The 72,089-nt window shown below is 48.2% G+C and overlaps 2 gene segments (V, D, J or C); both read left to right on the top strand.

Moving 5' to 3' along the window:
• The first annotated feature begins 42,614 nt into the window (after positions 1-42,614).
• On the top strand, positions 42,615-44,491 carry LOC135886441 (immunoglobulin lambda variable 1-47-like). The segment is given in 2 exon segments: positions 42,615-42,630; positions 44,169-44,491. Coding segments are annotated over 2 exon segments (339 nt in total).
• A 4,239-nt stretch (positions 44,492-48,730) lies between these two features.
• On the top strand, positions 48,731-49,293 carry LOC135886440 (T cell receptor alpha variable 27-like). The segment is given in 2 exon segments: positions 48,731-48,782; positions 48,998-49,293. Coding segments are annotated over 2 exon segments (348 nt in total).
• The last annotated feature ends 22,796 nt before the right edge of the window (positions 49,294-72,089 follow it).

Here is a 72,089-nt window from a genome sequence, read left to right as displayed (position 1 = left end):
CTGATACTATAAAAAGGGCTCACTCCAGTCAGGCAGAGGAGAGCCAGGGAGCCAGAGGAGAGGCAGTGCGGCTGAAGGGCTGGTTAATGAAGGCACCCTCAAATTATTGATGAGGGAGCCCTAACATGAGGGTGAAGAAGGGAGAAGCAGGAGAGCTGTGGGGTAGTGGCCCAGGGAAATGTAGCAACTCTGGCAGTGAAATGTTGGCTGCCAACAGCTGCTACCATTAGGGTCCCTGGGCCGGAACCCGGAGTAGAGGGTGGGCCCTGGTTCCCCCCAACCCACCACTACAGGAACACCTCCTGGGAGGGGAAGTCAGGCCCCTGTCAGGTCAGGAGGCTAAACTGTTCTAAAACAAGCCCTAGGGACAACAGAGACTGTGGGAGTTCTCTCACCAACCTCCTTGCTGGCTTATGATGAAAAGGGCTCAGTAGACTGTAACCCTGGCCCTAGAGAGAGAAGGGCTATGTGGAGGGTCACAGAGAGCCACTGAGGCTAGCATATACCGCCTAGAAGCGCAGGACCCACGGGGACAAGGTCAGAGCTCTGCCACAGGTATTAGCCCACTTTTTCATTTTAAGACCCTCTGTCACAATCCCCTCTTCCTCATATATATGGCCTGGTCTACACTACGAGTTTAGGTCGACTTTAGCTGCGTTAAGTCGACTTAAGCCTGGACACGTTTACACGACGAAGCCCTTTCTTTCGACTTAAAGGGCCCTTTAAACCGGTTTCTTTACACCACCTCGACGAGGGGATTAGCGATAAAATCGGCCTTATGGGGGTCGGAATTGGGTAGTGAGGACGGAATTCGACATTAGTGGCCTCCGGGAGCTATCCCACAGTGCTTCATTGTGACCGCTCTGGACAGCACTCTCATCTCAGATGCACTGGCCAGGTAGACAGGAAAAGCCCCGCGAACGTTTGAATTTCATTTCCTGTTTGCTCAGCGTGGAGAGCACAGGTGACCATGCAGAGCTCATCAGCACAGGTAACCGTGATGGAGTCCCAGTCCCAGTCTCAGGATCACAAAAGAGCTCCAGCCTGGACCGAACGGGAGGTACGGGATCTGATCGCCATCTGGGGAGATGAAGCAGTGCTGGCCGAACTCCGAAACAGTAAAAGAAATGGCAAAACATTAGAAAAGATCTCCAAGGCCATGAAGGACAGAGGCCATAACAGGGACGCACAGCAGTGCCGCGTGAAAATTAAGGAGCTAAGGCAAGCCTACCACAAAGCCAGAGACGCAAACGGAAGGTCCGGGGCTGAGCCGCAAACATGCCGCTACTACGAGGAGCTGCATGCCATTCTAGGGGGTGCAGCCACCAGTAGCCCAAGCGTGTGCTATCAGTCCCTCTCTGGAGACAGGGAAGCGGGTTCGGCGGACGAGGAAGATGAGGATGGAGAGAACATCATAGATAGCTCACAGCAGCAAGGAAGCGGAGAAACCAGTTTCCCCAACAGCCAGGATATGTTTGTCACCCTGGACCTGGAACCAGTAACCCCCGAACTCACCCAAGACCCTGTGGGCACACAGGGGACCTCTGGTGAGTGTACCTTTGTAAATATTACACATGGTTTAAAAACAAGCGTGTTTAATGATTAATGATTAATTTGCCCTGGCAATCGCGGCCAGTACAGCTACTGGAAAAGTCTGTTAACGTGTATGGGGATGGAGCGGAAATCCTCCAGGGACATCTCCAGAAAGCTCTCCTTCATGTACTCCCAAAGCCTTTGCAAAAGGTTTCTGGGGAGGGCTGCCTTATCCCGTCCGCCATGGTAGGACACTTTACCACGCCAGGCCAGTAGCACGTAGTCTGGAATCATTGCATAACAAAGCATGGCAGCGTATGGTCCCGGTGTTTGCTGGCATGCAGACAACATCCATTCCTTATCGCTCTTTGTTATCCTCAGGAGAGTGATATCATTCACGGTCACCTGGTTGAAATGGGGCGATTTTATTAAGGGGACATTCAGAGGTGCCCCTTCCTGCTCTGCTGAACAGAAATATTCCCCGCTGTTAACCACGCGGTGGGGGGGAGGGGTGAAGTGACCAACCCAGAGAATTGGGTGTGTGGGGGAGGGGAGTTAGTTGGGTTTGTGCTGCATGTTAAACCTTAAACCTCAGCCCCTCCTTTTACATTGCAAACCCATTTTAAATGGCCAACCCAACGGGTGCTTGGTATGGTTAATGAGAGCAGTACTGTTTTAAACCATCCCCACTTGTTAACAAGGTTAAAAAAGCCCAAAGACTGTGTCTTACCATGGCTGCCTGCAAGCTGAAATCTGTGGCCTGGCACTGCGTGAGTGATCTCTCACACCAAACCGGCAGTCCCTCAATATAAGAGGAAAAATGCGACCTTGTAACGAAAGCACATGTGCTGTGTGATGTGAACAGCAAAATCTAACGTGAAAGAGTGTACCCATTGTTCTCCAAAATGTATCTTTTTTAAACAACTCTCCCTTCTCCTCCACCAGCTGCAAATGTTTCACCTTCACAGAGGCTAGTGAATATTCGAAGAAGGAAGCGAAGGACACGTGACGAAATGTTCACTGAACTACAGACTGCCTCCCACGCTGACAGAGCACAGCAGAATGCGTGGAGGCAGTCAATGACTGATTTTAAAAAAGCCCAATATGAGCGAGAGGAGAGGTGGCGGGCTGAAACGCGGGCTGAAGAGGAGAAGTGGCGTGAGCTTGTACTCAGAAAGCAAGAGTCGATGCTCCGGCTGCTGGAGCATCAAAGTGATATGCTCCTGCGTATGGTTGAGCTGCAGGAAAGGCAGCAGGAGCAGAGACCGCCGCTACAGCCCCTCTGTAACCAACAGCAGGAGCAGAGACCGCCGCTACAGCCCCTCTGTCAGCAGGAGCAGAGACCGCCGCTACAGCCCCTCTGTAACCAACAGCAGGAGCAGAGACCGTCGCTACAGCCCCTCTGTAACCACCAGCCCTCCTCCCCAAGTCCCATTGCCTCCTCACCCAGACGCCCAAGAACACGGTGGGGGGGCCTCCGGCCACCCAATCACTCCACCCTAGATGATTTCTACAGCAATAAGTTTTAAAGTTTTAAAGTGCAGTGTGTCCTTTTCCTTCCCTCCTCCCCCACCCATCCCGGGCTACCTTTGCAATTATCCCCCTAGTTGTGTGCTCAATTAATAAAGAATGCATGAATGTGAAGTAACAATGACTTTATTGCCTCTGCAAGTGGTGCTTGAAGAGGGGAGGGTAGGGGAGGTTGGGGTGCTTGGTTTACAGGGTAGTAGAGTTAACCGGGTGCGTGGGGGGGGCTGCGATTTCATCAAGGAGAAACAAACAGAAGTTTCACACCAAATCCTGCCCAGTCACAAAACTAGTTTTCAAAGCCTCTCTGATGCGCACCGCGCCCTGCTGTGCTGCTCTAACCGACCTGGTGTCTGGCTGCGCGTAATCAGCGGCCAGGCGATTTGCCTCTACCTCCCACCCCGCCATAAATGTCTCCCCCTTACTCTCACAGATATTGTGGAGCGCACAGCAAGTAGCAATAACAATGGGGATATTCTTTTCGCTGAGGTCACAGCGAGTCAGTAAGCTGCGCCAGCGCGCTTTTAAACGCCCAAATGCACATTCCACCACCATTCGGCACTTGCTCAGCCTGTAGTTGAACAGGTCCTGACTCCTGTCCAGGCTGCCTGTGTATGGCTTCATGAGCCATGGCATTAAGGGGTAGGCTGGGTCCCCAAGGATCACGATAGGCATTTCAACATCCCCAATGGTTATTTTCTGGTCCGGGAAGAAAGTCCCTTCCTCCAGCTTTCGAAACAGAAGAGAGTGCCTGAAGACGCGAGCATCATGTACCCTTCCCGGCCAGCCCACGTTGATGTCGGTGAAACGTCCCTTGTGATCCACCAGGGCTTGCAGCAGCATTGAAAAGTACCCCTTGCGGTTTATGTACTCGGTGGCTTGGTGCGCCGGTGCCAAGATAGGGATATGGGTTCCGTCTATCGCCCCACCACAGTTTGGGAATCCCATTGCAGCAAAGCCATCCACTATGTCCTGCACGTTTCCCAGAGTCACTACCCTTGATATCACCAGGCCTCTCATTGCCCTGGCAACTTGGATCACAGCAGCCCCCACAGTAGATTTGCCCACTCCAAATTGATTCCCGACTGACCGGTAGCTGTCTGGCGTTGCAAGCTTCCACAGGGCTATTGCCACTCGCTTCTCAACTGTGAGGGCTGCTCTCATCTTGGTATTCTGGCGCTTCAGGGCAGGGGAAAGCAAGTCACAAAGTTCCATGAAAGTGCCCTTACGCATGCGAAAGTTTCGCAGCCACTGGGAATCGTCCCAGACCTGCAACACGATGCGGTCCCACCAGTCTGTGCTTGTTTCCCGGGCCCAGAATCGGCGTTCCATGGCATGAACCTGCCCCAGTAACACCATGATTTCCACATTGCTGGGGCCTGTGCCTTGTGAGAGGTCCATGTCAATTTCCTCATCACTATCGTCGCCGCGCTGCAATCGCCTCCTCCTCCTCAGCTGGTCCTCCTGGTTTTGCTTTGGCATGTCCAGGCTCTGCATATACTCCAGGACAATGCGCGTGGTGTTCATAGTGCTCATAATTGCCGCGGTGATCTGAGCGGGCTCCATGATCCCAGTGCTAGCTATGGCGTCTGGTCTGAAAAAAGGCGCGAAACTAGTATCTAAAGACCAGGGGAAGAAGGGAGGGAGGGAGGGAGGGAGGGGCGGGCGACTGACGACATGGCGTACAGGTACAGGGAATTAAAATCAAGAAAGGTGGCTGTGCATCAGGGAGAAATACAAACAACTGTCACACAGAATGCCCCCCCCCCCAGAGATTGAACTCCTAAGCCTGGGTTTAGCGGGCCGTTGATTTGACGGAGGGAGGGGGGAAGGAAATGAATAAAACACAAATCTATTTTTTACATCTTAAGACGACAGTGCAGCATGACTGATAGCCCTCGGCATTTTCTGGGTGCTTGGCAGCCAATACTTGGCAGCAAATAGTATACTACGACTGGTAACCATCATTGTCCAACGAGGACGGTTAAAGGCAAGGGGTTGCTGCTGTGTAGCAATGTAGCCCCACGTGTGCCAGCCACATGTCTGCCAGCACCCAGATCGCCCTCGGCCTTTTCTGGGTGCTTAGCAGACAATACTTGGCAGCAAATAGTATACTACGACTGGTAACCATCATTGTCCAACGAGGACGGTTAAAGGCAAGGGGTTGCTGCTGTACAGTAGCCAGAAGGATCGGTAAAGGCGCTCAGGCTACAATAATCTATGAGCATTTCAGGCAACCTCTAAATTTACTTGCTTTCAGACCTGAGGAAAGCTCTTCTTTCAGATCTGCTGAGCACCCAGATCGCCCTCGGCCTCTTCTGGATGCTCAGCAGACAATACTGACAGGACGGTTACCAGTCGTAATAAACCATCTACTGCCAAAAGGCAAGGGGCTGGTGCAATGCAGCCCTACGGCTGCCAGCCCCACAGCTACCAGCATCCCGAGCGCCGATGAAGGCTACTACTCATGCTGCACCGTCTACCGCCAAAAGGCAGTAATCTGCTGCTGCTGTTTAGCAATGCAGTCCCACGTTTGCCGGCACCCGGAAGACATATGGTGACGGTGAGCTGAGCTGAGCGGGCTCCATGCTTGGCGTGGTATGTTGTCTGCACAGGTAACCCAGGTAAAAAGGCGCGAATCTATTGTCTGCCGTTGCTGTGACGGCGGGGGAGGTGCGTGACGCAATGTACCCAGAACCCCCCACGGCACTGCTTTGCATCATTCGGGCATTGCGATCTCAACCCATAATTCCAATGGGCGCCGGAGACTCCGGGAACTGTGGGATAGGTACACATAGGCACCCATAGTGCTATGCGCCGGAAGTCGACGCTAGCCTCAGTACTGTGGACGCGGTCCGCCGACTTCATGCACTTAGAGCATTTTATGTGGGGACACACACAGTCGGCTGCATAAAACCGGTTTCTATAAAACCGGCTTCTATAAATCCGACCTAATTTTGTAGTGTAGACAAGCCGGAGCTGCCGTACTTTGGATTCAAAGTACAGCAACTCTCTTTAACATTAAATGCCCTGGATTCTCACAGTAGCCACTATAATGAGCAAATGGGGGAGGGGAAAATGTTCTGTTAACTGTCAGCCTAAGACAATATGCAATAGCTACCGGCCAACAATATTCTCTTCATCAAATGCTTCCTTGGTGACTGAGGCTCTGAACCCAGCATGCCAGCTAAATGGTCTTGCAACTTATGCGGCTTCATGCTCCATCTGAGTCTCTGATCAGGGTGTCACAGGCTGTGGAGTGATGGAGCAGTGGGTCAGAAACAGAAAACAGAAAAATCCAGATAACACTGATGGATAAAGAATGACAAGGGAAATAAACTCAGCCGAGAAAAGCAGACTAATGAAAGTTCAAACTAAAAACTGAGCCAGAAAATTCCATACAAGCATACAGACCGAGAAAGACTAAAATATAGGTCAAATGATATAGATCTCAGAAATGGATACAGGGGGGAATGAAGAAAAAAGGGGGTTACAATCATGTTACAGGGTATTCAGAGTGAAACCTAGTAAAAAAAACTCTGGATATCTAAAAGTGCTTATCAGTCAAGTGTGTCTTTTCCTTTCTGTTTTTCCCTTCACATTTTTCTACCTTGTCTTAGTATTTCTCTTTCTTCAAAAAGAGAAGTTTATGATACATTAAAGGAGCAGAAAGGTTTCTTTAAAATGCCAGTTTGCTTTCATATATCTCCAGCAAAAGGTCTTTGCTGTGCTTGACATCAAATTGCATAACAAAAACATAGACCAGAAAAAATAAAGTTCTTGCTTTTAGCTGTAGAATTCACTGACATAAAAAGAAAAAGAAAAAAAGAAACAAGCAAATTGTGTTGCACTTTTGTGAAAGCAACACACCCACACCCCTCTTATGTACACTATTGCTCGCCTCAATTATCTGGGATAATCCCAAGGAAGAATTCCAGGGAATAATTGTACCATTTTGTGCGTGTATTTGTGTAAGGGTTATAGAGGCTGGCCTAAAGAGACTCCAAGGAAGAAATGGTTAATGCCACTGATGAGGAATAGGAAAACCTGAACAAAATGTTAACTAATGTGCCCATGAAGGACATTGAAAAAGTTGCAGGGGGAGGGGGCCTAGGACTCGATGTTATTTATAATATAATATGCCCCTAGAGTATATGTCTGAGAAGTGTGTGGCTACTCAAACTAGCCACCATATTTTGTATAGTGCAAGACTGGAGCCTTTCCATTGTAGCTAGGGAGCACTTTGTTCATATGGCAGGTTGGTGCTGGATTCCCATACCTAAGTATCTCACTCCCCTGTGTGTGTGCGCGCGCGCGTGTGTGTCTGTGTGTGTGTTGGGAGCGGAAGATAGGGTACACTTCAGTGGGTGCGGGGGAGAGGGGCGACCAGGGAGAACAAAAATAGAGGAATAAAGCATTTAGGGCCAATTTTACAAAAACGTCTCTGTGCACCTAATTATTTACAGGCGCGACTAGTGAGAGGTGGTACTTTGGAAAACTTCTAAGAAACACAAACTATCTTTACAAGGCCACCCTCACCTCCTGCATCAGTGAAATACTCTCTCTGTGAGAAAGGCTCGTTTACTGGCAGAGGTTTGAGAAAACCTGCTGCAACCATTGCCCATTTGTGAACACATTTTGCCACTTGGGGGCTCTGTGGTGCTAGACAAATAATACAAGTAAGTAACAGCCCGTTCTTCTGTCCCCTGCTCTCTGCCCGCCCCTGGCGCCAGTCTAGCCCCCTTTGCCTTTTAGACTCTCCTCTTTCTGACGGTACCACTGATGAGGATTTACAGAGCAGAGAGAATCACTCCTGTGAAGTTGGGTTTACGTTATTCTAACAGCTCCTGCTGAGAGATACAACATTCATTTTAAGGCACATTTTTAAGGCCAGAATTTTTGCCTTCCCTAAACTGGAGCTACTAGGCACGAAGACAAATCAATTCTGGCGGGTTTATGAAATTAGCTGTGTTTAGTCACAGAATCATTAAGCCAAAGATGTCTGCAATTTGGCTCTCCGCTGTTACAGTCTTAGCTTTTCTAGGTGAGTAACGTTCTAGTTCTCATCTTCGTTACATTCTATCGAGCCATGTCTGTATCCTGTCTTCATACTTTATTTTGTTTGAGTGCCTACGATCACAAAGTGCTCAGCTCCTATTGTATCTAATATTCTTATACCGTCTATAGAATGTCAATGCTCTCTATTATATCTGAGCATAACTATAATGTATCTATTATATCTGATTGCATATGTTGTATTTCTCTTGTCTCTGAGTGTCAATATTCTCTATTATATCCGAGTCTAAATATGATGTTGCTGTTGTATCTGATTGAATCCATTTATGTTTGCATGGTTTCTCCGTGCAGACTTCGGATTTCTGTTTTTTCTTTGTTTGTTAGAAGGCATCTATGGAGCAGATTCAGTGACCCAAACTGAAGGCAGCGTTATCATCTCCCAAGGGGACCCGGTGCATCTGAATTGCACCTATCAATTTTCTTCCAGTGTTACTGTTTATCCCTTCTGGTACGTGCATTTCCCCAACCAGCCCCCCAGGCTCCTCCTGAGGGACCTGGGACGGGAGAACTCGGATGAAGGGATCAGAAAAGGGTTCGATGCCACCCACGATAAAAAGAACAAATCCTTCTACCTGTGGAAACCATCCAGCGAACTGAGCGACTGGGGGACCTATTACTGCGCCGCGAGCAGCACAGTGACACGGACCGGCAGAGGAGCTGCGCAAAAACCGCGCAGGGTCTGTGCGGAGCAGGAGAGAGGCGGACACTGGGGTCCGAGGCCGACTCGGGAACAGAAGGGGGAATTCTGCAAACACTGGATTTAAAACAGAAATCTCTCACACACTCCTTAGGTCTCTGTGTTTTCCATTTTTGCCCTAATCCGGAGATTAACCGTCTCATAAATGATGGCGAATGTCATGAATCAGCCATTAAAATAAAAGAAGACCAGAACACATCCACCCTCTCATTAGCAACTCTGGAGAAAGCTGCCCCCCGCCCCCTTCTGAAAGGAAAGTGCAACCAGACAGTTCAATATCACTAAAACTAAATCAGTAAACAAACGAACTCTGTCATGATCACAGCGGAAAAGTTCCTGTTCTAAAGGGAAAAACTGGTACTGAGCAGTTGAGGAATCTTCACCTGCCCAGTATATATGGATGAACAGATAGAGAGTGAGTCACTGTCTTATGCTCACTCTTTCTGTAAGAAAGGCTGATTTACAGGCAAAGTTGTAAGAATATCTTCTGCAATCATTTCCGATTTGTGATCACATTTTGCCGCTTGGGGCCGGTGTGGTGCTAGATATATAATACAAGTAACAGCCTTCTCCTGTCCCCTGCTCTCTGCCCGCCCCTGACATCAACCTGCCCCCCTTTGCCTTTCAGACTTTCCCATTTCTGACTGTACCATAGAGAAGGATTTACAAAGCAGAGAGAATCACTCCTGTGAAGTTAGGTTCATGCTGTTCAGGCAGCTCCTGCTCAGAAAACCAACATTAATTGTTCAGACACATTTTATAGGATAGAATTTTGCCTTCCCTAAACGGGAGCTAGTAGACACGGACGGAGACAAATTAATTCTTGCGGGATTAGGAAATTAGAGGTGTTTAGTCAAAGCATCGTTAACCCAAGGATGGCTCCAATTTAGCTCTCCGCTGTTATAGTCACAGCTATTCTAAGTGGGTAACGTTCTAGTTCTTAGCTTTGCTACATTCTATCGAACCATGTCTTCATCCTGCCTTCATCCTCTAGTTTCTTTCACTGTCTAATATCACGAAGTGCCATATCAGATTGTAACTGTTATGTTTATACTGTTTATAGTGTCAGTACTCCCTTTATTATATCTCAGCATAAATATTATATATCTATTATATCTGCTTGCATGCGTTGTGTTTCTGTTGTCTCAGAGTGTCAATATTCTCTATTATATCCGTGTCTAAATATGATGTTGCTGTTGTATCTCTTTGTATCCATTTATGTTCGCATGGTCTCTCAGTGCAGACTTTGGATTTCTGTTATGGCTTTTAGTGAATCTACCATATTTCTACTATATCTGTGTTTATCGGTCATGTTTTCGCTGTGTTGTTGGTATCTGTTACATGGATGTTGTCTCGGAGTGTCTCAGCTCCGCTTGGGTCTGTTCCATCTGAGTGTGTCTGTTCTGCTCTGTTCCTCCCACAGAAGGCATCTATGGAGCAGACTCAGTGACCCAAACTGAAGGCAGTGTTACCATCTCCCAAGGGGAACCTGTGCGTCTGAATTGTACCTATCAATTTTCTGTCACTCCTTATCCCCTCTGGTACGTGCAGTTCCCCAGCCAGGCCCTCACACTATTCCTGAGGGATGTGGGACGGGACGACTCGGATGAAGGGAACAGAAAAGGTTTCGATGCCACCCACGATAAAAAGCACAAAACCTTCCACCTGTGGAAACCATCCAGCGAACTGAGCGACTCCGGGACCTATTACTGCGCCGCCAGCAGCACAGTGACACGGGCCGGCCGGGGAGCTGCGCAAAAACCGCGCAGGGTCTGTGCGGAGCAACGGGGAAACGAGGACCGGGGTTTGGGAGGGGAAGGGAGGAATGGTGCAAACACAGAACTTGGATCAGATCTCTCTGGTCACCGGCTAGCTCTTGGCTTCACCGGCTTGATCCAATCCAGGGCCTCACCGTTTTGTAGACATTATACGGAATAGCATGAAACAAAATTAGCGTAACACCAATAAAGTCATAGAAACTCACACACAAACTCTACCGGGATCATCAGGGGAAAGTTCATAGTCTACAGGGAAACTGGCACTTCGGGGTGGAGGAATATTTAAGTGCCGAGGAGAGAAACATCGACCCATAGACAGACAGACAGCAACATCCTCCTTTGGCACTAGTGCTGCTGGGGGGAGCTGGTTTATTGGCCGAGTTACCCCAATCTCATTCCGTTTGAATAACTCACCGCTGTTTGGCGCGAGTTGAAAGTAAATTAGTGAGATTTGCACCGTCGAGGCGGGAGTTGACCTGTCACAGCTGGTGGTTACCAGCACAGAGAGACAGGAGCCACAGGCAAGGAACCATCGCATGTCTTTGGTCTCTACCGCCCTGCCAAAGTCTCTTTGGGTTGTAGCTGGAAGGAAACGGTCAGAGCTCCCGTCTCTCTGACTGTCTCGGGGGCTGGCGAGAGAAAAAGGGCAGCTCCCGCGCTGCAGACACCGTGTAAATGTTTCACAGTGGAGTGTGGCTTTTACATTTCGACACAGACACATCGGAGACACGGGAGGGCTGCAATAGCCCCCGTGTTAGCGACTGGGCTGATTGTTATCAGTGAGTAAATCAACAGTTTTCCCCAATCTCTGTCTTGCCCAAGCCCCCTTTCTCCTCCACCCTACATCCCCCCACCTCACCAAATGCACCCCACATTGCTCCTCATACACACTCCTCTTCTTCTTTCTCTCAATCCAGCCACACCTCTCTCTCCTTCCCCTTGCATTCCCCCCCTCCCTGGCCCTTCGAAACACCCAGAGCAGTTACTGGATGGGGGCTGGTGAAAGGGGATTTAACCCTTGGGTCTCCCGGAAGTTTCACACTCATTGAATCAATTCTCTTGCTGGTTTACGCTCCTAGTGGCCGCGATCCAGCAGCCGGGCTCTGCAGAAGCTTTGGAAGGAGCCGAACTGAACCTCACCTGCTCTCACCCCGCCACCAAGGCGAGTGACAGCACAGTCTGGTACCGGCAGCTCCCGAACCCGGGACCCCAGTTTGTAGTTAGCGGATACAAGGAAACCACTAAGAGCCCCGAGCCGGCGGGGGCCCTGCACATCTCCGCCGAGAGAGAGTCCAGCCCCCTGGCCCTGCGCCATGTGAGGCTCGGAGACGCTGCGGTGTATTTCGGTGCTCGGAGGGACACAGTGGGACAGCCAGCGGCTGCCCTCTTCAATAAACCTTCTGGTGTGAGCAGACGGGTGAGGAACGCTTCAGTGGGTGCCCGGGGGAGAGGGACGACCAGGAAGAACTAAAAGAGAGGAATAAAATATGTAGGGCCAAATTTAGGGGAGGAAACATCTCTGTGCGCCTAATTATTTACACGTGCGATTGGTGAGAGATGGTACTTTGGAAAACTTCTAAGAAAGTCTCTTTCAGAGTGAATTAAGAAGAACAGTAAAGGGAAGGGTAAAACCATAGAAGTAAATAAACCCTTCCAAGACATCCGCAAGGACTTCACACAGAGCCCCCCTCAACCTTTCCATAAGATGTTGTGAAGGCCAAGACTATAACAGGGTTCAAAAAAGAACTAGATAAGTTCATGGAGGATAGGCCCTCAGTGGCTATTAGCCAGGATGGACAGGGATGGTGTCCCTAGCCTCTGTTTGCTAGAAGCTGGGAATGGGCAACAGGGGATGGATCATTTGATGATTCCCTGTTCTATTCATTCCCTCTGGGGCACCTGGCACTGGCCACTGTGGGAAGACAGGATACTGGGTTAGATGGACCTTTGGTCTGACCCAGTGTGGCCGTTCTTATCTATCCATCCCCAGATCTATCGCTCCATCCACCTATCACCGCCAGGGGTCGCTGCCGTACAAGCAAATATGGTCCCTATATGTACATAATGACACCTGGGTCTACTGCTTCGCCTGGCTTTTCATACAGTCGACCGAGGTCCCCTGCCCCCATCCCAAGGCCGAGCCCGAGCCCGCCTCCTGACAGACGCAGTTTTGGAGGCTCAGATGAAAGGCAGCTCAAAGAGAGAGGGGGAGAAACTTGTTTATGTGCCGCTCCCCGAGACCCTCACACCTCCAGCTCCGGCAGCAGCATCTTGGCCTGTTATTTAGTCATCCCCGCTCTAGGAAACGGGCAACGCTTCCCTCTCGCCCGTTTGCGCAGGGCAAGGCAGCGAGACCAGGGGCTGATCCCGGGGAGGAGCAGAGACACCGAGATTCCCCTGTGACCATGGTACCAATGCTGGGCTCGGCGTTTGTGCTGGTTTTTATTTCAGGTCAGGAACATCACACATTTTCCAATCTGTCTCTCCCCTTCCGCGTTCTCCCTTCTGCGCTCTTCTAACCACCCCTGGCAGGCACAGGGAAAGGATGCGGTATGGCGACATAAAAACCACTAAATTAATTCGCTGCTGCGTTTTCTCTCCTAGGCGCCCCGGGCAGAGCCGAGATCTGGCAGCCACGCTCCGCAGAAGCTTTGGAGGGAGCCGAACTGAACCTCACCTGCTCTCACGGTTCCGTCGTCACTGAAACTATAGTTTGGTACCGGCAGTTCCCGAGCCGAGGGCCCCAGTATATAGTCTCGGGATACCAGGGAATCTTTAACAGCATCGACCCAGAGGGAGCTTTGCACATCCGTCAAGACAGAAAATCCAGCCCATTGTCCCTGCGCAGGGCGAGGCTGGCAGACGCAGCAGTGTATTACTGTGCTCTGAGAGACTCAGTGTGACAGCCAGGGGCGGCCCCCGTACAATAAGTATCTCACTCCGGTGTGTGTCTCTGTGTGTGTGTGTGTGGGGGGGGATGTGGGGTGTGTTTCCGGGCGGGGTGTGGAGGGTGGGAAGCAAGGGTGATCAGAGAAGAAAAAATAAATTAATAAAACACTTAGGGCCAAATCTACAAAGGTCTCTGTGCGCCTAATTTTCAACCGAGGCAACTAGTGAGATTTGATACTTTGGCAAAGGTCTGAGGCCTTGGCTACACGTGCAGATGTACAGCGCTGTGAGTTAAACCTGACTTCCTGCAGCTGAGTAGGGAAAGCGCTGCAGTCTGTCCACACTGACAGCTGCCCAGTGCACTGTCTTGGCCATATTTGCGGCAATCGCAGCGCCATTGGGAGCGGAGCATTATGGGCAGCTATCCCACAGAGCACCTTTTCTGTTGCAAAACTGATACCTTCAAGTCTGTCACTGAGTGATTAGAGAGGTTGAAGTGCAACAAAAAAACTTCAAAAACAGGCTCCAAAGAGAGACTGCTGAACTCGAATTAATATGCAAATTAGACACAATTAACTTAGGCCTAAACAGAGACTGGGAATGATTGGGTCATTACACTAATTGAATTTCCCCCCCCATGTTAAGTTCCCCTCACACCTTCTATGGGTCATCTCGATTATCAATTCAAAGTTTTTTCTTCTGCTGCTACTGATAGCTCATCTCAATTGATTGGCCTCTTACAATTGGTATGTGTACTTCCACCTTTTCATGTTCTCTATATGTATAAATATCTTCTGTCTGTGTGCATCCGAAGAAGTGGGCTGTAGCCCACAAAAGCTTATGCTGAAATAAATTTGTTAGTCTCTAAGGTGCCACAAGTACTCCTGTTCTTTTCACCATTTTGAGGCTCTTGTGGGTTATGTGTGCTCGCCTGGGGACAGGCAGTTTGTGCTATTGTGTGCACTGTGCTTGTCTTTATGTTTGGCCCAATCATTGTTCTGTCTAGTGTTAACAATGCTGCCTCTGTTAAATGTTGCATTTGGGCTTTACAGATGCAATCTTGAGATCCCAGCTGTCATTGTTATCAGCAGCCAAAAGGCTGCACAGACTCAGGAAGCGGCCGTGAGGAACAAGGAGGACCTTCTGCATGAAGTCATGTAGCAGTCCCTTACTGAGAATAAAAAAGTACAGGAGTGGCGGGAGACCCAAGGGAGGGTCCGCAAGGAGAACGCAGATCACCAGCAACAAACCATGGAGCGGCTCCTAAGTATTATGGAGCACCAAGCAGATTCAGTGCAGGCGCTCATATCACTGCATACAGAGCAGATCCGCACCCACCCACCCCTGCAGCCCTTGTCCCAAAACTCTTTCCCTTGTGCCCCCATGTCACCGCCAACCCATTTTCCCCAACATCTGGTTTCTTATCACCACCAGCTGCCTCCAACACTTTTACCTTCACCGCCCAGCCCTGTAAACTATGACCCGTACGCACTGCACTCAACCCCCATCTCCATGCATTTTAGCCAGCCTGAAGTGTAGCACTCATTGCACGGCACTCCAGACAGGAAGGCTGAATATGATAGCAGGACATTCACAAATCTGTGATTCTTCCATTTGCCACCCCACCCCCTTGCCTAAACCTAACCCTAACCAGTCCCCTTCCCTGCTCCCACACACCACAGATGTGTCATGCCATGCGTGTTTCTCCAGCAGTTGTGTTTCTTTTCACTAAATGATTTTTTTTGGTTTTGGAAACAATCTTCATTGCATTAAGTAAGGCCTGGTCCACACTAACCCCCCACTTCGGACTAAGGTACGCAAATTCAGCTACGTTAATAACGTAGCTGAATTCGAAGTACCTTAGTCCGAACTTACCGCGGGTCCAGACGCGGCAGGCAGGCTCCCCCGTCGATGGCGCGTACTCCTCTCGCTGCACTGGAGTACCGGCGTTGACGGCGAGCACTTCCAGGATCGATCCGGGATCGATTTATCGCATCTAGACAAGACGCGATAAATCGATCCCAGAAGATCGATTGCCTGCCGCCGAACCAGGAAGTAAGTGTAGACGTACCCTAAAAGATAGCATAGCCCAGGAAAGCAACAGGCACTGCTAGTCAGTGCATAATATGTAGCAAACACAGATTCCTACTAATATTGGAACCACTGCACTTCACTCCCGTGCAGGGCACCAGACATTATTGGTGGCATTCAGCATTGAATTGCTCCCTCAAGGCATCCCTAATCCTTACAGCCCCACACTGGGCCCCTCTAATAGCCCTGCTCTCTGGCTGTTCAAATTCAGCCTTCAGGTGTTGAACCTCCGAGTTCCATGCCTGAGTGAATCGTTCACCCTTCCTTTCACAAATGTTATGGAGGATAGAGCACACGGCTATAACCGTAGGGATCTTGTCATTGCCAGGTCCAGCTTCCTATACAGACAGTGCCAGTGGGCCTTTAAACAGCCAAAAGCACACTCCACAGTCATTCTGCACCAGCTCAGCCTGTTGTTGAACCACTCCTTGCTGCTGTCAAGGCTCCCTGTGTAAGGTTTCATGAGCGATGGCATTAAAGGGTAAGCAGGGTCTCCAAGGATCACAATGGGCATTTCAACTTCCCCTACGGTGATTTTCTGGTCCGGGAAGAATGTCCCGGCTTGCAGTTTCCTGAACAGGCCTGTGTTCTGAAAGATGCATGCGTCATGCACCTTTCCGGGCCAGCCTGCGTTAATGTCAATGAGATGCCCATGGTGATCCACAAATGGCTGGAGAACCATCAAGAACTACCCTTTCCAATTTATGTACTTGGAGGCTAGGTGATCTGGTGCCAGAATTTGAATGTGCGTGTCATCTATTGCCCCTCCACAGTTAGGGAAACCCATTTGTGCAAAGCCAGACACAATGTCACAAACGTTGCCCAGAATCATGGTTCTTCTTACCAGGATGCAATTAATGGCTCTGCATACTTGCATCAACGCGATTCCAACAGTAGACTTGCCCACTCCATATTGGTTAGCGACTGATCGGTAGCTGTCTGGAGTAGCCAGCTTACATATTGCAATTGCCATGCACTTCTCCACTGGCAGGGCAGCTCTCAATCTTGTATCCTTGCACCGTAGGGTGGGGGTGAGCTCTGCACACAGTCCCATGAAAGTGGTTTTCTTCATCCAAAAGTTCTGCAGCCACTGCTCATCGTCCCAGACTTGCATGACGATGTGATCCCACCACTCAGTGCTTGTCTCCTGAGACCAAAAGCAGCATTCCATTGTGGTGAGCATGTCCATGAATGCCTCAAGCAATCTCGTGTTGTATGCATTATGCATGTTGATATCATTGTCAGACTCCTCACTGTCACTTTTTTAGCTTAAGGAGTAGTTAGACTGCAATTCATGATGTGCTTGGGCATCATTAGGTAAGGGACAGATAATAAGACAGAAAATATCCTATAGCCTCTATATAAATCCATGGTACAGCCACATCTAGAACACTGCATGCAGATGTGGTCACCCCATCTCAAAAAAGATAGATTGGAATTGGAAAAGCTTCACAAAGGGGCAATAAAATGATTGAGGATATGTAACAGCTTCCATATGAAGAGAGATTAACAAGACTGGGACTTTTGCTTGGAAAAGAGATGACTTAGGGGGATATGATAGAGGTCTATAAATTCATGACTGGTGTGGAGAAAGTAAATAATGAAGTGTTATTCATACCTTCTGATAACAGAAAACCTAGGGGTCACCAAATGAAATTAATAGGTAGCAGGTTTAAAACAAATAAAGGGAAATATTTCTTCACACAATGCACAGTCAACCTGTGGAACTCTTTGCCAGAAGATGTTGTGAAGGCCAAGACTATAGCAGGATTAAAAAAAGAGCTAGATAAATTCATGGAGGATAGGTCCATCAATGGCTATTAGCCAGGATGGGCAGGAATGGTGTCCCTAGCCTCTGTTTTCCATAAGCTGGGAATGGGTGACAGGGGATGGATCACTTAGACTCATAGACTCATAGAATTTAAGGTCAGAAGGGACCATTATGATCATCTAGTCTGACCTCCCGCATGATGCAGGCCACAAAAGCTGACCCACCCACTCCTGGAATAATTCTCTCCCTTGACTCAGCTGTTGAAGTCACTTGATGATTCCCTGTTCTGTTCATTCCCTCTGGGCCACCTGGCACTGACCACTGTTGGAAGACAGGACACTGGATTAGATGGACCTTTGGTCTGACCCAGTAGGGCCATTCTTATATTATTTTCTTATTTTTAGGGTTAGATAAACTATAGTGGTAAATTAGGGTTTAGCTTTAGGGGTAAAGGATAATATTAAGGAGGATGTTAGGGGAAATTAGGGTTAGTATTTAGGATAGAGTTAGGAGTTTAATGTTCATTTTAGTGATTAGGGTTAGAGTTATAGTTGGTGGTATGTTGGGTGAAGGTTAGGGTTGGGGTGACATTTAGGTTCAGAGTTAGGTTTATGAGCAGGGTCGGGGTAAGGGATTAGGTTATGATGATGTGGAAGTTAGAATTCAGGTTAAGGATAAAAGTTCAGCGTTAATATCAGGGTTAGGGGATAGGTTTAGCATTAGCATTTTGAGTTAGGGTTTAAGATTAGGGTTTAGCACTAAAGGTTGCTCACAATTTTAAAAGGAAACCAGGAAATGCAGGACCACAGTGGATCAGGCTCCATCTAGTCCAATATTGTTTCTCCAACAGTAGACAGTAGGAGATGCTTCAAAGGAAAGTACAAGAAACCCTGCTCTGGGTGGATATAGGTCAGCTATTGCAAAAGCAAAGACACACATTTTAAAGGCACTACATCCAAAGAAAAAATCTGTTTTTGCTTTTCTGTGTGTTGGGAAAAGAAACGGATACAGCTGTGGATATAGAGAGGGACAGATCTGCAGGATTATTAACCACCCTAATTATTAAAAGGATCATGCATTTGCCTCTCTCCTTCGTGGTTGTGATAAGCCTTGGTTTAAGTAAGTGTAGCTTCATTTGGCCAATTGATATATTCTATCATTTGCCATTTTATAAACTGTATTTTTGTACAGTGATGAAGACATTCTGTTCTACATAGCTTTTGGTCTCGAGATGTGGAATCGTATATTAGAAAAGGTGTAAAGTTAGGGTCAAAAATATAGATACAGAAAATTGAAAAGTATGTTTCTTCCTCATGTTTAATAGCTCTCCATTTATCCTAAGTTTGAAGGCTTTTTACTTCTGATCTAAATAGATGTCAAAAAAAACAAAAACGAGGGGACAAAGTTTTCATTATCATAAGTAAATTTGGGAATCGAACGAGCAATGTCCTCAATAAAGTTCAGTTGAGAGGTATATGTTAACTATAATATATTAGAGATATGTTACGCTGTTCCTATTCTACAAAGGAGACTAAGGGAATTTTTGCCAAGCTGGCTTCCGAGTGCCTAACTCTGTTAAGATGCTAAGAAAGTCCCATCCACAAATCAACATTTTTTTCCCATTCACAGAACAGACCTATGGAAATTCGGTGACACGAACTGAAGGCAGAATTACTATCCCTGAAGGAAAACGGGTGCTTCTGAATTGCACCTATAAAACGTCTGGGTCTCCGGTGCAATTCTGGTACGTGCGGTATCCACACGAAGCCCCTCGCTTCTTGCTGGCAGCGTATGAAGCAACAGACGAGGAGGAGAGAAAGCGCAGGAGAGTTTTTTCTGCTAAACACGAGAGAAATCCAGTATCCTTCCATTTAAATAAAAACTCCAGCGAAGTGAGCGACGCTGCTGTCTATTTCTGTGCCTTTAGGATCCTTTTCAAATCCTAAACCTAACCCTCTTTTACATTTAAGCTGCAAATGGAAATTCTGTCACACAGAGCAAAGGTAGGAGGGCGGTATGGGAAGGGGAATCGATGCTTCCGAGTTGTACCTATCAGTCAACTGGCTACCCAACTCTATTCCGGTACGTGCGGTATGGGAACCGGGCACCCAGGCTATTTCTGAGAGATGGTTCCGCTGACCCGGAGGAAGGCAATAGGAAAGACTTTTTTGCAGATCACAAGGTCCGAACCTCTCATCTAAGCAAGTTTTCCGCCCAACTGAGCGATTCTGGTGTCTATTACTGCGCCATGAGCCCCACAGACAGAGGCGTAGCGAGTGCCCTCCGTACCCTCCGACCAGAGGGGCCCCTGCAAGGAAGGGGGCCCCTAAAAGTGGCAAAATAAATACCGCATTCCAGTTACTGCATTGTAAGGGGCCCCGCCCGGACATATGTTCAGAGGGGGCCACCGTGGAGGGGGCCACGTTCTTTGTTGCTACGGCCCTGCCCACAGAGAGTGAGATGCGCGCACTGGCAGCACAAAAGGCTCTTCACAAAGTTTGTCATCCCACTGCTCTTTAGAAAAACAGGCGATCCCTGGCTGGATCAGCCAGGTTCAGAACAGTCTCCTCTTACTGAATGTGGGCAAACAATGACACGGAGGAATGCACAAACACCTCTAAAGCAGGATAATCTGACTCCATGTAAAATTTCTCCCTTACTCATACTGGCTAAAAATTGATATATACCTGAAAGATTTTTAGTCAACCCAGATGTCTAGAAACCTTGTTAATGTAATTATGGAGATTCTCATTACCCTCAGACAATGGGAGGCAATACAGTAGAACCTCAGAGTAAGGAATACCAGAGCTAAGAACTGACCAGTCAACCACACACCTCATTTGGAACCGGGTGTATACAATCAGGCAACAGCAAAGACGGGGGGAAAGGCAAATACAGCACATTTTTGTATTAAACTTAAACTCCTAAAAAAATAAAATAAATGTAAAGCAGCATTTTTCTTCTGCATAACAAAGTTCCAAAGTTGTATTAAGTCAATGTTCAATTATAAACTTTCGAAAGAACAATCATAAAGTTTTGTTCAGAGTAACCAACATTTCGAGTTATGAACAACCTCCATTTCAGAGGTTGTTCATAACTCTGAGCTTCTACTCTGTAGCCTGGACAGGGCACTGATCTGGGACTCAGGAGACTGCAGGTTGAATTCCTGGCTGAACCATTTCCCTGTTGGGTAACATTGCACAAGTCACATCACTGCCTTCTGTCTCAGTTTCCCGCTCTGTAAAATAAGCATAAAAATCACAGGCTGCCTTTGTAAAGCACTTTGAAATCTAAACATGAAAACATTATATAAGAGCTAAGCATCACCATCAGCACCATCGAGATGGGAATATAAAAATTAGAACAGAACAGAGGAAATACAACTAGAACAAAGTAGAAAACAATAATCCTTTTTTAAATACTGCTAAAGACTTGACACCAATTACTTCTTGTAGCAATGAATTCCACAGGCTAACTGATGGCCATGTTCAGGCATTTCCATGAGCTAAAATAAGTACGTTTGGCAGAATTAGATTTTTATATAAAAAAATAAATTAAATTTGACAATGAAAAAATGCTTAAAATGAACAGTGATATCATGACTAAGTTTTGACTCAGTTTATTTTTGACTATTTTAACTCAGTTTATTTTTAAGCATGTATTTTCATTCTGTCAGATTTAATTTTGACAGTTGTGAAAAATTATGGATTTAAAACGTTTTTAATGATTTAAATTTTCACAGTTGCAGGAGATTCTGGCAGAGTCAGACAAATGGGTTATCAATCAATAAATAATGAGAACTGAGGAGGAGATTCAAAAAGTTAATTTTTATAACCATTAAAAACACAAAAATTGTGATCACATGCCAAAATATGCAATATAAATATCCTTAAATCAAACTCTAATAATTTCTCAAGAACATACTATCTATCTCTTTCTTAACGATTCCCAACATTCTGTTCGGTTTTTTGACTGCACATTGAGTGGATGGGTTTCAGAGAACTATCCACAATGACGCCAAGATCTCTTTCTTGAGTGAAAAGCAACAGAGGGTCCTGTGGCACCTTTAAGACTAACAGAAGTATTTGGAGCATTTGGAGTATTTGGAGAAACAGGAATGGCAATATACAAAAACCTGTAGGAGAACACTTCAACCTCCCTGGACACACAATAGCAGATGTAAAGGTAGCCATCTTACAGCAAAAAAAACTTCAGGACCAGACTCCAAAGAGAAACTGCTGAGCTCCAGTTCATTTGCAAATTTGACACCATCAGATCAGGATTAAACAAAGACTGTGAATGGCTATCCAACTACAGAAGCAGTTTCTCCTCCCTTGGTGTTCACACCTCAACTGCTAGCAGAGCACCTCACCCTCCCTGACTGAACTAACCTCGTTATCTCCATACTGATTTATACCTGCCTCTGGAGATTTCCATTACTTGCATCTGAAGAAGTGAGGTTCTTACCCACGAAAGCTTATGCTCCCAATACTTCTGTTAGTCTTAAAGGTGCCACAGGACCCTCTGTTGCTTTTTACAGATTCAGACTAACACGGCTACCCCTCTGATACTTTCTTGAGTGGTAACAGCTAATATATGTATAAAATACATGTATGTATGGGTTCAGATTAATATTAAAATCAGATTTTTATTATCTTTGCGCTGTCCTAAGCTATACAGAACACTTCTCCTTTCCTCTGGGATGTCTGTGCTGGGTCCGTACCCATGTAATCCCAGCACCGCACAAACATTACTGCATTTGTCCCACAGACTCCACTGTCTGTGGTGCTGGGAACTGTCTTACTACCCCCATTTTATTATAAATGGGGAAAGGGGAAACGGAGGTACTGAGTGAGGTTTCTAGAAGGTATGTCTGGCGAGTTCACAAAGGAACTTGGGTGTGGTAAAGAAGAACATGCTTTTAGGTGCCTACAAAATCATTAGTATTTACAGCACCGGACTTGGGTGCCCAGGCTCCCTATACAATGAGCTGGGAGAGACAGACACCTCCGAATGGGATCTGCTAAAGCCAGCAGGCTAGGCGGCTCCTCCAGCCAAGGGCAGATGCCAAGGTGAGTGGCCTGTGATAGGCACCTAGATCTGGGCTGTGGGGAAATGCCTGTCTCTGAGATTGTCACTGGCAAACCCTCTCTTGCCATTAAGCTGGGGGGTGGGGGATGGGAGGAAGGTGGAGATCCTTTGTAACTTTTAACCCCATACCTAGGGTACTCACTGGGCTATGGGATATTCTGATGGGGCGGGGGGCGGCGCAGGGGACCTCAGTGTTTTCTATTGAAGCTGTTCCACTGTGGATAAATAATTTGAAAAAGTCTATTGGAGCAGTTTTCTTTCAGTGTTTATTCACAGGGGAACAGCTCTTTCAGGCCAAGTTGAGGGACCCCCCCACTCTCACAATATCCCATAGCCCAGCAGTTGGGATACTCATCTACAAGGTGGCAGATCCCTGTCTACCACTCCGCCCACTCCCCATCGAGTGGACGGGGTGGTAGACTTGAACCACTGGTCTCCTGCATCCTTGGCGAGTACCCTAAAGACTGGGCTAAATGTAAAGAGGGAGGGGCTCCTCCTCTCTCCCAGCTTGTGTGTAAACTGCCTATGGGGGGCGATCCGATAGGCGAGGTCTGGGCACACTTACTGGGATGCTCTTAGCAGTTGAGTTAGGTGCAGGGTCACCCCATCTTCCTCCAGCTTGGGAATCACTCGGGTTTAGGCCTCCATTTTTCTGTCATGGCAGTATGCATCCTCAGAGGCAAACACAAAAAACACAAAAACAAAACTTTTACTGGAAAAAAATTAGGCACTAAGTGATTTTAGGCCACTACAGGGCTAGGGGGCAGCTGACGGGGGTTTGTGAATCCCAGAAAGGCCTGATTCTGGGATTTAGGCACCTAGCTGCCACTCCAGGTGCCTGAATCCCTTTGTGAATCTATCCCTTTGCTGTCTTAAGATGGAGATAGGCGCCTAGAGGGGTTCAATAAGAGTTAAGCATCTAGGAGAATTTAAAATAGCAGTAAGCCTCTATATTGCCTCATTAGGCACCTTAATACCTATAATAATCAGAGTCTAAATCACTTGCCCAAAAAGTCACCCAGGAAATTTTTCAGAGTAGCAGCCGTGTTAGTCTGTATCAGCAAAAAGAAGGAGCAGTACGTGTGGCACCTTAGAGACTACATTTGTTAGTCTCTAAGGTGCCACAAGTACTCCTCATTCTTTTTTCCAGGAAATGTGTGGCAGACCATGGAATTAAAGCCGGGTTACTTAGTATCTTTTAAGGGTAATTTTCAAAAACTCTTAAACCTTCCGTAATTCAGACATAAAACAATAGCCTCACTTTCAAAAATCCTCTGGAGAGAGACCCCCAGATAAAATATCCTATGAGAGACAGCAGATTTTCGCAAATGCCCAAATAAATCTGTTAGTCTTTTAAGTGCCACCGGACTCCTTGATGTTCTTGTTTTATTTGAGGGGTAGCCGTGTTAGTCTGGATCTGTGAAAAGCGACAAGGAGTCCTGTGGCACCTTATAGACTAACAGACGTTTTGGAGCATAAGCTTTCGTGGGTGAATACCCACTTCATCGGATGTACTGACGAAGAGACCCACGAAAGCTTATGCTCCAAAACGTCTGTTAGTCTATAAGGTGCCACAGGACTCTTTCTCGCTTGTTTTATTTGACATTCACTAGAGGGCGCTCCACACCTTCATATCCATATTTTAATTTACATTACGGTGTGTGTGTGTGTGAGAGAGAGAGAGAGAGAGAGAGAAAGTAACTTGGAATCAGAAGCTGAATGAGTTTTCCTCATTGTGTAGCGTCACAAGGTGAGAGGGAGGAGACAAAGGTCACGGAGGAAGCAGGTTTCACCTTTAGAACATGAATGATCATTTTTAAAAACATAGGGGAGGAGGAGGAGGAGATATTCTATAACTAGCTGAAGATCGTAGTAACAACACAAGGATAACCTGAAGCTGCAAAATGCTCTTGTACGTCGCTGTACAGCTCTGGCTTCTGGTTCCGCAGTCAGGTGAGACTAAAACCTTTCATTTGAAATAAAAGCATTTACAAAGACAAAAATAAAGGTCTCTGAACAAAGAAATCGTAGGAGGAATTTTGTTTTCCTTTGCACAAAGACAGCCAGGTTAGCATCACAAGCTAAGTCATCAGTGTGCTGGGAATAGAAAGATGTTTTTAAGGTGTGACTCAGACCTACACATATACAAGCTGAACTTTTCACAGGAGCACAAGGGAGTGAAGGATCCAAGTACCACGGAGTTTAAAAGTTCCAGCCACACACAGATCGATGTTTAAAGCTTTTCTTCCCCCCCACAGGTCTTGCAGAAAGTGACTCCGTGGACCAGTCTCCTCCAGAAGTGAGAGTCTCAGAGGGACAAAGTGTAACTTTACACTGTAACTTCACCACCGCTCACCCAAACCCGTATCTGTTTTGGTACCGGCAGTATCCGAACCAGCCTCCCCAGCATATACTGACTAAAACGAAGTTGGATGCTCCGGATCAGACGCTTGTCCAGGGAAAATTCTCAGCATCTTTGTACATGGGTAATTACACGGTTCCCTTCAAGACTGAGGCTGTTTCTCACCAGGAGAGCGCTGTGTATTACTGTGCTCTGAGACCCACAGTGGGGGAGAAGTGCATCTCCGCTCGTACAAAAAGTTGCTTAGGGAAACATGATAGAATCATAAACACGGGGCTGGAAGGGACATCGAAAGGCATCTACTCCAGCCCCCTGTGATGAGGCAGGACCAAATGTACATGGATTATCCTGGACAGATGTTTGTCTAATCTGTTCTTTAAAAGAAACTGTTTCCCCCCTGATATTCTATTAATCTTCTCTAAAAGAAAATTTAGTTCCTGCACTTGGCCCTACTGTATATTCCTCTGTTTTTTATTATTAATGAAGATTCTTTGGATTAAAATACATTTCTTATTGAAAAGACTGTAAGTCATAAATGGAAAATGTTAGAACAAGGGTTACTAATTTAGTTTAACTTTTCATAATATTTTGTCACTACTATAATTTCAGATGAATGAAAGCTATATTCAGGAGCCATCCCCCAGAGTTATGACATATATCAGGCAACACGTTTATCAAAACAAGTCTGGCACTTCTAGGGAAGAAGAGAACTCTATCTATAAACGTGTAACCGATAGGCTAAAACAGGGGTCGGCAACCTTTGACACGCAGCTCGTCTGCAGGTTCGGCGGATCGCAGCTCCCACTGGCCGCGGTTCGTTGCTCCAGGCCAATGGGAGCTGCGGGAAGCGGCGGCCAGCACATCCCTCGGCCTGCACCGCTTCCCGCAGCCCCCATTGGCTTGGAGCAGCGAACCGCGGCCAGTGGGAGCGGCGATCGACCGAACCTGCCCACGCGAAAGGTAAACAAACCGGGCCACCAGGGTGATTACCGTGACAAGCCCGGTGCCAAAGGTTGCCGATCCCTGTGCTAAAACGTGTTTACATCACCAACAAGATGCGTGGCCGTGCATTCACTCCCCCTCCCCCCATGAAATCCAATACAGCTGAGCCCAGTTTAATCCAAGCCAACTCTACTCAAATCAAGCCAACCTGGCTAAACCCTATATCCCGCTGAACCATCCCAACACAATCCAAGCAAGCCAAACCCAAAGCAGTGCAACCGAACTCAATTCAATGAAATTCAATCCCAAATCCAGCTCGGGTGATTACAGCCCAAACCAACCGAATCCAAACCCATGGAAACTCAGTTCAACTCAATCCATTCCAACGCCCCCCCTCCCCGAAAAAACAAACAAACTCAAAGAAACCCAACCCAGTCGAATTCAACGCAACGCAATCCAAACAAAAGCACAGACAAAAGCCCCAAACAAATGAAAATGGAACATTTTCTCAGCAAGACTGAAGCCTCTGTTTGCTAGAAGCTGGGAATGGGCAACAGGGGATGGATCATTTGATGATTCCCTGTTCTATTCATTCCCTCTGGGGCACCTGGCACTGGCCACTGTGGGAAGACAGGATACTGGGTTAGATGGACCTTTGGTCTGACCCAGTGTGGCCGTTCTTATCTATCCATCCCCAGATCTATCGCTCCATCCACCTATCACCGCCAGGGGTCGCTGCCGTACAAGCAAATATGGTCCCTATATGTACATAATGACACCTGGGTCTACTGCTTCGCCTGGCTTTTCATACAGTCGACCGAGGTCCCCTGCCCCCATCCCAAGGCCGAGCCCGAGCCCGCCTCCTGACAGACGCAGTTTTGGAGGCTCAGATGAAAGGCAGCTCAAAGAGAGAGGGGGAGAAACTTGTTTATGTGCCGCTCCCCGAGACCCTCACACCTCCAGCTCCGGCAGCAGCATCTTGGCCTGTTATTTAGTCATCCCCGCTCTAGGAAACGGGCAACGCTTCCCTCTCGCCCGTTTGCGCAGGGCAAGGCAGCGAGACCAGGGGCTGATCCCGGGGAGGAGCAGAGACACCGAGATTCCCCTGTGACCATGGTACCAATGCTGGGCTCGGCGTTTGTGCTGGTTTTTATTTCAGGTCAGGAACATCACACATTTTCCAATCTGTCTCTCCCCTTCCGCGTTCTCCCTTCTGCGCTCTTCTAACCACCCCTGGCAGGCACAGGGAAAGGATGCGGTATGGCGACATAAAAACCACTAAATTAATTCGCTGCTGCGTTTTCTCTCCTAGGCGCCCCGGGCAGAGCCGAGATCTGGCAGCCACGCTCCGCAGAAGCTTTGGAGGGAGCCGAACTGAACCTCACCTGCTCTCACGGTTCCGTCGTCACTGAAACTATAGTTTGGTACCGGCAGTTCCCGAGCCGAGGGCCCCAGTATATAGTCTCGGGATACCAGGGAATCTTTAACAGCATCGACCCAGAGGGAGCTTTGCACATCCGTCAAGACAGAAAATCCAGCCCATTGTCCCTGCGCAGGGCGAGGCTGGCAGACGCAGCAGTGTATTACTGTGCTCTGAGAGACTCAGTGTGACAGCCAGGGGCGGCCCCCGTACAATAAGTATCTCACTCCGGTGTGTGTCTCTGTGTGTGTGTGTGTGGGGGGGGATGTGGGGTGTGTTTCCGGGCGGGGTGTGGAGGGTGGGAAGCAAGGGTGATCAGAGAAGAAAAAATAAATTAATAAAACACTTAGGGCCAAATCTACAAAGGTCTCTGTGCGCCTAATTTTCAACCGAGGCAACTAGTGAGATTTGATACTTTGGCAAAGGTCTGAGGCCTTGGCTACACGTGCAGATGTACAGCGCTGTGAGTTAAACCTGACTTCCTGCAGCTGAGTAGGGAAAGCGCTGCAGTCTGTCCACACTGACAGCTGCCCAGTGCACTGTCTTGGCCATATTTGCGGCAATCGCAGCGCCATTGGGAGCGGAGCATTATGGGCAGCTATCCCACAGAGCACCTTTTCTGTTGCAAAACTGATACCTTCAAGTCTGTCACTGAGTGATTAGAGAGGTTGAAGTGCAACAAAAAAACTTCAAAAACAGGCTCCAAAGAGAGACTGCTGAACTCGAATTAATATGCAAATTAGACACAATTAACTTAGGCCTAAACAGAGACTGGGAATGATTGGGTCATTACACTAATTGAATTTCCCCCCCCATGTTAAGTTCCCCTCACACCTTCTATGGGTCATCTCGATTATCAATTCAAAGTTTTTTCTTCTGCTGCTACTGATAGCTCATCTCAATTGATTGGCCTCTTACAATTGGTATGTGTACTTCCACCTTTTCATGTTCTCTATATGTATAAATATCTTCTGTCTGTGTGCATCCGAAGAAGTGGGCTGTAGCCCACAAAAGCTTATGCTGAAATAAATTTGTTAGTCTCTAAGGTGCCACAAGTACTCCTGTTCTTTTCACCATTTTGAGGCTCTTGTGGGTTATGTGTGCTCGCCTGGGGACAGGCAGTTTGTGCTATTGTGTGCACTGTGCTTGTCTTTATGTTTGGCCCAATCATTGTTCTGTCTAGTGTTAACAATGCTGCCTCTGTTAAATGTTGCATTTGGGCTTTACAGATGCAATCTTGAGATCCCAGCTGTCATTGTTATCAGCAGCCAAAAGGCTGCACAGACTCAGGAAGCGGCCGTGAGGAACAAGGAGGACCTTCTGCATGAAGTCATGTAGCAGTCCCTTACTGAGAATAAAAAAGTACAGGAGTGGCGGGAGACCCAAGGGAGGGTCCGCAAGGAGAACGCAGATCACCAGCAACAAACCATGGAGCGGCTCCTAAGTATTATGGAGCACCAAGCAGATTCAGTGCAGGCGCTCATATCACTGCATACAGAGCAGATCCGCACCCACCCACCCCTGCAGCCCTTGTCCCAAAACTCTTTCCCTTGTGCCCCCATGTCACCGCCAACCCATTTTCCCCAACATCTGGTTTCTTATCACCACCAGCTGCCTCCAACACTTTTACCTTCACCGCCCAGCCCTGTAAACTATGACCCGTACGCACTGCACTCAACCCCCATCTCCATGCATTTTAGCCAGCCTGAAGTGTAGCACTCATTGCACGGCACTCCAGACAGGAAGGCTGAATATGATAGCAGGACATTCACAAATCTGTGATTCTTCCATTTGCCACCCCACCCCCTTGCCTAAACCTAACCCTAACCAGTCCCCTTCCCTGCTCCCACACACCACAGATGTGTCATGCCATGCGTGTTTCTCCAGCAGTTGTGTTTCTTTTCACTAAATGATTTTTTTTGGTTTTGGAAACAATCTTCATTGCATTAAGTAAGGCCTGGTCCACACTAACCCCCCACTTCGGACTAAGGTACGCAAATTCAGCTACGTTAATAACGTAGCTGAATTCGAAGTACCTTAGTCCGAACTTACCGCGGGTCCAGACGCGGCAGGCAGGCTCCCCCGTCGATGGCGCGTACTCCTCTCGCTGCACTGGAGTACCGGCGTTGACGGCGAGCACTTCCAGGATCGATCCGGGATCGATTTATCGCATCTAGACAAGACGCGATAAATCGATCCCAGAAGATCGATTGCCTGCCGCCGAACCAGGAAGTAAGTGTAGACGTACCCTAAAAGATAGCATAGCCCAGGAAAGCAACAGGCACTGCTAGTCAGTGCATAATATGTAGCAAACACAGATTCCTACTAATATTGGAACCACTGCACTTCACTCCCGTGCAGGGCACCAGACATTATTGGTGGCATTCAGCATTGAATTGCTCCCTCAAGGCATCCCTAATCCTTACAGCCCCACACTGGGCCCCTCTAATAGCCCTGCTCTCTGGCTGTTCAAATTCAGCCTTCAGGTGTTGAACCTCCGAGTTCCATGCCTGAGTGAATCGTTCACCCTTCCTTTCACAAATGTTATGGAGGATAGAGCACACGGCTATAACCGTAGGGATCTTGTCATTGCCAGGTCCAGCTTCCTATACAGACAGTGCCAGTGGGCCTTTAAACAGCCAAAAGCACACTCCACAGTCATTCTGCACCAGCTCAGCCTGTTGTTGAACCACTCCTTGCTGCTGTCAAGGCTCCCTGTGTAAGGTTTCATGAGCGATGGCATTAAAGGGTAAGCAGGGTCTCCAAGGATCACAATGGGCATTTCAACTTCCCCTACGGTGATTTTCTGGTCCGGGAAGAATGTCCCGGCTTGCAGTTTCCTGAACAGGCCTGTGTTCTGAAAGATGCATGCGTCATGCACCTTTCCGGGCCAGCCTGCGTTAATGTCAATGAGATGCCCATGGTGATCCACAAATGGCTGGAGAACCATCAAGAACTACCCTTTCCAATTTATGTACTTGGAGGCTAGGTGATCTGGTGCCAGAATTTGAATGTGCGTGTCATCTATTGCCCCTCCACAGTTAGGGAAACCCATTTGTGCAAAGCCAGACACAATGTCACAAACGTTGCCCAGAATCATGGTTCTTCTTACCAGGATGCAATTAATGGCTCTGCATACTTGCATCAACGCGATTCCAACAGTAGACTTGCCCACTCCATATTGGTTAGCGACTGATCGGTAGCTGTCTGGAGTAGCCAGCTTACATATTGCAATTGCCATGCACTTCTCCACTGGCAGGGCAGCTCTCAATCTTGTATCCTTGCACCGTAGGGTGGGGGTGAGCTCTGCACACAGTCCCATGAAAGTGGTTTTCTTCATCCAAAAGTTCTGCAGCCACTGCTCATCGTCCCAGACTTGCATGACGATGTGATCCCACCACTCAGTGCTTGTCTCCTGAGACCAAAAGCAGCATTCCATTGTGGTGAGCATGTCCATGAATGCCTCAAGCAATCTCGTGTTGTATGCATTATGCATGTTGATATCATTGTCAGACTCCTCACTGTCACTTTTTTAGCTTAAGGAGTAGTTAGACTGCAATTCATGATGTGCTTGGGCATCATTAGGTAAGGGACAGATAATAAGACAGAAAATATCCTATAGCCTCTATATAAATCCATGGTACAGCCACATCTAGAACACTGCATGCAGATGTGGTCACCCCATCTCAAAAAAGATAGATTGGAATTGGAAAAGCTTCACAAAGGGGCAATAAAATGATTGAGGATATGTAACAGCTTCCATATGAAGAGAGATTAACAAGACTGGGACTTTTGCTTGGAAAAGAGATGACTTAGGGGGATATGATAGAGGTCTATAAATTCATGACTGGTGTGGAGAAAGTAAATAATGAAGTGTTATTCATACCTTCTGATAACAGAAAACCTAGGGGTCACCAAATGAAATTAATAGGTAGCAGGTTTAAAACAAATAAAGGGAAATATTTCTTCACACAATGCACAGTCAACCTGTGGAACTCTTTGCCAGAAGATGTTGTGAAGGCCAAGACTATAGCAGGATTAAAAAAAGAGCTAGATAAATTCATGGAGGATAGGTCCATCAATGGCTATTAGCCAGGATGGGCAGGAATGGTGTCCCTAGCCTCTGTTTTCCATAAGCTGGGAATGGGTGACAGGGGATGGATCACTTAGACTCATAGACTCATAGAATTTAAGGTCAGAAGGGACCATTATGATCATCTAGTCTGACCTCCCGCATGATGCAGGCCACAAAAGCTGACCCACCCACTCCTGGAATAATTCTCTCCCTTGACTCAGCTGTTGAAGTCACTTGATGATTCCCTGTTCTGTTCATTCCCTCTGGGCCACCTGGCACTGACCACTGTTGGAAGACAGGACACTGGATTAGATGGACCTTTGGTCTGACCCAGTAGGGCCATTCTTATATTATTTTCTTATTTTTAGGGTTAGATAAACTATAGTGGTAAATTAGGGTTTAGCTTTAGGGGTAAAGGATAATATTAAGGAGGATGTTAGGGGAAATTAGGGTTAGTATTTAGGATAGAGTTAGGAGTTTAATGTTCATTTTAGTGATTAGGGTTAGAGTTATAGTTGGTGGTATGTTGGGTGAAGGTTAGGGTTGGGGTGACATTTAGGTTCAGAGTTAGGTTTATGAGCAGGGTCGGGGTAAGGGATTAGGTTATGATGATGTGGAAGTTAGAATTCAGGTTAAGGATAAAAGTTCAGCGTTAATATCAGGGTTAGGGGATAGGTTTAGCATTAGCATTTTGAGTTAGGGTTTAAGATTAGGGTTTAGCACTAAAGGTTGCTCACAATTTTAAAAGGAAACCAGGAAATGCAGGACCACAGTGGATCAGGCTCCATCTAGTCCAATATTGTTTCTCCAACAGTAGACAGTAGGAGATGCTTCAAAGGAAAGTACAAGAAACCCTGCTCTGGGTGGATATAGGTCAGCTATTGCAAAAGCAAAGACACACATTTTAAAGGCACTACATCCAAAGAAAAAATCTGTTTTTGCTTTTCTGTGTGTTGGGAAAAGAAACGGATACAGCTGTGGATATAGAGAGGGACAGATCTGCAGGATTATTAACCACCCTAATTATTAAAAGGATCATGCATTTGCCTCTCTCCTTCGTGGTTGTGATAAGCCTTGGTTTAAGTAAGTGTAGCTTCATTTGGCCAATTGATATATTCTATCATTTGCCATTTTATAAACTGTATTTTTGTACAGTGATGAAGACATTCTGTTCTACATAGCTTTTGGTCTCGAGATGTGGAATCGTATATTAGAAAAGGTGTAAAGTTAGGGTCAAAAATATAGATACAGAAAATTGAAAAGTATGTTTCTTCCTCATGTTTAATAGCTCTCCATTTATCCTAAGTTTGAAGGCTTTTTACTTCTGATCTAAATAGATGTCAAAAAAAACAAAAACGAGGGGACAAAGTTTTCATTATCATAAGTAAATTTGGGAATCGAACGAGCAATGTCCTCAATAAAGTTCAGTTGAGAGGTATATGTTAACTATAATATATTAGAGATATGTTACGCTGTTCCTATTCTACAAAGGAGACTAAGGGAATTTTTGCCAAGCTGGCTTCCGAGTGCCTAACTCTGTTAAGATGCTAAGAAAGTCCCATCCACAAATCAACATTTTTTTCCCATTCACAGAACAGACCTATGGAAATTCGGTGACACGAACTGAAGGCAGAATTACTATCCCTGAAGGAAAACGGGTGCTTCTGAATTGCACCTATAAAACGTCTGGGTCTCCGGTGCAATTCTGGTACGTGCGGTATCCACACGAAGCCCCTCGCTTCTTGCTGGCAGCGTATGAAGCAACAGACGAGGAGGAGAGAAAGCGCAGGAGAGTTTTTTCTGCTAAACACGAGAGAAATCCAGTATCCTTCCATTTAAATAAAAACTCCAGCGAAGTGAGCGACGCTGCTGTCTATTTCTGTGCCTTTAGGATCCTTTTCAAATCCTAAACCTAACCCTCTTTTACATTTAAGCTGCAAATGGAAATTCTGTCACACAGAGCAAAGGTAGGAGGGCGGTATGGGAAGGGGAATCGATGCTTCCGAGTTGTACCTATCAGTCAACTGGCTACCCAACTCTATTCCGGTACGTGCGGTATGGGAACCGGGCACCCAGGCTATTTCTGAGAGATGGTTCCGCTGACCCGGAGGAAGGCAATAGGAAAGACTTTTTTGCAGATCACAAGGTCCGAACCTCTCATCTAAGCAAGTTTTCCGCCCAACTGAGCGATTCTGGTGTCTATTACTGCGCCATGAGCCCCACAGACAGAGGCGTAGCGAGTGCCCTCCGTACCCTCCGACCAGAGGGGCCCCTGCAAGGAAGGGGGCCCCTAAAAGTGGCAAAATAAATACCGCATTCCAGTTACTGCATTGTAAGGGGCCCCGCCCGGACATATGTTCAGAGGGGGCCACCGTGGAGGGGGCCACGTTCTTTGTTGCTACGGCCCTGCCCACAGAGAGTGAGATGCGCGCACTGGCAGCACAAAAGGCTCTTCACAAAGTTTGTCATCCCACTGCTCTTTAGAAAAACAGGCGATCCCTGGCTGGATCAGCCAGGTTCAGAACAGTCTCCTCTTACTGAATGTGGGCAAACAATGACACGGAGGAATGCACAAACACCTCTAAAGCAGGATAATCTGACTCCATGTAAAATTTCTCCCTTACTCATACTGGCTAAAAATTGATATATACCTGAAAGATTTTTAGTCAACCCAGATGTCTAGAAACCTTGTTAATGTAATTATGGAGATTCTCATTACCCTCAGACAATGGGAGGCAATACAGTAGAACCTCAGAGTAAGGAATACCAGAGCTAAGAACTGACCAGTCAACCACACACCTCATTTGGAACCGGGTGTATACAATCAGGCAACAGCAAAGACGGGGGGAAAGGCAAATACAGCACATTTTTGTATTAAACTTAAACTCCTAAAAAAATAAAATAAATGTAAAGCAGCATTTTTCTTCTGCATAACAAAGTTCCAAAGTTGTATTAAGTCAATGTTCAATTATAAACTTTCGAAAGAACAATCATAAAGTTTTGTTCAGAGTAACCAACATTTCGAGTTATGAACAACCTCCATTTCAGAGGTTGTTCATAACTCTGAGCTTCTACTCTGTAGCCTGGACAGGGCACTGATCTGGGACTCAGGAGACTGCAGGTTGAATTCCTGGCTGAACCATTTCCCTGTTGGGTAACATTGCACAAGTCACATCACTGCCTTCTGTCTCAGTTTCCCGCTCTGTAAAATAAGCATAAAAATCACAGGCTGCCTTTGTAAAGCACTTTGAAATCTAAACATGAAAACATTATATAAGAGCTAAGCATCACCATCAGCACCATCGAGATGGGAATATAAAAATTAGAACAGAACAGAGGAAATACAACTAGAACAAAGTAGAAAACAATAATCCTTTTTTAAATACTGCTAAAGACTTGACACCAATTACTTCTTGTAGCAATGAATTCCACAGGCTAACTGATGGCCATGTTCAGGCATTTCCATGAGCTAAAATAAGTACGTTTGGCAGAATTAGATTTTTATATAAAAAAATAAATTAAATTTGACAATGAAAAAATGCTTAAAATGAACAGTGATATCATGACTAAGTTTTGACTCAGTTTATTTTTGACTATTTTAACTCAGTTTATTTTTAAGCATGTATTTTCATTCTGTCAGATTTAATTTTGACAGTTGTGAAAAATTATGGATTTAAAACGTTTTTAATGATTTAAATTTTCACAGTTGCAGGAGATTCTGGCAGAGTCAGACAAATGGGTTATCAATCAATAAATAATGAGAACTGAGGAGGAGATTCAAAAAGTTAATTTTTATAACCATTAAAAACACAAAAATTGTGATCACATGCCAAAATATGCAATATAAATATCCTTAAATCAAACTCTAATAATTTCTCAAGAACATACTATCTATCTCTTTCTTAACGATTCCCAACATTCTGTTCGGTTTTTTGACTGCACATTGAGTGGATGGGTTTCAGAGAACTATCCACAATGACGCCAAGATCTCTTTCTTGAGTGAAAAGCAACAGAGGGTCCTGTGGCACCTTTAAGACTAACAGAAGTATTTGGAGCATTTGGAGTATTTGGAGAAACAGGAATGGCAATATACAAAAACCTGTAGGAGAACACTTCAACCTCCCTGGACACACAATAGCAGATGTAAAGGTAGCCATCTTACAGCAAAAAAAACTTCAGGACCAGACTCCAAAGAGAAACTGCTGAGCTCCAGTTCATTTGCAAATTTGACACCATCAGATCAGGATTAAACAAAGACTGTGAATGGCTATCCAACTACAGAAGCAGTTTCTCCTCCCTTGGTGTTCACACCTCAACTGCTAGCAGAGCACCTCACCCTCCCTGACTGAACTAACCTCGTTATCTCCATACTGATTTATACCTGCCTCTGGAGATTTCCATTACTTGCATCTGAAGAAGTGAGGTTCTTACCCACGAAAGCTTATGCTCCCAATACTTCTGTTAGTCTTAAAGGTGCCACAGGACCCTCTGTTGCTTTTTACAGATTCAGACTAACACGGCTACCCCTCTGATACTTTCTTGAGTGGTAACAGCTAATATATGTATAAAATACATGTATGTATGGGTTCAGATTAATATTAAAATCAGATTTTTATTATCTTTGCGCTGTCCTAAGCTATACAGAACACTTCTCCTTTCCTCTGGGATGTCTGTGCTGGGTCCGTACCCATGTAATCCCAGCACCGCACAAACATTACTGCATTTGTCCCACAGACTCCACTGTCTGTGGTGCTGGGAACTGTCTTACTACCCCCATTTTATTATAAATGGGGAAAGGGGAAACGGAGGTACTGAGTGAGGTTTCTAGAAGGTATGTCTGGCGAGTTCACAAAGGAACTTGGGTGTGGTAAAGAAGAACATGCTTTTAGGTGCCTACAAAATCATTAGTATTTACAGCACCGGACTTGGGTGCCCAGGCTCCCTATACAATGAGCTGGGAGAGACAGACACCTCCGAATGGGATCTGCTAAAGCCAGCAGGCTAGGCGGCTCCTCCAGCCAAGGGCAGATGCCAAGGTGAGTGGCCTGTGATAGGCACCTAGATCTGGGCTGTGGGGAAATGCCTGTCTCTGAGATTGTCACTGGCAAACCCTCTCTTGCCATTAAGCTGGGGGGTGGGGGATGGGAGGAAGGTGGAGATCCTTTGTAACTTTTAACCCCATACCTAGGGTACTCACTGGGCTATGGGATATTCTGATGGGGCGGGGGGCGGCGCAGGGGACCTCAGTGTTTTCTATTGAAGCTGTTCCACTGTGGATAAATAATTTGAAAAAGTCTATTGGAGCAGTTTTCTTTCAGTGTTTATTCACAGGGGAACAGCTCTTTCAGGCCAAGTTGAGGGACCCCCCCACTCTCACAATATCCCATAGCCCAGCAGTTGGGATACTCATCTACAAGGTGGCAGATCCCTGTCTACCACTCCGCCCACTCCCCATCGAGTGGACGGGGTGGTAGACTTGAACCACTGGTCTCCTGCATCCTTGGCGAGTACCCTAAAGACTGGGCTAAATGTAAAGAGGGAGGGGCTCCTCCTCTCTCCCAGCTTGTGTGTAAACTGCCTATGGGGGGCGATCCGATAGGCGAGGTCTGGGCACACTTACTGGGATGCTCTTAGCAGTTGAGTTAGGTGCAGGGTCACCCCATCTTCCTCCAGCTTGGGAATCACTCGGGTTTAGGCCTCCATTTTTCTGTCATGGCAGTATGCATCCTCAGAGGCAAACACAAAAAACACAAAAACAAAACTTTTACTGGAAAAAAATTAGGCACTAAGTGATTTTAGGCCACTACAGGGCTAGGGGGCAGCTGACGGGGGTTTGTGAATCCCAGAAAGGCCTGATTCTGGGATTTAGGCACCTAGCTGCCACTCCAGGTGCCTGAATCCCTTTGTGAATCTATCCCTTTGCTGTCTTAAGATGGAGATAGGCGCCTAGAGGGGTTCAATAAGAGTTAAGCATCTAGGAGAATTTAAAATAGCAGTAAGCCTCTATATTGCCTCATTAGGCACCTTAATACCTATAATAATCAGAGTCTAAATCACTTGCCCAAAAAGTCACCCAGGAAATTTTTCAGAGTAGCAGCCGTGTTAGTCTGTATCAGCAAAAAGAAGGAGCAGTACGTGTGGCACCTTAGAGACTACATTTGTTAGTCTCTAAGGTGCCACAAGTACTCCTCATTCTTTTTCCAGGAAATGTGTGGCAGACCATGGAATTAAAGCCGGGTTACTTAGTATCTTTTAAGGGTAATTTTCAAAAACTCTTAAACCTTCCGTAATTCAGACATAAAACAATAGCCTCACTTTCAAAAATCCTCTGGAGAGAGACCCCCAGATAAAATATCCTATGAGAGACAGCAGATTTTCGCAAATGCCCAAATAAATCTGTTAGTCTTTTAAGTGCCACCGGACTCCTTGATGTTCTTGTTTTATTTGAGGGGTAGCCGTGTTAGTCTGGATCTGTGAAAAGCGACAAGGAGTCCTGTGGCACCTTATAGACTAACAGACGTTTTGGAGCATAAGCTTTCGTGGGTGAATACCCACTTCATCGGATGTACTGACGAAGAGACCCACGAAAGCTTATGCTCCAAAACGTCTGTTAGTCTATAAGGTGCCACAGGACTCTTTCTCGCTTGTTTTATTTGACATTCACTAGAGGCGCTCCACACCTTCATATCCATATTTTAATTTACATTACGGTGTGTGTGTGTGTGAGAGAGAGAGAGAGAGAGAGAGAAAGTAACTTGGAATCAGAAGCTGAATGAGTTTTCCTCATTGTGTAGCGTCACAAGGTGAGAGGGAGGAGACAAAGGTCACGGAGGAAGCAGGTTTCACCTTTAGAACATGAATGATCATTTTTAAAAACATAGGGGGAGGAGGAGGAGGAGATATTCTATAACTAGCTGAAGATCGTAGTAACAACACAAGGATAACCTGAAGCTGCAAAATGCTCTTGTACGTCGCTGTACAGCTCTGGCTTCTGGTTCCGCAGTCAGGTGAGACTAAAACCTTTCATTTGAAATAAAAGCATTTACAAAGACAAAAATAAAGGTCTCTGAACAAAGAAATCGTAGGAGGAATTTTGTTTTCCTTTGCACAAAGACAGCCAGGTTAGCATCACAAGCTAAGTCATCAGTGTGCTGGGAATAGAAAGATGTTTTTAAGGTGTGACTCAGACCTACACATATACAAGCTGAACTTTTCACAGGAGCACAAGGAGTGAAGGATCCAAGTACCACGGAGTTTAAAAGTTCCAGCCACACACAGATCGATGTTTAAAGCTTTTCTTCCCCCCACAGGTCTTGCAGAAAGTGACTCCGTGGACCAGTCTCCTCCAGAAGTGAGAGTCTCAGAGGGACAAAGTGTAACTTTACACTGTAACTTCACCACCGCTCACCCAAACCCGTATCTGTTTTGGTACCGGCAGTATCCGAACCAGCCTCCCCAGCATATACTGACTAAAACGAAGTTGGATGCTCCGGATCAGACGCTTGTCCAGGGAAAATTCTCAGCATCTTTGTACATGGGTAATTACACGGTTCCCTTCAAGACTGAGGCTGTTTCTCACCAGGAGAGCGCTGTGTATTACTGTGCTCTGAGACCCACAGTGGGGGAGAAGTGCATCTCCGCTCGTACAAAAAGTTGCTTAGGGAAACATGATAGAATCATAAACACGGGGCTGGAAGGGACATCGAAAGGCATCTACTCCAGCCCCCTGTGATGAGGCAGGACCAAATGTACATGGATTATCCTGGACAGATGTTTGTCTAATCTGTTCTTTAAAAGAAACTGTTTCCCCCCTGATATTCTATTAATCTTCTCTAAAAGAAAATTTAGTTCCTGCACTTGGCCCTACTGTATATTCCTCTGTTTTTTATTATTAATGAAGATTCTTTGGATTAAAATACATTTCTTATTGAAAAGACTGTAAGTCATAAATGGAAAATGTTAGAACAAGGGTTACTAATTTAGTTTAACTTTTCATAATATTTTGTCACTACTATAATTTCAGATGAATGAAAGCTATATTCAGGAGCCATCCCCCAGAGTTATGACATATATCAGGCAACACGTTTATCAAAACAAGTCTGGCACTTCTAGGGAAGAAGAGAACTCTATCTATAAACGTGTAACCGATAGGCTAAAACAGGGGTCGGCAACCTTTGACACGCAGCTCGTCTGCAGGTTCGGCGGATCGCAGCTCCCACTGGCCGCGGTTCGTTGCTCCAGGCCAATGGGAGCTGCGGGAAGCGGCGGCCAGCACATCCCTCGGCCTGCACCGCTTCCCGCAGCCCCCATTGGCTTGGAGCAGCGAACCGCGGCCAGTGGGAGCGGCGATCGACCGAACCTGCCCACGCGAAAGGTAAACAAACCGGGCCACCAGGGTGATTACCGTGACAAGCCCGGTGCCAAAGGTTGCCGATCCCTGTGCTAAAACGTGTTTACATCACCAACAAGATGCGTGGCCGTGCATTCACTCCCCCTCCCCCCATGAAATCCAATACAGCTGAGCCCAGTTTAATCCAAGCCAACTCTACTCAAATCAAGCCAACCTGGCTAAACCCTATATCCCGCTGAACCATCCCAACACAATCCAAGCAAGCCAAACCCAAAGCAGTGCAACCGAACTCAATTCAATGAAATTCAATCCCAAATCCAGCTCGGGTGATTACAGCCCAAACCAACCGAATCCAAACCCATGGAAACTCAGTTCAACTCAATCCATTCCAACGCCCCCCCTCCCCGAAAAAACAAACAAACTCAAAGAAACCCAACCCAGTCGAATTCAACGCAACGCAATCCAAACAAAAGCACAGACAAAAGCCCCAAACAAATGAAAATGGAACATTTTCTCAGCAAGACTGAAGCCCTTTGAAATATTTTAATGAACAGCAAAATGTTGCACTATTATTTCCCTCTGCCACCCACCTCTCTGCCTAATCTCAGTTGAAAACAGACCCCACTGTTTTAACAGCCCTAAAAGTTTACAGCTCACAGGTAGGTGTCCGGTTCTCAGTAAAGAACTCTCAGAACGGGAATTCCTTTCCCAGTCTGATCCCGCAAAGCTCAATACTCGGATATTCAGGGAATCCTTCGAAGTCTGTGTGCATTACCCCCGACTTTCCCTGAATGAGCTCCATGCGCGACTCGGGTATAACTTATCCTCCAGGGGGTCTTTTGCGAAGTATTCAACTTGAATATTTAAATGTGATATTTGCAGATATTAAATATACATAATGATATATTTCTAAAATAATTTCGCTTCAGTGAAATTTTGAAATATCCGATATTTCAGAAACACTGAAGCCAAATTCTTTTAGAAAAAAAAAAAAAAAAACACCGTGGGACTCCACACTCATTGTGCACCGGCGAACAAGAATCCTTGAGAAACTGGTTGTAGGGAGGTGGGGTCCTAGATTTCTCCGTCATATAATTTACTCTATGTACCACAAATCACTGTGTTTCCTACTTAATGTAAACACCTGCAAAGAGAGTCGCACTTATCAGCAAATCAAGACACGTTAAAGAAGGTCTGAGAAAGCCGTTCACAAACGGAACCAACCTCTCCTCGTTTCCTGTGGGTTAGGGAGGGATCTCACTTCCACATACGCCCTTAGTAGGCCAGTGGCTGAAGAAATGCGGCGAGATTAACACATTCAGGCAGGACGCTGTCTCTTCAAGGCTGAAGGGTTCAGGGTAGAATTGAAACCTGAGCCGCTCTGCTTAACACAATGAGCAAACGTTTAATGTTCGGCCTTTTTATTTTCACTCTATATCCAGGTAGCTGGTCGTCGAGTTACGCTGATTACTCCCGAATCTCTCTCTCTTTCTCTTTTTAACACACACACACCTCCGCCTTTGCAGTGTGTGTGTGTCTCTCTCTCTCTCTGTCCCCATACTCCTCTCTCTCATTCTAGCTAAGGTATAGAAGTGAGCACTCAGACTGCACACAACTGCTGCATTTTCTCTCTCCATTTCTTGTTGCAGGTGCTGTGCTGGGTGAGTCGGTCCAGCCCAGGGAACCCCAGATGTCTGGAGCTGAAGGCGGCTCCGTGACCCTCAGCTGTTCTTATGAGTCTAGTTACACTGCTGGTGTCTATCTCTACTGGTACCGTCAGTCCCCGAACCGAGCCCCGCAGTACATCCTGCGGAGAGGAACGAAGGGAGCCAGATCTGGCAGTGATACCGCAGACTTCGCCCAGGAGAGGTTTTCTTCCCAGGCTGGTGACAGCTCCACAGCTCTGAGCATCGCCGCCCTGGAGCTGGCAGACACAGCGGTGTATTACTGCGCCCTGCAGCGGGCACAGTGACAGAGCCTCACAGCAGAGCTGCACAAAAACCCTCCCCTTCCCTTCACCTTCAGGGGCTCGGCGTGGACGAGGGACCAGACAGAGCGTCCCCATGACCCAGCATTCGCCCCCAGGGAGGGATGCAGCTCTGATCCACAGCTCAGACAGACAGGTGCTGTCCTCCCTGTCAACATCTCGCTGATACATTATATATATATCCATAAATACATGTCGATGCATCGATGCCTTTCTGCCTTCCTCACGGCTCTTAAATCCCAGCCCAAATGTTTAAACGCAGAGGGGTCTGTCTCTGTCAGTATCTGTGCAGCACTCAGAAGAATGGGATGTCAGCTGAGGCTAGACTTACCCACAGGGACTTGCGTCCTCCTCCTCATGCCCCTCACTAATCGCAGAACTTGGGCGTTTTACACAATTACTTAATGACAAAAGACTCGGAGATCCAAAAAGTCAAAACTATGTGACCATTAAGACATGATGTGGACATTTCATATGTCAAAGTAAACAAACTTAAATCAAACTCCAATAAGTTTCCAGTATTGTTCTTAACTGAGTTTTACAGCTAGGCAAAGGATTATCAGTGGAAATATTTGTGTGTGTGTGTGTGTGTGTGTGTGTTGAAATCCCCATTTATTGACTTTTACTGCTAGAAATCTAATCCTCCCAAGCCTATATATAGGGCATAAAGAGGATGCTCATCTCGTGGATTCATTTGGCAAAGTTTTATGACCGGCTGCTAGCCGGATGTCAACTCTCCTGCTTTTTCAGTCAAGCTTGGGACTGGCAGAGTTACAACCACTAAAACAAGCCACTAAGCAGGTATTAAATGGAGAAGTCTAGGAAGATTTTTTTTTCTTAAGAAGCAACAAAACATTTTCCCAAAACTCTTGTAACTAAGGAATGGCTTGTAGGAATAGTCTTTGAAATAATCTCTTCTGGAGATAAGTAACACAGAGATACACAGATTTTTAAGTTTGATCCCTTGTATAACAAGGGCTAGAGAATGTCTCCCAAGGACTCCCGCACCAGACCCATAACTTATGATGGACCTAGAGAATCGTGAGAAATTCCGTGCGAAAATAATCCTTTCCCCCCACTCCAGAGAAAAAGCTGAATGGTTTCTGGAGGATAGGTCCATCCATGGGTACTAGACAAGATGTTCAAGGATGCAACCCCATGCTCTTGGTGCCCCTAAATCTCTGACTGTCAGATTCTAGGTTTGAACGACAGGGGACGGATCACTTGATAATTGCCCTGTTCTGGTCATTCCCTGTGAAGAACCTGGCATTGGCTACAGGATACTGGGCTTCATGGGCCATTGGCCATACCAGATAATTCTTATGTTTTCTTGTTCGTTTTTCAAATTTGCTTGCATAATTTATTATGTCCACTAGGGGGCGTTCCTGACTTTCTGGTAATTATATTTTACAGTGTATTTTATTTATTTAAGGTGTAATTGAATCAGGCAACTCCCTGGACAACATTTCTTTCAAAAAGCAACAGAGGGTCCTGTGGCACCTTTAAGACGAACAGAAGTATTGGAGCATAAGCTTTCGTGGGTGAATGCTTATGATACTTAACATTTCTTTCGCAACTCTAAAGTCATAAAGAGGGGGAAGTCACAGAGAGGGCACTTTTACAGCAGACACATTCTTTTAATGCACAAATCAGGAGAGAAAAAAACTAATAACTCCATAAAGAGCCTAGTAAAAAGGAGGAGAATTTGAAGCTGCAAAATGGCCTTCTTCCTTGCTCTAAGGACCTGCCTTCTGCTTGTGTTCATTTTTATTGAATTTATTGTGTTTCTTAAGAGCTACAGCAGTCCTGCTATAACAGGCTGGGTTTTCCAAAGAAGCCTAGGGAATTAGGCACCCAGTTTCCTAACCACCTTTTGAAAATCCCATGTAATTATTTAAAAAGAAACTAGATTATCTGAACCACAAAACCGTATGGTTTTATGGAAACAACTTTCCTTTCCTTTCCTTTCCTTTCCTTTCCTTTCCTTTCCTTTCCTTTCCTTTCCTGATACTTTACTTTAAAATGGAAACCAGTTTCTACATAGGATCATTATAAGCTACAAACAAACCTTTTTTGAAAGGTTCAGAGGGCGGAAGAGCCACCAAACAGAGACGGTTTCCCATAGAAATCATTAGCAAACACCACTCCCCTCCCCTAGTTTCCACTCGGTTTTTCAGGGAGGCACGTGGGTCGGTTTATAACATTCAGCCAACAATCCCCTTGCTTCGCTATTGTGTTTTCACCGCCTCTTTGTGACTCTAAGAGCAAAGTCCGCTAAACAAAGGCCATGCGTTTTGTTCTAACCCTTTTTATACTCACTCTATGTCCAGGTAATGGAGCTGTCAGCTTTGTTCATGGAGCCTGGCTCACTGCTAATTAAACCCTTTCTTTCTCCTCTCAAAACCAGAACCAACCCACCAGCTGTCTTCGTTTCTTCGCAGCGCCCCTTCCCTTTCAGTCTTCCTATCTACATACCTAGTTTTATTCCTCCCCTTCCACGGTCTCTTTCTCTCTCTCGGTTGGGCACTCAGCTTGTATGGAACTGATCTTATATTGTGTTTATTTATGTCTTGTCGCAGGTGCTGCGCTCTGTGATTCGGTCCAGTCCAAGGAACCCCACGTGTCTGGAGTGGAAGGAGGCTCGGTGACATTCAGCTGTTCCTACAATACCACCGATTCTAGCGGCGTCTATCTCTATTGGTACCGTCAGTCTCCTAACCGAGCTCCGCAGTACATTCTGCGGAGGGGGACAAAGCTGTACGCGTCTGACAGCGAAAATGCGTATTTCGCCCAGGAGAGGTTTTCTTCCCAGGCTGAGGGCAGCGCTACAATCCTGAACATCACAGCCCTGGAGCTGGCAGACACCGCGGTGTATCTCTGCGCCTTGCAACGGGCACAGTGACAGAGCCACGGAGCAGAGCTGTACAAAAACCCTCCCTTCCTTCCCATTCACCCGCCCTGCCTTGGAGAGAGACCAGAGACGGGCGTCCCCGAAGCCCCGCAGTCTCCCCCCAGTCACAGGTACAGATACAGCTCTGCTCTGGGTGACAGGAAATTACAGACATGGGCTGTCCCAGCCCCATATCCTGCTCGCTCACAAGCAAACTTCGGGATGAGGAATATGGTTAAATTCTGTTTCACCCACAGACTTGGGCAAATGATTAGGGGCGAGATTTTAAAGGCTTTAGCTGCTTAAAGATGCAGAGAGGCACCTAGGGCTGGAATTTAAGACGGTATTTAAGTGCATCCTGGGATTTTCAAAAGTACCTAAGGTGCCTAACACCCATTGAAATCAATGAGAGTTAGACACCTGGGTGCTTTGGAAAAATCTCACTAGGTGCCTAAATACCTTTCAGATCTGCCCCCAGTGCAGTGGCTCGCCACCTTTCCAAACTATTGTGCCCTTTTCAGGAGCCTGAATTGTCTTGTGTTCCCCAGATTTTACCTCACTTAAAAAGTACTGGTGAACAACAACAACAAACAAAAAATCAGACATAAAATACAAGCGTGCCACAGCTAGACTATTACTGCAAAACTGCTTTCTTCCTCATTTTGTCTGTAAGCAGCTTTAGTTTGTACTGACTTAGCTGGTGCTTTTGATGTAGCCTGTTCTTAAACTAGGCAAATGTCTAGATGAGTTGATGTAGCCCCTGGAAGACCTCTACGTACCCCTAGTTGAGAACCACTAGTGTAATTTTTAAAGGCACCTATGGTCAGATTTTTAAAGGTGCTTAAGCACTTTAAGGAGCAGACGGTTGCCATATACGTGTTTAGTCATCTAAATATCACTAAAATTCTGCTCGTTGGTGGGACTTTCCAGAGTGATTGGCTGGTTAGGTGCCTAATTCTCCTTGGCTTCCCATTGGAGTGCCTAAGTGCTATAGTGAGATATAACAAGAAACCCATCACAAACACTTAAAAGTCCCTTCTGGCCCTGTAACCAGGAACTCATCTAAGTCGCTGGTTAAGTCTCAGAGTGACTAATAATGCTTTCCTAAACAAGGGTCACTGGTAATTAACTGCACAGCAGGCACTTACGTAATGATGATTACAATTACCTACCCAAAACCAATAATTCATCCAGACAGTTTAGAGGTCTTTAGGGCAGTGATCCTTTTTAAATTCTGTGTTTGTACAGCGCCTGGCGTAATGAAGTCTTGCCCTAAGACCAGGACTCTTAGAATGAGTTTAATGGATAGTGCCTAGTATAATGGGGTCCTAGTCCGGGACAGGGGCTGTTGTGTCAATAATCAATCATGATCATGAGCTCAGAGCATGCAAGTTCTATGTGGAGAAGAAGGTTGATAGCTTCTTTACAAACAAACTTTTTCCCGGAAGCCCGTCAATCAGCACTGGCTGGTAGGAATCATCTCAGTTTAAAGCGGAAAGGTGTCTCTCTCTGCCTGAGCTAAGCGCCATATTGACAAACATACAGATTTTAAGGGCAGAAGGGAGCACTGTGATCATGTAGTCTGATCTCCTTCATAACACCGGGAAGAGAATATCACCCAACGATTCCTACTTGCAGCCCATACTTTGTGGTTGAACTGGAGCAGCATGAGAAATTCCATTTAACAATAGGACTTTTTTGGCCTCAGAAAGGTCTCTGAACTGTCTTTCTTGCTGGCTTTTGATATTTTCTTGCATGGTTTCTTACAGCCACTAGTGGGCGCCCTTGACTTACACATAGTGACGTTTCACATTACATTAGATATTTCGTTCTATAACAATATCTGAGTCAAACTGACTGACAGAAGTTCCCTTGTGATTGTGACTTCAGCACCATAGGACAGGCGTGGAAGAGAGGAGGTGGCCTCAGAAAGAGCAGATCTAACATTTTAAGCCGGAATTAACATTTAAACAAATTAAAGGAAGAATTATTTTATAATTAACTAAAGACTCCTAAAAAAAAAAGATAAATGTATGCTGCAAAATGCTTTACTACTTGGCTTTACCGCTCTACCTTCTGCTGGTTTACTCAGATGAGAAATGTTTACTTTGACTGAATTTAGTACTTATGTTACTTTAAAACTACAGAATTCCTATTATTACAGGGTAGGATTTCAAAAGACTCTAAGAGAGTTGTGTATCCAGCTTCCTCATGGGCACACAATACTTAATAACAATATAGACTATTTTTACGAGAACAAATTTCACCCAATATTTCTGGGGAAAAGCTTTGTCCTCCTCCAAAACAAAGCTTGGTTCAACAATGGTAACTGTGGTGACGACACAGGAAAGGAAATAGAACACCAGGTTTGTGGTAGCCAGAGAGCTTTAAAAGCCTCAAGCAAAAAGCCTCCCAGGAAAACTTTTCCTGGGGTTTTTATTTCCTGTGCTTACTCTGTTTACAACACTTCTCAGTGGTCAAATTCTTGCACATAGAAAAGGCATGCAGTGTACATCAACATGAGATAACAAACCCATCTCTTGTGCACGTGAACACCAGCTGCGAGGGTGATGATCAAATCAGCCAAGAAGTTTTCCCAAACACAGACGCGGGGGTGTAAACAGCTCCAGCCTCGTAGTTCCAGGGCAGTGTGCCGCACCTGTGAGCTGGCGATTTGGGAGCCATACATTCCTACAGGTAACCAGTCTGTAAACAAACTATTCTTGAAATTACAGACATATACTAGAAAGGAAAAGGAAAAAGAAAGTTCTTTTATTCCCTTTACAGGCTTTGTTCAAGGTGATTCTGTGTTTCAGTCTCCTCTGGAGGCAGGGCCGGCTCCAGGCACCAGGCAACCAAGCTGGTGCTTGGGGCGGCACCTGGAGGGGGGCGGCGCGGCGCTCGGGCCGCCGGGGAGAGCGGGGCCACAGCCGGGCTCGCCGCCCTCCCCCCGGCGCTCTGGCCGCCCTCCCCCCGGCTGCCGGGGGGAGACCGGCGAGCCCCTGCGCTCTGGCCGCCGGGGGGAGAGCCGAGCCCCAGCCGGGGCTCGCCACCCTCTCGCCGCCCTGCCCCCGGCGCTCTGGCCGCTGGGGAGAGAGCCGAGCCCCAGCCGGGGCTCGCCGCCCTCTCGCCGCCCTGCCCCCGGCGCTCTGGCCGCTGGGGAGAGAGCCGAGCCCCAGCCAGGGCTCGCCGCCCTCTCGCCGCCCTGCCCCCGGCGCTCTGGCCGCCCGGGGGAGAGCCGAGCCCGGGCCGGGGCTCGCCGCCCTGCCCCCGGCGCTCTGGCCGCCGGGGGGAGAGCGGAGCCCCCGCCGGGGCTTGCCGCCCTCCCCCCTGGTGCCCTCCCCCCGGCCGCCGAGGGGAGAGCGGAGCCCCTGTCTGGAGGTGACAGTTTCAGAGGGAAACGATGTTTTATTACAGTGTAATTTCACCACCATGTCTAGCAGCATGAATCTCTTCTGGTACCTCCAGTATCTGAACCAACCACCCCAGCATATACTGACAGCCAGGGCCAACACACAACATTTTGGCACCTGAGTCGGGGAGCTCAAATGACACCCCCATTCTCCCTTGCTTGGGCCAAAACTTTGAAAGGTCTCAATTCTGCCTTCTTCCTGTTCTACTCCTCTCAGGATACTGCTCCGCTACCTACCCCATTAAAGGAGAATTAACGGCTTAAAATGCCTGGTTCAAAAATTTTAAGTAACACTTAACTTTCAAGCTCCTGAACAGCGAATGTAACTTTACACTGGCATTTTTATCTGTTTGAATAAGCAAAGTGGTGCTTTCTGTGCCTTCTTGGTTGCAAAAATTTGAACTGCTTCCTGAAGGTCCGCATGTGATGGTGCACCCCATAAGGCTTTATGGAAATATGCTTATGAATGTATCTATGGCATAACTGGAATATGTTTTATGCTACATATGCCATGTAACACATCTATGTAAAGGTTATGATCTACTGAATCTATTCATCCTATTTGTATGCATGTGTCCTTGTTGTATTCGAAGTTATGAATATTGGCTGTGTACGTGTTTGATTTTAAATAGCCTTAGTAAGGCATTTGGGCAACTTCTTTCTACTTAGTGGCACACGGCTGAGACGGGAGAGAAGGGACTGGTCGCTGATTGGCTGGGCACACGTGGGAGGAGAAGAACGTGTCCGATCCCACCAGCAGAGGAGACCCCAACACACGGGCCAGACCCAGGGGAGAACCCAGCAGCGTCCAGCTCCCTGGGCTGTCAGGGAGCGCAGGGATGGGGAGGCCGCGGGGGCTGTCCTGGGTGATCCAGCTAATGCACGTGTGGGGTAAGGGCTGGGGAGACAGACCCGCTGGTTACTGGCAGGGAGCTGGGGCTGGATTTCATTGACTGTGTGGTGGGGAAGAAGGGAGTGAAATGGGGAGATCGGTCGGTCTCTCCCACCACAGCCTGTCTCTCTTCCCACCCTGTCCCGCGGTTCCCGGGGGCAGGTGGCTCGGGGCAGTGTCTGACTCGGTTCCCCCTTGTCTCCGTTATTCCCAGTGGCCAGCGGGCAGCTCTCTGTGGAGCAGAGCCCGGAATGGCGGGATGTCTCCGAGGGGCAGAATGGCACCGTGACCTGCACTTACTCCAGCGCTATCCGAAGTTTACACTGGTACCGGCAGGCTCCCGGGGAGCGGCCCCTTTTCCTGCTGATGCTGCACGGCAAGGGGAGCGAGACACAAGAACCGAATTTCACTGCGGATCACGATCCGGAGCAGAAGAGGAGCTCCCTGCACATCCGCGGCTGCCGGCTGGGGGCCACCGCCCGCTACCTCTGCGCCGTGGAGACACCGTGACACAGGGCGCTGCGAAGCCTGCCCAATAACTTTGGGGGTGACCCGAGAGGGGCTGCGCGGCGCTGGGGGCGCGCGGGGCGGGACAGAGCCCCATGGGGAGACGGGGACAGGCGTTTATAGCCCTGCGGGGGGGGGGGGGCGTCCCACAGGGGGGCTCCCCTCACACCTCTCTCCAGGACCGTCTCTCCTTTAACGAGCGCCCCGCCCTATTTAAATAGTGCTCTGCCTGCTTCACCACCACAACTGGGGGTCGGGGGGCAGCCCTTCTAATTAACCCCCATTACACCCAGCAGGGATCACTAATGAGCCCTTATGTTGTCTGCTCATCAGTAGCTGGTAGCCGAAACTAGCTTGCTGCAAAGGGCCGGCCAGCCTATGACGCTGCCCAATCCCTGCTGAAACTTTGTTATTATTGCTAAATTGGGACTGATGGTGCTAGGCGCTGTACAAAGAAGCGAGTCGTGCAAGGCCACTTAGGAGGCCAGAGCCAAGATTGTCAGAGCATTTTATAGGAATTAGGTGCTTAACTCCCATAGGCACCTTTGAAAAAATCCAACCCTAATCTCCCTGGGTTTCAGTTCCCCATCTGTATAATGGAGGTGGCTAATAATACTTTTTCTGTCTGTCTTTTCTAGTTAGATTGTAAATTTCTTAGAGCAGAGACTGTCTCTATATATCCGTGCATTGCCCAGCAAAATAAGGCTCTGATCTCAATTGGATTTCCAGGTGCTACTATAATATCAAAACATAATAAATGGTACCAACAGGAGCTCTGAATGTGTAATTCGTTTGCATATATGCTATGTGACCAAAGGCCAGCAAGTAGAAATAAGGCAAACGTTTTTTAACAGTGTGGGTAGTTAACCATAGGAACAACCTGCCTGGGGGTGTGAGGGATTCTCCATCCCTTGAAGTCTTTACATCGGATTTGGATGGGACACCTGATAATTCATGGGATTGTGTGGAAGACTCAGCACTGACCTCAGTGCCCCAGCAGGCTGCTAGGGGGCGCTGTGCTGCAGGCAGCAGGGTGGGGGCTCTTTATGGGGCTCTCTTCCCTGAGAGCTAGTGCTGAGCCCAATGTAACACTAGGGGGCGCTGTTCTGCAGGGAGCAGGTTGAGGAGCTCAGGCGGGAGGGCCCCCGTTTTAGCCAGTTCTGATTGCAATCTGTCAGTGGGGTGGTGGTGTCACTCAATCAGTGGTTAACTCCGCCAGGAAGTTTAGCTCTGCTGCCAATCTACAATCAATCAGGAAACACTATTTGCTTTTTTGCAGCAGAGCTGTCACAGACACGTCGGTTGTCATGTCGAGGGCCATGCAGCAGCCTGAGAGCTAACAAGACTTGTGGTGCAGAAGAAGAGAGAAAGTGTGATACTGGGGCAGGAGGAAAATCTTTTCATTCTAAAGGAAGAAAACCTACTGTGGGCTGTGACCGCTTTGGTATTACTTGGTAAATAGAGACTCTACAATTGGAATCTTCTTAACTCAGAGCCAGAATAGAAGTGAGGGTTGGGGAGTCTTGGTGAACTGGGCAGGGGTTTTCAAAGTGAGGGTTTGGATACCTAGTTCTCTTAGGCGCCTTTGAAAAATTTCAGCCTGAAGCTTTGATAAACTTTCGATGAAGGGGATGGATCACTTGATAATTACCTGTTCTGTTCATTCCCTCTGGAGCACCTGACATCGGCCACTGTTGGAAGGCAGGATACTGGGCTAAATGGACCTTTGGTCTGACCCAGTATGTCTGTTCTTATGTAACGGGAAAATATCGCAATGCTGCCCAGTCCTTGGGCCATTTTTCCTATGGGTAAAAAGTTTCAATGGAAATCACTGGGCATCTGAGTAAACCTGATGGTGGGGTTGGAATAGTAATAAATAATAATAGTATATAATAGCATAATAATAACGATAATAAATCATTAATCATTAATAATTAGCAATTAGCAATTAATATATATTTACCAATTAATAATCAGAAAGAGCCCATGATTCCCACCTAGGGGTGGGTGCTGTGCAAATCAAAAATAAGTGTCAGTGCCTGATCCAAGATGACGATGAAGAAGATTATTGTCATCATCAGGATAATCAATGAGGGACGCTCTCCATAAATAATTCAGGGGCAACATTCTACGACTAACCTCTCCGTGTAACAGGCTCCAGCATGGAAGATGCTGTAACGCAGACCCAGCCGGCAGTGTCAGGCGTGGAGGGTGGGTCTGTGACCTTGGACTGCGCTTATGAAACTGACGCTAGTTATTATTGGAAACTGTGTGTTTTACAACAGATTGATGTATGAATAGATGATACACATGGAAGGACAGAAAGGTAAATAGATACACAGATAGACATGGAGAGAGACATAACAACATAAGAACAGCCATACTGGACCAGACCAAAGGTCAGTGTCCTGTCTTCCAACAGTGGCCAGTGCCAGGTGCCCTAGAGGGAAAGAACAGATCAGGGAATCATCCAGTGATCCATCCCCTGTCGCCCATTCCCAGCTTCTGCGGAAAGACAGACATTTGTTAGGTGCTGTAACACTCTGTAATTTCATTTCCCTGCAGTCTCCTGCTGTGAGGCCCAATTGGTTCAGAGACCCGAGTCACTGGTTGTTCAGGAAGGAGACATCTCCACCGTGACCTGGACTTACACCAGCGCTTACCAAACCTACCAGTGGTACCAGCAGCTCCAGCAGAGCGGGCTGCCCCCCCAGTGACTGTCAGTGCTAGGGAGAAAGTCACTGATGGGCAGTTCATGGGCGAGCACCTGGAGGATTTGAAAAGCAGCTCTCGGCCCAGCTCGGAGTCCCAGCTGGGGGACTCAGACCCCTACTTCTGTGGGGCGGAGGCACAGCGAACCAAGCTGGGCTCCGTGTAAAAAACCCCCATCCTCTGCAAAGCAGCTTGGTGGGGGAGATACAGGCAAAGAAGTCCCCAGTTGGTGTGAATGCATCATAGCTCAGCTGGAGTCAATGGGCCAAATCCCCAGCTGGTGTAAATTAGCATCATTCCACTGGAGTCAATGGGCCAGATCCCAAGAGCTCACAAGACATATGGGAAAGAGAGAGACAGGCAGAAAGTGAAAAAGGGAGTCACAGGGAGGGGATTTCCCAAGGTCACACAGCCGGGGATAGAACCTAACAGTCCTGAACCCCACTCCAGCCGGCTATCCACTAGACCACACTGCTTATCAAATGCAGTGACTTTATTGGCATCACTGTGGGTTTACATTCACTTACGTAACCAGCTGTAGGGCCGAGAGTCCTTAGTATTGTTCTTTCCTGCTTAACACTCCTTAAAACCTATGGCCACAAAAATTAAAAATAACAGGTTAATCCTGGAGGAATTTTACAGGGAAAAGTCCCTTCTCTGGACCACATGGCATCATCCAGCGTTTGCAGCAATGGAAAAATCCACCGACAGCAAAGGGAAAAACGTTCCCAGCTTTTGGAACGAGCAGGTCACTTGGGAAAGAGATGATGGGTACGTTTTCTGCTGGCCCTGGGTCTATCTGCGGTTCAGGCTGTTGGCCTCCAGAGGGCGCTGCAGCACAGGCAGCATTGCTCTCTATAGACAGGGCGCACCGGTTTATTCCAGTCACCGGTTTCCCATGGTCCAGTTCTCCTGCCAGCCCCCTCATACGTGGTGAGGCCTGTGGGGGGCTCAGCCAGGGGCGCTGGAACAATGTGCACAGTGGGGTGCTGGGAACCATTGAACCAAACTGTAAACCTGGATATAATGGAAACCACGTCAAGCCAGGGGGCAGGGCCGGCTCTGGCTTTTTTGCCGCCCCAGGCAAAAAAGCCTCCGGCCGCCCCCCCCCCCGCGGGGGGGGGGGGGGGAGGGAGGGCGGCCGGAGCCCCGGGGGGAGGGCGGTGAGCCCCGGCGGGGGCTCCGCTCTCCCCCCGGCGGCCGGGGGGAGGGCACGGGGGGAGGGCGGCTGGAGCCCCGGGGGGAGGGTGGCAAGCCCCGGCGGAGGCTCCACTCTCCCCCCGGCGGCCGGGGGGGAGGGTGGCGAGCCCTGGCGGGGGCTCCGCTCTCCCCCCGGCGGCCAGAGCGCCGGGGGCAGGGCGGCGAGCCCCGGCCCAGGCTCGGCTCTCCCCCTGGGCGGCCAGAGCGCCGGGGGCAGGGCGGCGAGAGGGCGGCGAGCCCCGGCTGGGGCTCGGCTCTCTCCCCAGCGGCCAGAGCGCCGGGGGCAGGGCGGCGAGAGGGCGGCGAGCCCCGGCTGGGGCTCGGCTCTCCCCGCGGCGGCCAGAGCGCAGGGCCTCGCCGGTCTCCCCAAGGCAGCCGGGGGGAGGGCGGCCAGAGCGCCGGGGGGAGGGCGGCGAGCCCGGCTGTGGCCCCGCTCTCCCCGGCGGCCCGAGCGCCGCGCCGCCCCCCTCCAGGTGCCGCCCCAAGCACCAGCTTGGTTGCCTGGTGCCTGGAGCCGGCCCTGCCAGGGGGTGCGGCAGCACCCTTAGTTCCAGCACCTATGGGCTCAGCCGCAGGGCAGGTATTGAGGGCAGGGGACGGGAGGTTCATACTTGGCCCCAGGAGTCACTCACACCTCCAGCTGTGACATCACTGCCTGATTTCTAATCTTCGCCATTCAGACAGCGGCTCTCTCTCCTCCCTCGGCCCAGGGCTGCAGGGGGACGACAAGAGCTGCCGCCTGCGTGACTCTCTCCCAGGTTGGCTGGAGAGAAAAACGGCAGCGCCCTGCAGAAAAGCCGAGACGCTGAGGCGATGGCCACGGTCGGGGACTCAGCCATTGTGTTGATTTTGCTTTTCAGTGAGTAAGATTCCAAATCCCATTTCTGAAAGATTCTCCACCTGCCTCCCCCGCCCCACCCGCGTCATTACTGGCGCTGAGAGATTAAACAGACCTTCCACCTCCTCCTCTGCAAGAAGGGATGCTGTCAGGCATAGATTTAGGTGCTCAAATCCCACTGGAATTGAATTTCAATGGAATCTGTGAGTCTAAATAAAGAGGAGGGTGATCTGTCGTTCTTCATGTCCACAGACGGCAGGACAAGAAGTAAGTGGCTTAGTTTTCAGGAAGGGAGAGTGAGATAAGATGTTAGGGAAAACTTTCTAACCATAAGGAGAGTTAAGCTCTGGACACGTTAAGTAGGGAGGCTGTGGAACCCCCATTGTCGGACAGTTTGAAGATCAGGTTAGACAAACACCCGTCAGGGATGGTCTCATGGCCTCGGAAGGGGATGGGGGGCTCTACATTTCCATGATTCCATTAAATCCCTTCAGCTCCTTTAAAAATCCCAGAACCAAGAACTCCCCTCAGTGACAGGATCCTCCCACTAACCTCTTTCCCCCCCTCTCCTTGTGCCAGGCTCCAGCATGGAAGATGCTGTAACTCGGACCCAGCCGGCAGTGTCAGGGGTGGAGCGAGAGTCCGTTTCCCTGGACTGCACTTATGAAACTGCTGCTAGCAGCTATTATTTGTATTGGTACAAACAGCCCCCCGGGGAAAGCCTTATTTTCCTTTCTTGGCAACATTCTGGAGGAGCAAAGAAGAATGAGGCCGGGGAGAGATTCTCTATTAATTTGGAGAAGTTCAAAAGCTCCGTCAGTCTGAGGATCACAGCTCTGGAGTTGGGGGACGCGGCCATATACTTCTGCGCTTTCAGTAGAGACACGGTGTTGAAATTCCTAAGGAGCCCTGAACAAAAACCTGACACCTCTCAGCTACTGTAAGAAACTGTCTCCTGCAGGTGAAGTTAGGAGGCGAGCACGGGCAGGCAAGGGATGGGGGTGGGGGTAGAGGGCTATGAAGTGGGGTGAGACCTGTCACAGCTGGCTTCCTGGAGATGAAAACCTCTTCCTGATTTCTGGGAAAAGGCAGCACCACAATGGTACTCAGAAATTCGCGGCAAAGAGGAGATGGAATGAGACAAAGGCAGAATAAGATCCCATGGCTGGAAGTCGGAGTGAGATAAATTTAGACTAGAAAGAAAGTGCACATTTTTAACAGTGAGGGTAATTAAACACTGACACAACTGACCCAGGGACACGATGGATTCTCCATCATTTGACGTCTTTAAATCAAGACTGGGTGTCGCTCCTCTAGGTCAGCCACAAGCTATGGTCTGGGTGCAGGTATCTCTGAGTATCCATCTCTGGCCTGTGTTAAAGCAGGAGGTCAGACTAGATGATCACAAAGGTCTCTTCTCACTTTAGGATCTATCCATCAATCAATCTATTAATATCTCACTGGGGGCTGGCGAAGTCTGGGATGGGGTCCTTGTGGAGTTAGGGACCCCGAGTTTATTCAAAACCAATGGTTGCTGGGCATCTAACTCCCCTAGGATCCTTTGAAAACCCCCAGTTGAAATTCCATCCTGGGTTGACACTTAACCCAAGGGACACCTAACCCTCACTTCTGGATTTAACTGGAACTTAGGGCTCTGCACAGGGGCAAACATCAGGGCATGGTCAGAAGAGCTCAGTTGGTCCTGGAAAGAGAGCTCCCAGATTTATACTGAGGCTGGCATTCTCAAAGGGCCTAGAGGATTTAGATGATCAAGTTCCATTGAAATTCAATAGGATTTGGGCATCTAATTCCCTTAGGCTGCTTTGGAAATGTGGATGCTCAATCTGCATTAATCTAATGGGGATCGGGCATCTTTTTCTCTTAGGCTAGTTTCAGACTCTCAGCCTGCATGTTCAAGTCACAGGAACTACAAACCGCATTGAAAGTAGATGGTTCCCCATCACCTAAAACCGAGAGCGAAGTAACAGAACTGCCTCAGGCCCTGCTGGGTTAATTTGAAAAGAAAATGTAATAAAAATGTGGCATACCCTGTTCTGAAAGCAAACTAACAAGTTTGTGGTTACGCGCTGCCATCTGGTGGCCACTGCGTTTCACTTTGACAGGTGCAGGAATTAATGAGAAATGGTGCAGGAGTTTTCCACCACTGTTTTACTACCAAATATAAAGGCACATCCTTATTTCAGCCTGGACATTGAAATGTCATTTAGACACATAACTACTTCTGTGTTTCACGGACACAGACACAAACACAAAATTTCTGTCACACACATTCACAAAGTTACTCTCTTTCTTCTCTCTCTCTCATAAACACACACACACACACACACATTTCTACATAAGGGAACTCACAATTCACAGGCACAAACAAGTCACGCACACCCAGAATAACATATATCCCAAATATCAGAGGGGTAGCCGTGTTAGTCTGGATCTGTAAAAAGCAACAGAGAGTCCTGTGGCACCTTTAAGACTAACAGATATATTGGAGCATAAGCTTTCATGGGTGAATGCCCACTTCGTCACATGGATCCACAGGACTCTCTGTTGATATATACCAAAGTTGCTCTTACATACATCAAACACCCACACAATCACTCACACACAACCTTCAAATTCTCTCACTCACACACCATAAAGTGACACACACACTCACACACATCCCAAACTCAGTCACATGCAGATCAAACACAAATGCACTCTCTCAAAGTCTTGCACCCAACAAACTCCCTCTCTCTCTCTCTCACACACACACACGTGCACGCACACACACACACACACACACACACACACACACACACACACACACACACACATTCTCTTATCTGCTGCAACCTGGTTATTTCTGGCCTTATTGATATCATACATATTTGAAAATCTGCCCCCTTGTTTCCTCTGACTCAGACTAACCATTGCTAGACTCCTTAACTTCACAAAAACTCAAGAAATGTGCCATTGCGAGGCTAGGTGGCCAAATATCACTGAAATTCAACAGGACACGGGTTCCTAACGCCCTTTGGTTCCTTCGAAAATCCCAGGCTAAATCCAGTCATGTCTGTGTGGTGCTGAGATACTGCAGGGGTTGGGTCGGGGGGCGGGATGGGACCAGGGCCGGCTCCAGGCACCAGCTTACCAAGCAGATGCTTGGGGCGGCCCCTCCAGAGAGGGGCGGCACGTGCGGCAATTCGGCGGACGGTCCCTCACTCCTGCTCGGAGCGAAGGACCTTCCGCCGAATTGCCGCCGCAGATCGCGATCGCGGCTTTTTTGTTTGTTTGTTTGGCTGCTTGGGGCGGCCAGAACCCTGGAGCCGGCCCTGGATGGGACAAAGGCGCTTTTTAAAATATTTTCAAAGGAGCCCAAGGGAATTAGGTGCTCAGCTCCCAGTGGAATTCAAGGGAAATTGGGCTACAAATTCCCTCAGAAATCTTTGACCATTCCAGCCTAAAACTGCCGGCATTGGGTATTTCTCTGGCCATATTACCACAGTGTCTACCCACCTCACAACCATCACTTTATTGGTCCACACAATACCCGGGCAGGACTAACAGTGTCACCCAAAGACAAGGACAGCTGACCGGGGTGCAAAGTGAATCTGTCACACTGGACTGTAGTTTCTCGACTGAAGATGTAGGTTATGACATATATTGGTACAAACAGGACAGCAGCGGGCAAGTGAAATACCTCTTCCGAAGGTCTGCCGGAAGTAGGGTGACCAGATGAGATCAAGAAAATATCGGGGGTGGGGGGGCAAAAAAAAAAAAAAAAGCCGAGTGCTGCCGGCCGGCCGAGAGAAAAAAAATCGGGACAAAAACAGAGATCGGTCGGGACGCGGACAAATAGCTCAAAATCGGGACGTCTGGTTACCCTAGCCGGAAGCGAGCACAACGGGGCTGGGAGCTGGTTCTCACGGGACTTCAGGGAACCCGAAAAATACGTGGGTCCGAGAATTGCCGAGTTAGAACCGAGCGATTCGGTGATGTATTTCTGTGCTATACCTGAGAGGGCCTTAGCCTAGGTTACCACTGCGGGTGGGTTAATATAGGGGCCGTTACTAAATCCAGTGATCAGTTTTCTCTTGACTCGGAGCAAAACTGGCGCAGATAGAAATCAGTGTAAAGAGTCACAACAAGTCACAAGCAGGGCTTTGAATCAAACGGTGCAGGTGTGACGGAAACCGCACGGGCACTAACTGTGTGGAAATGTTCCCCTTTTCCAGGAACCGTCCCCCACCTCCCCCAAATACCCAGAACCTCATGAGCCAGATGTCAGTACCTGTCATACCACAATTCCCATGAATAGCTCTGTCTGCTTTTGGGGCCAGACCCCAGCAGGTAGGAATCAGACCTCGCTCCAGTAACGTAAACGGAGCAAAGTCTCAGCTGGTGTAAATCAGGGTTGCTCCATTGAATTCAATGGGCCAGACCCCAGGTGGTGTAAATCACCCTAGGGTCATTGGAGTCAATGGCCCAGATCCCCAGGTCGTGAGTCAACGGGCTTAATTTTGCTTAACTCTGGAGAAAGGACCCCGCGCACCAATGTTTCTCCGGGCTGTGAGCAGGGAGGGTCCTGACCAGATCTGTGGAAATCGGATCCATGCACAGCTCCTTTTTTGGCGGAGGGTGTTAGATTTTATAAAAAGTAAAACCCCGCTCGACCTTGTGATTCTTGCTGAGATCTTGTCTCCGAAGATGAGACAGAACTAAGTTGCTCCTACTGAGCTGCTAAAGAGATTTGGAGGCCAGAAAGGTGACACGTGACAGGAACAAGCCAAAGCCACCGTGGGTAGGGTAAACTCTACGGGAGGGTATTAGGTGTGTTACCTGGTGAGAGAAACAGCCTTCAACTGGGGTCTGTAGGAGAGGACTAAATGGAGATCTTGCCACAGCTTTATTTTCTCTGGCTTGATTCTGTGAGAGAAACTTCACCATAAGATTAATTCTATCCAGGTTCCTGTATTGCACACATCATTGTGGTGGCTTTCGCCACTGAGGATCTGGAAACAATATATTTAACCATGAATGCTCCAGAAATCCTGCTTTGGACAACAACAGTGGTTGAGAGCAGTTAGACTGACAATCAGGACTGCGGGGTCCTATACCGAGCTCTGAGTGGGGATCAAGGTATAGTGGGTAGAGCTTGGACGATTAGGACTCAGGACTCCTGGGTTCTATTCCCAACTTCACTGCTGCCTTACTAGAAGCGGGACAAACCCATCCTGTTCTCTGGGCCTGAGTTGGTTTCTTTGTACAAGATGCGCATAAAGAACCTTTTCATTTCTGGTAGGCCCTGAGTCCTAAAAGGCCTCTGTTCTCCTCACACGAGATTGGCTGTCGATGTGCAATAGTTTTACATTCTTAATTAGGGTGAACTTTTTCTCTTCCCTTCCCTGCAGGTTTCAGCCAGGGACAAGGCAGTGTCACCCAAACACAAGGGCAGCTGGGAAAGTTGGAGGGCCAGACTGTCACCCTGGAGTGTACTTTCTCCACTGGATACCAGTATTATTACTTATTTTGGTACAGACAGCAACAAGCAGGGGCAATGGATTTCCTCTTCCGAATAGATTACAGTAACACTGAAAATAATGGAGCCGGGAGACGGTTTTCTGCACAATTCAGGAAATCGTCAAAATTCTTCAGTTTAACCATTAAAGAGCTAGAGCCGACGGACTCGGCGATGTATTTCTGTGCTCTGTGGGAAGACACTGTGAGGCGTTTAATAGGGAGCCCTGTACAAAACCCCACCCCCTGGGCTTTCTCATCACGAGAAACACAACTGCAGAGTAGAATCCCCAGGGCCAGACAGATGGTTATACCAGATGATGGGGCTGGTATAAACCACACGACCTGACACCTTTGAAGCCTAATTCACCATTGCGTTACTCCAGATTAATGTCAGTTTACCCACAGTGGGTCTGCTCCTCAGCTGCGGTGAGTCACTGTGGGGCAGATGGAGTCAACTGGGCCAGGTCCACCACAGGTATCAATCAGCTGTACTCCCATTGGGGCTGGATTCCCCTAGCTGGAGTAAACCAGCTTGGGGCCAATGGGGTAGATACACAAAGGCACAACACACAGAAGCATGCAGACATACACACACGTGCAAACACAGAGACAGACACACCCAAAAAATCCACATCCACAAAACCAGCACACACAACACAGAACTTAAGTCTTCCCACAATGTCTTTAATTCACTTCTCACCAAGTAGCAACAAGAAGGACAATAAAAAGGAAAATGAATAATAAAAAAACGACAGAAAGTCAGAAACCGATCTTCCAGGAAGTGCAGAGGAAGGAATTTGTCCCACGAGTTCCCGCCTGAGCTTCAGCTGCCGACTAATCTGAACCCAGCCTGTTTCCTGTGTGTGTTACGCATTTCCCGAACCCCTCCCTCTTCTGCTAGGCTGCTCTCGCATTAACCTCTCCCAGTCCTTCCGAGAAGTTGCCTTTAAATTCTTCTCGCAGCGACCTCTCAGCTTGTCCGGCTGCCGCTGTCTGAGGCACCATGGAGACGCGTTTCATTCTCAGCCTTTGGGTCTTTAGCCAACTAGGTAACCGGGCTCTGGGTTTTTGGAAGAAGCGTCATGGAATTCGGCTCCCGACTCCCATCCTACCCAGAACCCGAACCCTGATCTTAACCCTGTCCCGGATCCAAACGCCCCTGCTATCCTTAACCTTAATTTTTGCGCTAACCTTAATTTGTTTGAAATTAGACGGATAAACCCCTTTGGCTCTTTAAAAATTCCCAGTTTAGACCTGCCAATGCACCTGGCTGACCTTGAACGTGAGTGTCTTGTTGCAGGTGCGGTGCTGAGTGACTCGGTCCGCTCCAATGAACCCGAGGTGTCCATGTCAGAAGGAGACACCGTGACGCTCAGCTGTTCTTATGAAACCAGCTACACTGCTGGTGTCTATCTCTACTGGAACCGTCACTATCCGAACCGAGCCCCGCAGTACATCCTCCTGAGAGGAGCAAAGGGGATTAGGACCAGAGATACCGCAGGTTTCGCCCAGGAGAGGTTTTCTTCCCTGGCTGATGACAGCTCCACAGTTCTGAACATCACAGCCCTGGAGCTGGCGGACACCGCGGTGTATCTCTGCGCCCTGCAGCCGGCACGTCAGAGCCACATAGCAGAGCTGTACAAAAACCCTCCCAGCCCTGCTGCAGGGGATGTTACACACATTAAAACGGGCAGCAGCGACTTGAAACAGATTAATACTGACTCTGCTTAAAGATACATCTCCCCATAACAGTTACATGTTTATTAAAAGAGCTAATTTAAACATCGCCCTTGGATAAGATAATGACCCTGATCTTTAATTAGGAAACTATTAATACCGTTTTACTTAGCTTAGGAGATGACCTATATCGGTGTAGTCTGTGTGGGGGGATCATTTGTAGTAAAAAAAGGGTTAAAGGTGAGTAGACGTGTGACCTATTGTTGAAAATACAAATTGAGATTAAATGCGAATGAAAACATCCCTTTACAAATGGACAATATACCCTTAAATTGCTCATTTATGGTGAAATGGGGATAAAATACGCGAGTTAAAATACGGGGGAAATAGAAATACCCGGTTTTGAGTGGTGGGGTAAAGCTGAAGTTACCAACTCCCCCAGAGTCACATCAATGCTCCTGTTGTAGAGACATTTGCATCTGGGGGAGATTTGACCGGAACCCACCGCGTTTCCTGGAACTCCTCCCCAGGGCCGGCTCTGGCTTTTTTGCCGCCCCAGGCAAAATTGCCTCCGGCCGCCCCCGCCCCCCCCCGCGGGGGGGGGGAGGGAGGGCGGCCGGAGCCCCGGGGGGAGGGCGGTGAGCCCCGGCGGGGGCTCCGCTCTCCCCTCGGCGGCCGGGGGGAGGGCACCAGGGGGGAGGGCGGCTGGAGCCCCGGGGGGAGGGCGGCAAGCCCCGGCGGGGGCTCCACTCTCCCCCCGCCGGCCGGGGGGGAGGGTGGCGAGCCCCGGCGGGGGCTCCGCTCTCCCCCCTGCGGCCAGAGCGCCGGGGGCAGGGCGGCGAGCCCGGCTGTGGCCCCGCTCTCCCCGGCGGCCCGAGCGCCGCGCCGCCCCCCTCCAGGTGCCGCCCCAAGCACCAGCTTGGTTGCCTGGTGCCTGGAGCCGGCCCTGCTCCTCCCGCTTCCTCTCTGCTGGTTTCTAATGAATTTTCCACAGTTGTAGCTGCCCTTAGAGACGTGAGATTTATACACCTCTAAGGCAGTAGCAGTATCTGAGCGTTTGAAATTCGGTCACTAGAGAAGATACTATGGGGACGTGTTGTATTCTCAGCATTTGGATATTCAATCTCCTAGGTAACTGGGCTGGGATTTCAAATAAACCTAAGGGAACTATACACTCAATTCCCATTGTACCATAAACCTAACCCTATAATTCAACCTTACTCTTGTCTGTAACCAAAACACGAATGCTACAACCTGACCCTCACCATAACCCTAATCCCTTATTCACACCCCCGCCTTAATCCTAACGTTAAACCCCAACCCTTCTCCTGCTCATGACATTAATGCATATGGACTTTGGCGCCTAAATCCCTTAGACTTCTTTGAAATTCCCTGAAACTGCAATGCAGGTGGAATCATTTCCATATCTCAACTACAGGTGAAATGTTGCCCTTGAATGTGTTGGTCTTGTTGCAGGTGCTGCGCTGGGAGACTCGGTTCAGTCCAAGGAATCCGAAGTGCCTGGATCAGTTGGCGAATCTGTGACATTCAGCTGTTCTTACACTTCCAGCGATAGCTATGTCTATCTCCACTGGTACCGACAGTATCCGAACCAAGCCCCGCAGTACATTCTCTTTAGAGGCGCAAAGTCCTACAGCGGTCGCAGCCATACCGCAAATTTTGCCAAGACAAGGTTTTCTTCCCAGGCTGCTGACAGCTCCACAGTTCTGAAGATCACAGCCCTGGAGCCGGCGGACAGAGCCCTGTATTACTGCGCCCTGCAGAGAGCACAGTGACAGAGCCACATCGGGGAGCCGTACAAAACCCCCTCCCAGCCCTGCTGCAGCTGATGTTAGGGACATCGTAGGCATTTCTTTTCAGGAATGCACAGGATTAAAACCATGCCTTCCAGGGATATGGTGAAAAGGACTGTGAACGCAGCTGCATGTGCTGTAGAGTATGAAAACTTATTGTCATTGGAATCCTTGTACGTTCTCTTCCTTTTAATGTCTAGCTAGGGGGACAACAATGCCTGTAGAAGAACAGGCCAAACAAAGGAAAAGAATTTCAAGAATGTTGTCCGAAGCATTCAGAGGAGACTAGCTCCCCTTGCTCCTTGGAAAAATCTCAGATTTCACTAAACTGAAAAAAAAATCGATGTCGTTATATGACCCCTTCCCAGTAACTACTGAGCACCGCAAGATTATATCCTCATAATCCCCCTGGGAAGTGGAAAAATATTACAATCTCCATTTTACATGTAATGAAACTGAGGCACAGAGACATTAACTAGCTTTTCCCAGGGCAAACAGGGAGTCGGTGGCAGAGGTGGGAACTGAAGCCAGGTGTCCTCAGACTAACTGACTCACAAACCCTTATTTTTCCCTGAACCGCCCTGCGACTTCAGTTGCAGACTAACCTGAACACAAAAAGAACAGGAGTACTTGTGGCACCTTAGAGACTAACAAATTTATTAGAGCATAAGCTGAAGTGGGTTGTAGCCCACGAAAGATTATGCTCTAATAAATTTGTTAGTCTCTAAGGTGCCACAAGTACTCCTGTTCTTTTTGCGGATATAGACTAACACGGCTGCTACTCTGTAACCTGAACACAGCTTCTTTCATGTGTCTGTTGTATGTCTACACTACGGGATTAATCCGAATTTATATAATTCGAATTTAGGAAACCGATTTTATAAATTCGAATGTATTCGGCCACACTAGGCACCATTAATTCGGTGGTGTGCGTCCAAGCTACCGTAGTAGCATCGATTTCCAGAGCATTGCATTGTAGGTAGCTTTCCCATAGCTATCCCATAGTTCCCGCAGTCTCCACCCCCCTTGGAATTCTGGGTTGAGACCCCAGTGCATGATGGGGCAAAAAACATTGTCGCAGGTGGTTCTGGGTACAGCCTCCCCCTCCCTCCCTGAAAGCAATGGCAGACAACCATTTCGCGCCTTTTTTCCTGAGTGAACTCTGCAGACTCCATTCCGCAGCAAGCATGGATCCCGCTGTGCTCCAGAACGCAGTCATGAACATTGTAAACACCTCACGCGTTCTCGTGGAGTTTATGCTTACCCAGGACCAGAAAAAAGAGGCGAGGAGGAGGAGGCGGCGACTGCAGCGCAGCGACAAGCGCGAGGAGGACATGGACATGGACCGTGAATTCTCTCAGACCGCGGGCCCCGGTGCTTTGGAGATTATGATGTTAATGGGCCAGGTTATAGGCTTGGAACGCCGATTCTGGGCCCGGGAAACAAGCACAGACTGGTGGGACCGCATAGTGCTGCAGGTGTGGGACGATTCCCAGTGGCTGAGAAACTTTCGCATGCGTAAGGGCACTTTCATGGAACTTTGTGACTTGCTTTCCCCTGCCCTGAAGCGCCAGAATACCAAGATGAGAGCAGCCCTCACAGTTGAGAAGCGAGTGGCGATAGCCCTGTGGAAGCTTGCAACGCCAGACAGCTACCGGTCAGTCGGGAATCAATTTGGAGTGGGCAAATCTACTGTGGGGGCTGCTGTGATGCAAGTAGCCAAAGCAATCACGGAGGTGCTGCTACGAAAGGTAGTGACTCTGGGAAATGTGCAGGTCATAGTGGATGGCTTTGCTGCAATGGGATTCCCTAACTGTGGTGGGGCGATAGATGGAACCCATATTCCTATCTTGGCACCGGAGCACCAGGGTACCCAGTACATAAACCGCAAGGGGTACTTTTCAATGGTGCTGCAAGTACTTGTGGATCACAAGGGACGTTTCACCAACATCCATGTGGGCTGGCCGGGAAGGGTTCATGACGCTCGCGTCTTCAGGAACACCAATCTGTTTAAACGGCTGCAGCAAGGGACTTACTTTCCGGACCAGAAAATAACCGTTGGGGATGTTGAAATGCCAATTGTTATTCTTGGGGACCCAGCCTACCCCTTAATGCCATGGCTCATGAAGCCATACACAGGCAGCCTGGACAGGAGTCAGGAGTTGTTCAACTACAGGCTGAGCAAGTGCAGAATGGTGGTAGAATGTGCATTTGGCCGTTTAAAAGGTCGCTGGCGATCCTTACTGACTCGCTCAGACCTCAGCCAAACCAATATCCCCATTGTTATTACTGCTTGCTGTGTGCTTCACAATCTCTGTCAGAGCAAGGGGGAGACCTTTATGGCAGGGTGGGAGGCTGAGGCAAATCGCCTGGCTGCTGATTACTCGCAGCCAGACACCAGGGCGATTAGAAGAGCACACCAGGAAGCGCTACGCATTAGGGAAGCTTTGAAAACCAGTTTCATGACTGGCCAGGCTACAGTGTGAAATTTCTGTTTGTTTATCCTTCCTGAAAACCCGCCCCCTTTATTGACTCATTCTCTGTAAGGAACCCACCCTCCCCCTTCCCCCAGCTTGCTTTCAAAGGAAATAAAGTCACCATTGTTTAAAAATCATTTATTCTTTATTAATTGATTATAAAAAGAGGGAGAGAACCTGAGTGGGGTTTGGGAGGAGGATCAGTGGGAAGGAAAAGCCCACTAAAAAAAGGTTAAAAAAATGGCAGCCTTTTGCTTGGGCTGCCCACTGGGGTGGAATGGGAGGGTGTACGGAGCCTCCCCCCCCCCCCGTGTTCTTACACGTCTGGGTGAGGAGGCTATGGAACATGGTGAGGAGGTAGGGGGGTTATACAGGGGCTGTAGTGGCACTCTGTTCTCCAGCAGCCGTTCCTGAAGCTCCACCAGACGCCGGAGCATGTCTGTTTGCTCACGCAGCAGCCCCAGCGTTGCATCCCGACTCCTCTGATCTTCCTGCCGCCACCTCTCATCTCGAGCGTCTCTCCTCTCCTCACGTTGGTCCCTTCTGTCCTCATGTTGGTCCCTCATGTCCTCACGTTGGTCCCTCCTGTCCTCACGGTCACTGGCTTCTTTCCTATACTTGCAAACCGTCTAGTTCCACTCATTCAGATGAGCTCTTTCACTCCTGGTGGATTGCATGATTTCGGCAAACATCTCTTCTCTCGTCTTTTTTTTACGACGCCTTATCTGGGATAGCCTTCGGGAAGGAGGAGGGAGGCTTGAAACATTTGCAGCTGCTGGAGGGAGTGAAAAAAGGAGAGAATTTTTTTAAAAGATACATTTTTCAGAACAATGCTTATACTCTTTCACGGTGAATACTATTCACATTACATAGCACATGTGATTTCTGTGCAAGGTCGCATTTTGCTCTTAATATTGAGTGCCTGTGGGTTTGCTGCTAGAGATCACAGACGCAGGTCCGGGCAACAGAATTCAGCTTGCATGCTGCCATGGTAAGCCACTGTCTTTAGGCTTCTGCGCCCTGCTTTCCCACATACCAAGCAAAGCCCGTTGTGCTGCAGTTTTCCTGTTAACCTTCAGCAGCAGAAAACAAGCTAACACCCCCCCCACCATCCAATTCTCTGGGATGAGTGCTTTCTCCCTCCCCCCACCACGTGGCTGGTATCAGGGAAGATCCCTGCAGGAACCAAACTAACACCCCCCCCCCCGCCATGAATTCTCTGGGATGAGTGCTTTCTCCCTCCCCCCACCAAGTGGCTGGTATCATGGAAGATCCCTGCTAGCAAAACGCGAAAAGCTCTGGGCCAATCCTCCCCCCCCCTTTGCACTTGGCTAAATGCAGGGAAGGATTTCTTTTCAGCCACAGGCAAACAGCCCAGTAGGAACGGCCACCTCTGTCCCCTTAATTAAATTCCCTTATTTCAACCAGGTTACCCTAAGCGATATCACTCTCCTGAGGATTACACAGCAAGATAAAGAACGGATGTTGCTTGAATGCCAGCAAACACCGGGACCATACGCTGCCAGGCTCTGTCAGGCAATGATACCAGATTACTTGCTACTAGCATGGCGTGGTCAAGTGTCCTACCATGGAGGACGGAATAAGGCTGCACTTCCCAGAAACCTTGTGGCAAGGCTTTTGGAGTACCTCCAGGAGAGCTTCATGGAGATGTCCCTGGAGGATTTCCGCTCCATCCCCAGACATGTTAACAGACTTTTCCAGTAGCTGTACTGGCTGCGAATGCATCCCAAGTGCTCAGGGCAAATTAATCATTAAAAATGCTTGCTTTTAAAACATGTTTTATATTTTAAAAGGTAAACTCACCTGAGGTCCCTTCCATGGGGTCATGGTCTTGGGTACTGGCTTCGGAGGCTTGGGAGGGTACTTCAGTCAGGGTGAGAAACAGATCCTGGCTGTTGGGGAGAACGGAGAGCTGGGTGCTCTCTGCCAGCTCGTCCTCCTCCTCCTCCTCTTCCCCTTCCACGGAATCATCAGGTGTACCTGATGAGATTATCCCCATCTCGGAATCCACAGTCAGAGGTGGGGTAGTGGTGGCGGCCCCCCCTAGAAATGCATTTAGCTCGGCGTAGAAGCGGCATGTCCGCGGCTCTGACCCGGAGCGACCGTTTGCCTCCTTTGCTTTTTGATAGGCTTGTCTGAGCTCCTTAACTTTCATGCGGCACTGTAGTGAGTCCCTATTGTGGCCTCTCTCCATCATGCCCTTGGAGATTTTTTCAAATGTTTTGGCATTTCGTCTTTTGGAACGTAGTTCTGCTAGCACAGAATCATCTCCCCATACAGAGATCAGATCCAGTACCTCCCGTACGGTCCATGCTGGTGCTCTTTTTCGATTATCAGCCTGCATGGTTACCTGTGCTGATGAGCTCTCTGTGGTCACCTGTGCTCTCCACGCTGTGCAAACAGGAAATGAAATTCAAATGTTCCCGGGGCTTTTCCTGTCCACCTGGCCAGTGCATGCGAGTTCAGATTGCTGTCCAGAGCGGTCACAATGGTGCACTGTGGGATAGCTCCTGGAGGCCAATAACATCGAATTGCGGCCACACTAACCTTAATTCGGATCAACAATACCGATTTTGACGCTACTCTTCCCTCTTCCACTCGGCTGGTTGCTGATTAACCTTCCCCAGTCGGAGCTGCCTTCAGGGGACCTGAAGGGTAAGATTCATTTCGTCGCAGCAGCAACATGTGGGAGGTAGAAATTTGGTGGCTGTATAGAAGGAGACACCATGGAGACGCGGGTTGTTCACGGTTTTTGGATAGTGAATGACCTAGGTAACTGGTCTCGAATTTTCAAAGCATTCCACGGGAATTAGACACTCATTGCGCATTAAGCCCAAATCATAATCTTAAACTGTGCAGCACTGATTTCCCTAACTGTAGCTTGTAGGAATGTATGGCTCCCAAATCGCCAGCTCACAGGTGCAGCACACTGCCCTGGAACTACGAGGCTGGAGCTGTTTACACCCCCGCGTTTGTGTTTGGGAAAACTTCTTGGCTGATTTGATCATCACCCTCGCAGCTGGTGTTCACGTGCACAAGAGATGGGTTTGCTATCTTATGTAATTGTACACTGCATGTTTTCTTCATGCACAAGAATGTAACCACTAAGAAGTGTTGTAAACAAAGTAAGGAAAGAATAAAAACCCCAGGAAAAGTTTTCCTGGAGGCTTTTGGCTTGAGGCTTTTAAAGCTCTCTGGCTACCACAAACCTGGTGTTCTATTTCCTTTCCTGTGTCGTCGCCACAGCTGGTGACCCCGACGTGATAACCCCCTGCTCACCGGCTGGACATGCCGAGTGCGCCCCCGCGGCCGTTTGCCGCCCCTGATTCGTGAGTATGGGGGGGGGACGACTTTCCAGTGCCCAGAAGGAGCACGCAAGAGAGTTACAAAAGATTATACGGCAACGATCATGTGTCGTTGTCCCGGTCGCTCATATTGAGGACCTTCTAAAGGAAATAGATCGCCAGTGCCCCTGGTATCCTGACTGCGGGTCGTTACAGCTTTTTGATGGGCTACGGATTGGGATCATCTTGTATAGTGAACCCCGTGCCCCAGTTCAACACCTGCTGCTCTGGCAGCATTGTAAGGAGGCGCTGGAGGGGTTCGGCCCCGACAGCCCCAAGCCGGTTTCCCTTTTGTCCCCAGGTGATCGGCCACCCCCCTCCTACCCGCAGCTGACCCTCCCTGCGCCGCCGCCCACGGCGGATCCCCCCTGCCCACCGGTCGGGCGGGGGGGTGCTGTCGCCGTGGCGGTGCAGGCAGCGCGCGAGGCTGGTCTCTTGACCGACGAGGAATCCAGCTGTGGGTTCGAGGCGTTTCCCGTCTCTGGGCGGGATAATGGAAATGGTGGGCAGATAGTGGACTGGGAGGCTCTCCCCTACTCGGTTCTGCGCGAACTCCGGGGGATCTTGTAAGGTGTGTCAAATGGTTATCACTTGCTGCCCCAAGATTGGAAAGACATGTGTCGCATGGTGCTGTCTCCCGCGCAATACGTTGTGTGGGATAGTGAGTACCAGCGAGAGGCGCTTGCGGCGGCAGCACAAGGTGGGGGGGCCTATCTTGCTGAGCAGTTATATGGCGCGGGGCAGTTTTGGGGCATCCCCCAGCAGGCGGAGGGCACGCCCCGGGCAGCTTATCCCTGGTGGTCTAGTGGTTAGGATTCGGCGCTCTCACCGCCGCGGCCCGGGCATTTTTGGCGGGAGTGCCGGGCCCCTGGGGGGTGGGGCCGTGATTTATTAACACAGTTTACTGCCACCATCCATATTGATGATTAGGCGTACGGCCCTCCCGCTCCGTTGGCTCACTGACGAGCCCGTATGGGTTGCGCAGTGGCCGCTTCCTCTGGACAAGCTGGAGGCCCTCCAGCACTTGGTCAGTGACCAGCTACGGGCAGGGCATTTGGAGGAGTCCACTAGCCCCTTTAATACCCCCGTGTTTGTAAGCACAAAAGAAATAGTTACACCTTGTATAGAAATTGATGTGGCTAGTGTTGTGGAAATTGAATTGTGGATAGGGTGTGCATTTTCCCCAGAATATGTGCAGTGTATATTGTAGCAGAGGTAAAGGAAATGCAAACCTACCAATATAGGTTGTGTTATCTTTTTCAGATCACTGTGTGTTTGAAAGCAATGACTGACTACCCAGAAGGGGTAGACCTCTGTTCTTTTGTTTTTCAGGTCATCAGAGAAAACGGATGCCAGCTGAACAGCATTCAATGTACCATGCATTCACTGGCACAATAGGAATTATTTTTGTGTTTTATGGCCAAAATTGTTGTTAAAAATTGCATACCAACAGTCTTTGGAAGCAAGGATATGGAAGGTTAACCCACTCCCCATATTGCCCATGGGATCCTTCTGGCTACCTCAGATTTCTAGCCAGACGGCTGGGGAGGGAGGAAAGCAATTAGACACCTGAGGTTGTACCGAGTGCACTCCTCAAAAGTGGGTGTGCTTGTCCTGGTTTGTTGCTCCAAAGCTCTGTAATAAAGTTATTTTACTGGAAGGGTGTACATGGCATACATTGAATAATAAGACTAATGTACTGTATAAAGGCAATGTGTATGTGTTCATTGTTGGGAAAAGGTGTATGAGTGAAGAGTGGAAGTTTCCTTTGTAGGTTAAAAGAAGCTGAGAAAGGGAGAAGAGGAAAAAGCACAGAATGAGTTAACTGAGAGGAAAATACAGCTAGCAGGCTCATCCAAGGTCACAGCCAAAACTTGGCTGACCCCCAAGAAAAGGGGGGGGCTTGAATGTGCCCAAGCAGCTGTATTTTCTGAAAAACACTGCCAGGCATTAATGAAATGTGTTAGGTTTTTTTCAAAGGTAGAGAAGTGCTACCCAAAGACCCTAGCACCCCTGCCATTCATTGAAACCAGGAGACTGAGTCTATGTAAAGTCCATCAACGAAAGACTGCTTTGGCTCCATGCTGGAAAGGCCCTTTCCAAGTCCTGTTAGCCACCAACACTGCTGTGAAGTGCCAAGGACTGACTGCCTGGACCCATGCTTTTCACTGTAAAAAGACCCCTCCACCTCGGGAGGACTTTCTGACTGATGATTAGCCTATTTCTTCTTTTAGCTCTGCTGTGCCTTCTGGACAGCAGGAAAAAGGGAAAAAGGACAAGGTGAAGTGCTAGTAACCTCTCCCTTGTCCACTAACAGACCTACTGTTGCTTTGAATTTTTCTAGAAGAAGCAAAACCATTACAGGGTGATGTGCTAGTAACCTCTCCCCTGTATGATGCTGAACCATGACTGTTTCAGGAAAAGAGAAGAAGGAACACTTGCTTCATTGAAACCACAAAGTCCAGGAATTCCTGACTACAAGAGACATTAAGAACTGACCCTGGTGAAGAAACAAAGAATTATACACTGGCAGGAAGAAACTTGTGGAACCCATTCTTGGGAACGTGGTATTGATTGGATTTTGGGGTTTATTCTACAGGCTGCGCCCTGTGTTTTGGATAAGTCCCTCAGCATGTATTGCCCTCCCTAATTGGATTTTAAATGATAAGTACCAAAGGCACCTTTTTGCCATTGCCCCTGCCATTTTTTCTATTACACTATTACCCCTGTAACACATCCAAATACAGACAATGACCCAGAAGTTGCTGACAGAGATGGTATTGAATATCACTGAGGCTGGGAAGGTATTGCAGTGGGATCTAGCATGTTCAGAAATTCAGGATTTCCTGAATGACTAGCTAATGGCCATTCAAAATGATCTAGAGCATCAGGCTTGGCCCACTGCCCTTACAGACACACCAGGAGTACCATCTGATCTGTGGCCATGGAGACATACTTGGAGACTTTCTGGGTGGAAGTGCAGACGTTCTCAGTGCTCCTTCCAAGCATATGGACCGGTTGAGAGGGTGTGGGCTCCCACATACCGAATCCTGCCGGGCCCATGGGGAGGATGCATGTGGAATTGGGTAATTCACCAAGACATCTGAGAAATTAGAGTACCTGGTATGCCCAATCGATTTTTAGTCAGTGCTGCTGGGATTACACCTGACATTTAAATAGGGTTAAGTATTCTATG

The sequence above is a fragment of the Emys orbicularis genome, chromosome 12 (genome assembly GCF_028017835.1).
Source record: "Emys orbicularis isolate rEmyOrb1 chromosome 12, rEmyOrb1.hap1, whole genome shotgun sequence".
NCBI classification, from domain to species: domain Eukaryota; kingdom Metazoa; phylum Chordata; order Testudines; family Emydidae; genus Emys; species Emys orbicularis.
This window is presented reverse-complemented; position numbering and strand designations above follow the sequence as displayed.